Raw genomic sequence first — 72,089 nt, 5'->3', positions numbered from 1 at the left:
AAGGAGTCAGTTGTCAATTCTGACAGGATCTCTTTGCCATCATCTATTAAAATGCTGCTTTTATCTTGTCTTGCCTGTGTCATATTTTATGGATTTTTTCATAAACACTGCCTATACTTCATAAATGTCTCAATTTTCTAGTCTATTAACATTACTTCAAAAGCAATTGATAAAAGAGTAGGGCATGCATGAAATAATACACCAATAATGTGAAGTGCTGGAGGCAAGAACAGTGGGTCGGATCTGCGCAGCTTGTGAGCTGAAACAATGAAAGGATGTTTTATCCACCACAATAAAGAAACAAATGATCGTTTTGATAGCAGAAAAAAAGATTGCTAGTAATTGGGCAGATGAAAAATGGGTTACACAGAAAATACAGCATATTTTGAAAATGATAACTGAAAATGAGAAAATAAACACCCGCAAGTATCTGTTTATATTAGAGGAACCTTTTCCCTTTGGTTACTAAAGATGTGCTATTTAGCTTGCTTAACTTATGAAGTTGCATTCTATGTTAATAATATTATATCTTTATGTAATATATTTCAGCAAACATGCACATATATATTATTTGTTGGCTAGAATAAATGGTAGAATTATTTCTTTTAAATCTTTATAATTTTAGGCTTTTGGCCTTTGAGACTGATTTTTCCTTTCTGTCTTTTTGCCTGCCTTCCTCCATTTCTCACTGTCTTTTTTTCTCTCTCTCTCTTCTTTCTTCCTACTCTGTCACTTTTCTTTTCTTTTCTTTTCTTTTCCTTCTTTCCTTCTTTCTTTCTCTCTTTCATTTTTGGGACAGGATTTTACTGTGTAGCCTGGGATGATCTTAAACTCTCAATCCTGCTGTCTCATCTTCATATGTGCTATAATTTCAAACATGTGCCACCACATTTGGCAGTTTTTAAAACCTAGGTTGATATAATGAAAGGAAGCTTTTACCTGGATTTAAATCTTAGAAGCAATTGTAGATTTAAATAGATGAAATGAAAAACAAATAAGAGAAAAAATTTAAGAAAGATGCAGAAGCCCTGATTTTCTTTCATTTTATTCTTCATATATTGTCACATGTCTAATCTATCTAAATGAAGCCAAATAGGCTTCATAAAGTCTTTTGCTTTAGCTCCTGATATGCCTGCACAGTCCTAACATTTACCTATTGTTATCTGTACCTTTTTTCACTCTTAAAAATGCCCTACCTTAGATGAAAAGTATATGGTTCTCTATTAAACCATGCAGTCAAAGGAATATTGGAAGGAATGCCATACTAAAAATTATACTTTAAAATTTCTTTAGCCCTACATAGTATTTATATAAGATAGTATAATTTAAGGTTAAAATGAAAAAAATGTGCTTTTTAACGAAACTTTGAAACAACCACTTTATTGTTACTCAAGTCAAATCATAATTCCTGTTGTGGTCATGTATGCTAACCCTTGGACAGTTGATTTTTCTCGTACTCTGAGAGGTGACAAACATGACATTGAATCCTTCTACAGGTACTCTGTATGGTAGCATAGTTGAGTCAAGTCCAGGATCCAGCATAATGATGCCACCACATGTGTTTAAGATTCTACATGAACACAAGAGGATTCCTCATTTCTTAGATGTTGCAAAGAATATTTGGAAACATCAGTGATACTAACCTAAGGAGACCGACACCAAAGCTATGCGAGAAATATACATACTGAGCTTAGGAGATGAAGGATTTGCAACCTAATACCTTGTTAAACTGAGTTAATTCACATCTTTCTCCCAGACCAATTTCTTTCTCCATACCAATAAATACCATACTCATCTAGTGCTCAAATCAAAACTCAAGGGATGCCCATATGCATTCTTTGCCCATTATATCCGTCAACAGATTGGGCTATTTCAACTCCATAACTCATTTGAATCTACCTGTTGCCACCCATCTCTACCCACAATAATGACAGATGCTACCATTATTCCTACAAGTTTATACTTACCTGGTTTCTGCTTCTTTGGTTTCCTCCTTCATAACTCATTCTTCACATAGAACTTAGAATTAATTTTTAGGTATGTAAATCTGGCCATATAAGTCAGTAGCTTCCAGTAAATTGAAATAAAATCTAAGTTCCTCATCATGGCTTATGAGTAGCATATTGTGAGTATATTTCAAACAGTCTACCTCATCCCCTATCATTCTCTTCTATCACACTATTCTCAATTCCTATCACTTTTGCATAGCTGGCCTTTCTCTGTCATTCAAGTTACTTTTTCAGAGAACGCCTTGAGTATGTGTTTGAGTGCTGTGAATACCATTCCTACTTTCTCCTCCTTCCAAATTCTGTCTTATCACTTCTAGTGATATATTAGCAGCAAAGACTCGAAGCTAGCTTTGTCAGTAATTTGTGACAAATAGTGTAACAACTAACAGTTATTGACCACTTACTTTATATATACTTGCATTGTTTTAGGTTTCTTTACATAAATTCTATCTCTCACAAAAATCCGAAGAGGTAGATACTATTGTTTCTTTATCACTGAGAAAACAGCATAGAAATGTTAACTCAATGAACCCAGATATTCATTGCCTCACTACCTCACTACACTGTGCTACTCCATATGTAATTTGAGGGGTGAACCATTTCACACAGTCAAAAGAATCTTTCTAGTGGGTAAAGGCAAATGCAGGAACAGAAAAGATGGCAAAGGTCAGAAATAGCCACAACTCACTGTGAACAATGTATAAGTGGAGACTGGCAACAAACATTACCTGGTGACCCATCAGGTAAGAGCAGGAAGAAAGAAGCAGAGGCAGGTGCACACTGAAGTTTTGTTTATATCCCTCTATGTCACAGCCATTTTGTCTTTGTTTACCTTGAAAACTTATTTTCTTTGCCTCCTCTGAGTTGAGTCCTAAGCTGCTTTTCTTAATTTTTTTTTCTGATTTATTTATTTATTTATTTATTTATTTGAGACAGAGAGAGGGAGAGAGAGAGAGATAGGGTGAGAATGGGCGTGCCAGGGCCTCTAGCCACTGCAAACGAACCCCAAATACATGCCATCTGTGCTTATGTGGGACCTGGAGAATTGAACTAGGGTCCTTAGGCTTCACAGGCAAGCGCCTTAACTGCTAAGCCATCTCTCCAGCCCACCTAAGCTGTTTTTGCACCATCTTTTCTTCCAAAGTAATTCTATCAATATGCATGATAACCTATATTCACATGCATTCATTCACATATACCCAAAATTATATCCTTAGAGCTCCAGATTTTTATATCTATCTGCCATTTACCATCTCTTGTTGAGTGTGTCAAGAGAAGTCAAACAGCATGATCTAAAATGATTTACAGTCTATCACTATGCCTTAGCCTCTCTCAATGTCTATAAGTCAGGCAGGTGTGTATATAAAACCTCGAAAACACCTTTTAAAGCCCATTATCCTTTCCATTGTCTACATTTTCTCATATTTCATATCCAATTATTATTAGGCAAGTGATTTTCTGTTTTATCTATTATCTATTGGATGAATTAACTTCTCCACATCTCTGCCCCGAATGTGCTAGGACAAGCTTCAATCACATTTCCTCAGACTTCTCTAGAAGGTTCCTTACTGGTCTCTTGGTATCAACTCTGGCTCTGTAGCTAAGCAACATGTTTTAAATGTATGTCATTGTATTCATGTTCTTGTTTCCTTCTCATCCCATTCACTGTTGCAACTATGTTCTAGAAGCTGAGCATACAGCCCTGACCAAAGATAGTTCAGGCTTTTAAAGAATTAGACACTAAGTACACAAACGTAACACCATTTTGTGCTCCACTGAGGAGCAGCATAGAAATAAGGAATAACTGGGAAGGGATTAATTTTTAGATTAGGGTGTCAGAAAAGTCTCTTCCATAAAGAACAACTAGCTATCTGAAGAACTGGAGAGAAACAGTAGAGGAGAGACAGGATGGTAATTGCATAGTGAAGCTCAAGAGAATAGCAGTTAGGAGAGACAGAGTGGAGTCTGCATAGTGAGTGGTGAAAACATAGTGAGAGGGAAGTTTGAGAAAAGCAGGAGATGTTAAATGATAGAGAAATGGTACTGATATAACGAGCTAACAAGATCCTGATGATTGGTAAAAGGTTGGAAATAAGGTGCTACATAGAGTTCTGCCTAGGTCTTCAAATAAATAATGGTCCTACAAATTGAGATTTAGAATAGTAGGGAAGGAGCACGTTTTATAGGAATAAAGGTAATCAAATTTTCTTGGGACCCAGGCAGAAAAGGAGAAGCTGGAGTAAGTGAAATTTACTGTATCTGATACCTAAATGGCCGTATCAAGTAGGTGAGTCATGAGTCTGGAAGTAAGAGATGAAATGGCACGAGGATGTAGGTATTAACATAGTCACAGCATATAAGATGACTATTAGAACCTGAGCACTAAACAAAGTCATCTATAAGGACAAGCTACAGATGCACAGAAGAGACAAGTCCTGTAGAAGTGTTAATAAGACTGGGATCTCCTTATATATGAGTTTGTTAGTGATGAAAAGAAGAGAAGTAAAGTGTGAAACTGATATTTGCAGATGTGAGCAGTAGGGGGAAAAGCATTAGGTAACGGGACCAACACTGCTATGGACAGAGTAAAATGAAGTCAGAGAACTGTCTTCAGTTTACCAGGAACCCAGGCAAACCTCAGTTCAACAGGTTAGTCAAAATAAAGCCTAGTAAACATTGCTCATGATGAAAGTGGGAAAAGAGGGAATGAATATGGATTGCCCTTGCAAGGAAGTTTGCTGTGAAAGGGAACACGGACGCTGTGGCAAAGTAAATTAGGCACTACCAGAAATAAAACTGCTTCCAAGTTAGGAGTTAATACAGCATATTTTGTGTGTTAACAGGTATAATCCAGAAGACATAAACTGAACACACAGGACAGTAGGAGTGATTTCAGAATGTAAGTCTTTGTGATATCAAATGGATGACAAATTGAAATGGAATTAATAGCCTTACATGAGAGTGGGGTGAGTCTAGTGTGGTCTAAGGGAAGATGAAGCACATAGCCTATCAGTTTGTAGATTTGATCCTGAGGAAATAAAGCAGGAAGCCACATCATTAACTAAGAGACAAAAAGGTATAAATTAGTTGTCATAAGAAAATTAAGGTACTATGAAATTATAGTAGGACTGGGCAGGAATAAAGCATGTTCAAAAGTTGTAATCATATTTAACATGATATCTATGTGTATAGTTATGTTTTTCTCTGGCAATATTCATCAGCTTAGATAGTTGAGAAGCTACAGCATTGGGTGCAGCTTTAAGATTTTAATAAAAAAAAATACAGCAGAGCCTTAAGCATCAATGGAGTTAAGGATGTGATTAAAGTGATGGAGGCTAGAATATGAGTCAGATAAGGAGGGAGGTAAGCATATGAGGGTGGAAGGCACAGTGAGAGTTGACAAGCTCAGGCTTAGAAGATGGATCAGTGAATAAAGTGCTTGCTAAATAAGCATGAGTTCAGATCCCCATAACTCATGTAAATGCTTATAATCCCAGCACTTGGTAGGCAGAGATAGGGAATCCCTGGGGTGGCTACTAGTCTCACTGAATCTGTTACCTCTAGATTCAGCCACAGATCCTACCTCAAAGAATAAGTTAGGAGCCCAGCATGGTGGTGCACTTCCTTTAATCCCAGCATTTGGGAGGCAGGGGTAGGAGAATCAGTTTGAGTTTGAGACCAGCTTAGAACTACAGAGTGAATACCAGGTCAGCCTGGGCTACAGTGATACCTAACCCCCCCAAAAAACTAAAAAGACTTTTTTAGTTAAAAAAGGAGGAGAATATTCAGATAAAGCTTGACTTCAAACTCTAGCTTTGTACACACATGCAATACATTGATATAATTAACTTGGAAGTCTAAATGAGTATAAAAAGTTCTGAAGGAAGGATTTTTAGAGTATATTTTAGACTAGAAGGTGGGAGTTATTGAATAGTATGGTTAAAATAAGGATTGGGAAAAGGGGTTATTGGTGATGGCAGGTGGATCAGTACTTTTCAAACTTTTTGGATGGAATATAGTAAGCAAGTTACTTTTAAAACTTGCAGTATAGTGTGGTGGTTGATTCAGGTGTCCCCAATAAACTTAGGTGTTCTGAATGCATGTTGGGAATTAAAGTCTCCTGAAGGCCAAGTATTGTTGGGGGTGAGCTTATGGGCGCTATAGCCAGCTTTCTTTTGGCAGTGTTTGGCACACCCTCCTGTTGCTGTTGTCCATCTGATGTTGGCCAGTCAGTGATGTTCACACTCTGCTCATCATTTTCCCCTGCTATCATGGTAGCTTCATCTCGAGTCTGTAAGACAAAATAAAACTTCCCTCCCCCACAACCGCAAAAAAAAAACTGTTCTTGGTCAGGTGTTTCCTGCCTGCAATGCAAACCTGACTGCAACGTGTATGTTTAAACATGTGATAGATAATCAAAAGAAATTTTCATGAAACAATATTTATCTTCCCTTATGTAATAAAATCTGTTGTATCCAAGAGCATGGTGCCAGCTGCTGCTTAATGGTGAGGCCTTCCTGCTGCAGGCGAACATGGAAGAGGGCATCATGTACTGAGAAAGAGCGAGCATGCTAGCACTGCTGTTTTCTCCTGTAAAGTCACCGTCTTGGAGCCCCATCTTTCATGACTACATTAAATCCTAATTACCTCCCGAATCCATTACATATGCAATTGGGGATTAAGTTTTTAGCACATAAACATTGCAGACATACATTGAAAGCAGGGGTGACAGCAAGGCACCCACGTGGAGGAAGACAGTCAAATAATAAGCACTAAATCCATTCACAATGAGCATGGTGCTGACTCATGCTTGGCAATAGCAAGCAGGAGAAGTAGCTTGAGTCTGGTGGTGATTTGGGTTTCTAAGAAGTTAGAGGGGAGATCTATTTGTCTTAGAATATTGGTAGGAAGGAGAAAAACTTCTACTTGAAGAATTCAGGAAAAGATGCCAATTTGAAATTGGGTTTTAGTATAAGTAAAACGTTGATAGAAAATATTGTGGCTATTGCACTTGTTAGGCCCCTAACATCTCATCATTGAAACAGACCCAAAATGAACCCAACATGGCTCAGGGAAATTTTGCGGAAGAGGAGGTGGAAAGAATGTCAGAGCCACACTTTGGGTCATGATACATAGAGACATTTCTCCTACCCATAACTGTGGGCTAACTCCACAATGCATGACCCATATACCTCAACAAGAAGGGGCTAGGGGGAGGGGGCAGGACATGGATGAGGCTAACAATGGTACCACTTGACTGTATTCACTGAGTACAAAACTAATTAATAAAAAAGTAAAAAGAAAAAGAAAAAGAAAAAAAAGTCCACAGACTATGGGGATGTTTGTACATCATTGGGATTGATTAAAAACTGTGGGGACTGTTAAAGTTGGACTAAATGCAGTGTATTTTACATATTGTATGGATATCAGTTTATGGGGGCCAGGGGCAGAATGTAGTGGTTTGTTTCAGGTGTCCCCCATAAACTTAGGTGTTCTGAAAACTAGGTTCCCAGAAGATGGAGATTTGGGAATTAATGCCTCCTCGAGGGAGTACTTTGTTGGGGTTGTGCTTGTGGATGTTATAGCCAGTTTCCCCTTGCCAGTGTTTGGCACACTCTCCTGTTGCTATGGTCCATCTTATGTTGGCCAGGTGGCTCATGCCATTGTTTTCCCCTGCTATGGTGGAGCTTCCCTATCAAGTCTGTAAACCAAAATAAACCTATTTTCCCCCACATAAAACAAAAAGAAAAGAAAATATTGTGGCTGTGGGAGGTGCTGGGAGGTTCTGAACTCCAGAGGTTCCAGGAAAAGGAAAACAGTCTTTAAGTGGTCTGAGATGGGTGGGAAATGTTTTAAAATAAAAATAGAATGGGAGGTTTCTGGGACCAAAGGTAGCATAGGGAAGTAAAGACATTTGGACCATATTATTTTTCTTTTCCACCTCAGATTCTTATGTGGTGTACAGATGATCCAAGGGCATTTCAAGTGAGGAATGCTGTTCTTGATAATAGCAAAATACTTCTGAGGATTTCTGAATTTCACTGTTACCCCATATATCACAGGTATATCTATCTACCTGTGGATTAGTTTTAGTCAGTTTGACTCCTCTGCTAAACTTGGCTCTATGAAGAAGGGACTATGCCCATTCTTCTCACTACTGTATCTCAAACATAGTTGCAAGGAGGCTGTTGCCATTACCTTCTTCTTGCTGAGACAAAGCATCCAACCCAAAGCAGCTGATGAGAAGAGAGGATTTATTTTTCCTTACAGTCTCAAGTGCAAGCTTTATGATGACAGGGGAAAGTGTGGCATGAGCAGAGGTTGTACATCACCTTTGCCACAGCAGGTGGAAAACAGCAGCAAGAGAGTAAACCAAGCTCTGGCAATGGAGAGCTAGCTATAACACCCCAAAGCCTGCACCCAGGAACATACCGCTCAAATGTCATCATCTGGAGACCGAGCACTGAAAGCACAAGAGTTTATGGGGGCGGGGGCATCTGATTTGAACCACCACAAGGGCTTCTATCTCTAATTCATGGAGCTCTTTTTGAAAGTTTACAGTTCAGTCCTCATTGTTATAAGCTAGCTGATTTTGAAGGGATTCTTCTAAGAAACTAGTATGTGAAAGCAAAAACAAAAACAAAAACACTATGTAAAATCATTAGCAATAGAAATCAGAAAATGATAGTAGAATGGAAACTCCAGGCAGCAACAAGTCTAGTAATGACAAAATATAGCTTCTCTCTTCCTGATTGAGGAAGAAACAGTGTCACAGTTTTAGAAGTGCCTGAGGGGGCAGGTAGACCTATGAGAGGAGAGGTGAAGATGGGATGAAAGGAGATGAAATGCGGGGGAAGTAGATAGTAGCAAAGGAAGTAACATTGCAATGTTTTAAAGAAAATAATTTGCTGGGCTTGGGGTAGAATTCACAAACTCTAGCACTTTTAGGAATATAGCCATGTCAAAGAACCAAAGACAATTAATTAGGGAGGTGTGGACTTAGTCAAAACTAGATCAAACAACTGAAGTGGCTGAAATGAGGGGCTCCCTCCCCACTGTGTAGACTTAAAGTTAGAGGTTGGGAAGTCAAATGGTTTTGGGAAACTATACAGTCCTCTTAGCTAGTAGATGAAATCAAGACAAACATTGTAAGACCGTAATATGGAATTAGGCCATCTTAGATTTAAGAAGTCATAACAAGGCTGAGGAATGACCGCTAGGGAAGGTTTTATTGTTTCCATTTCTTTCCACCCCTCAGTGCACTTACAGCGAATACCCTTCATTTACTTTGTTAAGACCTGCATATGAGAAATGATTTTTCCCCCTTACTGGGTCATCATTCATAGCAGTCTAGGACATCCGTGAGCAATCACAGAGTTTCATTTTTCTGTCACAAAGGAATTCAGTGACTCGCCTCTACCAACTGCATTAACTCCTTCAGGCCAAGAGGGCACTGGCCAGAGTTTCAGAGGAAGTAATTTACTAAATGGTGCCCTTGTGAGCAGAAAGGCTTAACACACATAAAAGAGAGAAACCACAGATTCCATTTCTCTTCTTCTGAGTGTTGGAACAATTAGGATTAATTATGTGTTTTGTGTGGAAGTGATGATATGAATTTCAATGGTGTATAGGAAAAAGAGATAAGCTTATTTTTAAGCGAAACAGTTCTGGTTTAGGTCGATTATAGCTGCATAATGTCATTATGATATATGAGGAGAGAACTAAATTATTCATATTATAATTTTATTTGTGCCCTATTCTTTATTTTTCATATAAAATGTACCTATTTGTTATTAAAACTAGCATGTTCTATAAGGAGATTTATGTTAATTACACAGACAGATGCCTTAGTCAGAATTCTGTAGTGAATTTCAGAGTTTGGTAATGTGTGATCTCTATGGTGCAGAATATTTCTTGCTAATGGTTCATGCCGTCTATATATCTAGTGATCTTTGAACTCTGTGTTCATTACTATGGTTATAGCTATACCCAAATGGCAGCATATTATTAAAATATGAGGTAATGATTGAAGAAATGAGATATAATTATGCCTATAAAGGAAAACAAGGCTTCGAGAAGTAAGATTTTAGAAGGCACAATAACACCTTTAAAATGTTATACTCAAAGTAAACATATTATGACAGATGAGAAATGCCTGGTTTTCAGACAAAGCGCAGGGACCTTGAACATGGTATCAAAAGCCATCTCAAAAAAATGTTACTCAATTAAGAAACATGTATAGTTCTAAATAGTTAGGTTCCTTGGATTTCCTTTTGATAGATTTGTATTTTTATTACCCAAATAAATACAAAATACAAATAAAATACAAAATCATGTTTATTTCAGGAAGTTCTAAAACCTTGATAATACCCATGGGTGCAATCATACTAACTCACTGCAGCATCACTGTTCAGCCCAGTAGACCCATGTATCAGGGAGGCTAGAAGCTGGACAAAATAAATAGCTACCAACTGAACCAGTTTGGCTATCATATTAGACATAAACAGTGGAGAAAATCAGTGTCTCATAATGAGATGCCTAAATAATCACTTCTTGTGGCAGGAACCAAACTTGGAAAGCTAATCTTATGTTGGATTGCTGCTTACTGCCCCAAAGTATATCAACGATATCTTGAAATTCTCTGTAATCATTTAGGACCAGGTACATACACAATATGTATTTGTAGCATATCTTTTGAGCATGAAAACCTTATTAACACTGCCAGATATATGTTATGCATTGAACTTGGATGCAACTAGAAAGGTTATATTATTAAATTGGTAATTTCTTTACTAAATGATGTTAATCAAATAAATTACTCACCAAAATAGTTTGGAAGGTAGGAATTGTGGCTTATGTCTTTAATCCCAGCACTTGGGTGACTGAGTTAGGAGTATCACTGCAAGTCTGAACCTAGCCTAGGACTATCAAGTGAGCTTCAGGTCAGCCTGGGTGAGAGTAAAACCCTACCTCAAAAAAAAAAAAAAAAGACAAAAATATAGTTTGGGATTATGAGGACATTTAGGTATTTTCACTGGCTAGGTTTAAGCTAATATTTAAGGTCTTGGCTTTGAAAACTCTTGTAGAAGAGGGAGAAAGGTGTTTAGATAAGAAAAGAGAACACTGATAATGAATCAGGTATTGGTAGAAATGCGTGCCAGTGCCCAAGGTCAAAAAGGAAATGAAGAAACAAAATAAAGAAAGAAGACTTGTGTTGGAGATAGGAAATAAAGAGGTGATGGCTCCTGCAGAAGAGAAGGAAAGTAAGATTTGGGTGGGGAACCACATCTCAACAAGGTACTACCATGACCACACAATTCCCCTTAATCTCTATCCAAAATACTGTTCTTCATGGCTGCATGTTCATTTTTAAGTAGACAAAGCTGAGCTCTCTGCTTCCAGCCCTGAGATATCACATCATCTTTTATACCTAAAATACTAGAAGTACATCCTGGAATATTTGTAGGGAGGAGGAGGTGAGAACACTAAGAGATTATAAGAAAGTTTAAGTCACTCTTTCGCATAAAAATATCCTATCCAAATATGCAAAGAAATGTAAAAGCAAAGTCAAAGAGTAAAAAGTAACAATTCTCCAGGCACAAAGACAATGTCAGAATGTGGTGCTATAGTGTCTTTTGTTATAACTTACCTGGATCATTAAATAGTTTTTAATGTATATTTTTAAACTTATTGTCAATGCTCAGGTTATGAGCATGTATGATTTTATTTTAAGTTCCTATTGAATTACGAATGATTTCTCAATTTAAAGCAGCAATGTAGTGATTTTCCATAATATTCTGGTTTCATTTCTTTGGTGTTTAAGGGAAATTTTTCCTAAAGGTTTTGGTGCATAAGTTACTTACCTTGTTATCAGGTAGAACCTTACATATTAGACATTGTTTGTTTTATATAAATTTGACTTAGATTTGGATTAACTATATATGAGGATGGGATAGAATTGTTTTACCTTCTAAAAGCTATTATAATTGAGTAGTTCTGATTATATGAATTTATAATAAAAAACTTTCACATAAACAAAGTAACCATTTAGTAACCCAACCACAGTAAGCACAAAGGGCAGGTGCCTTAAGTGGCAGAGGGAGGGATAGAAGTGGGTAATTATTTGTAGCAATGCATTTACTGGTGTTTAAAGTGAGACAGACTAACAGTGGCAGCAGTCATTTTGCTAAATCAAAGTCCATGTTAGTCACATTATACACTGCCACAAAAGGTTGTTAAGGCTGGTATTAGCATGTACCACTGAGGACATTGGAAGGACTCGATCTGTCACACTAAATCGCCTTCTTGCCCTCAACCATTGAAGTCTCCAGCTCCTCTGACATGTTCTTTCATTAATGGCCTGGCCTTGACAACTGATCCTAATTGCCTCTGAACCGCGCTTCATGTATTATTGGTGTCTGCCTGCCCTGGTTCACGTCAACAAGCCACAGCATGCACAGGGTGTGCCCAGTGCCTTTGCTGAAGCAATGCTCAGACCATCAAATGCTCTTAAAGAGCCTGAGTCTAGCTCCTTAAGTAAAGCAGAGAGCTAAAGAACTTCCTGTCCCTTCTTAGTAATACCTTCATGTTGATTTGTGCTGTATAAGTTTATCTAGTGACTCACTAAAACATTAAACCAATTATGTAAGATTCCATTAAGGCACTGATGCAAATGCTGGCTTCAATGTGCCCTGAGTGTAGTAAGAAGTAAATGTGCTCATTGTAAAATCTTTTGCAATGTTATGGAGCCTGCACTCCTTTCCAATTTGGTTTAGTATAGTTTACATGTTTATGTTTTGGGGTTCTTTTGGGGAGGGGGGATCATGTATAAAAATTTCAACATGATGTATAATAATGGAAAACCGTTTTATAATATCCCTTAACTTCCAGTTAAAAGTATTCATTAGACCAGAACCTCCCCAAAGTAAATTATTGGAGGCTTTAGTCACATTATTTTGTTTAATTTAATACGTATCAACAGATTTATTTTACTGCAATTTCTAGAAGTAGTTCAAACAGTTAATTTTAGCATATTACATGCATTGAAAAGATTTTTGTCTTCTTCTGACATTCCATGAAACACTTATAAAGGACATCACAGTTTATATATATTTTAATATATAAGATGAGTTATTTGCTTACAGAAAAATATTTTAAAATTCAAAACATTACATGAGAAATGTTCAAGGTACTTGCCTATTTGGCGTGGAAGTGCCTCATTGCTATGACATTTTTTTTTACAATCATATCTCTGAACAATAATATGAGATTCTTTCAATCTTTTCATCCTTTTTTATTTATTGAAGGCAGTTTTCTGGTGAGCCTTTTAAGCATTCAAGTTCTATCCATGATCATAAAGAATAAATCATAGAAGCTCTTCGGTGCTGGGTATCATTTAGCCTAATCTAGACAGTGACATTTGGGCCACTAACAGCACAATCATGGTTATTGCTACAAATTGCTCCATGTTTGAGTTTTAATGTTATAAGTAAATTATGCCACTGGATAAAATATATGTTTCTTTGGGAATTAAACATGTTTATTTCAGCAATGTGACCATGGACTGTAGACTTTAAGCTTCTTTTATGTAGTAACACTGCCACCTTCTGTAGCCTAGAGGAATTGTACTTGAGGTTAGCTGTCTTCCTTTTACAGAGACTTCTCAGGTGGCCATTTGCAGTGACCCATCAGCCAAAATGTCCATCATGAGCATCCGCCTCTAGGAACTGTTTTGTTTTGGCTTTATCTGTTGTAAGCTGATTTTCTTCTCAAGTTTAAATGGCTCAAAATTAACAGAGGGTGAAAAGACTATCTCCTACCTTCATTTTATCCCCACATGCCATCCATTTAGAGGGCTTTAGAACTATCTTTATTGGTGATGCAGTGTTCCTGGTTAAAAGCTCAGCGGATAAAGTTGCATAGCAGGAACAGAGGCTTGGCAGAAGTGGGGCAGTGGTGGTCACAGCTGGGATCATAAGGAGGGGATGGCAAATACTTTCCTATCATTCAATCAGACAGTCTGCCCTTCAGCAGAACAGCAAGCCCTCCTGACTCTTTAGAATTAGTGAGATTAGCATGAAGCACATAATGCGGGATGATGGAATTTGTCATAATTTGCATTGTCCTGGAAAAATGTGGGTTGATAGAGCGGAGCATCTTGGAGCATGTCATGTCCCACGGGCAGGTCACAGGGGAAGCTTGGCAGAAATAATTTTGTGATATGTGCATCAGTTGCAAATGCTTCATAAGCAATTTGTCAAAACAGAAGAAAATAAATAGGAAGCTGCTGAGGATACAGAGTAGGGTCATCGGAGAAGCATCTTGAAGACCTGGCTGTGCCCCCTCCAATATCACATTCTCAATATGAAATAAAAATTCATGCAACGAATGACCTCATTCCCCTGTCTGTTTTAAATTCCAAAGCCCTACTTGTAAGTCTTTCATTTTTTCCCCATACCCTAACTGCAAAATCTTGAAAAATTACATGTGAATTTCTATATAATTATGTATGGAAGCCCCTTACATAAATGGTCTGAGACAATCATATTGGGAGAGGATTTCTAAAAGCTTGCTTCTGACCTTGCTAATGTTCCTAAGTGCAGGTAGGGAAGGATTTTCAGTGTGTATTTGGCAGAACAAACAAGATAGTGTCACTGTTCTCTAGCAGTATTTCTAGAAATGGGTATTTGTAATTCAGGTGGGCAAGGGAGCCTGCTTATGTAGCATAGCATTGTTAGCATGAGAGAGCCAATGGCAGGCATCACCCAGGCTTTATTTATGGAACACCTGACAGTAAAACTGGCTTTGATATTTAGAAATTTCTTCCATCCAAGAAAATGTAACTAGTGTTTGCAGGTTATGTTATTTACTATTTTAATATCTACTTATGCTATACAGACATGCTGTAATGTCTCCTTTATTTGTCTTTCTACATCACAAACAGAAGATTAATACAGGCAGTTCAGTCACACTGATCTTTTATGACAGTTGAACATTTGTGGGCTGAGGGTTTAATAAAAAAAATTAAGTAAGGAGTTTAAGAAAAATGAAAAAGTAGTCCTTTATGATAATTGGGGTTAAAATAAAACTGTTCCTTCTTACTCTAGTGTTAGATAGGAAGAATACACATTTTTTTCAGGTTTTTATAATTGTAGAATTAGGCGTTATGAAGACTAAAATTACCCTAGGGCTCAGCTCAGCATGAATAAATCTTTCAGCGCGTGTATGGTATCTGGAAACACGATACACATGAAGCTAATAATAATGGCTCTAATTACAAGGAAATCAAGACGAGCTGCGAAGTTTTTAAAAAGCATTATTTATTGAGTTCTATAGCATAAAAGTGACTCCACAGAATGCTAGTTGAGACCATTTTAAATCATTTGTTGTTGGTAAAATAATAGCCCTCTATATAAGCTGCATATGTTTTTAAACTTTCCCTCCTGTTTGTCTTTCTCAAGACTGACTGCTTTCAAACAAAGTGTTCTGCTAATCAGAGATAATAGCTACTTTATGGCACCAGTTGTCAAAAACTAGTTTTTTATGAACATTATTTCCCTGATATATCATCTCCTGACTCATAAAGATATGTATCTTTTTTTTTTTCCTCAAAGTAGGGTCTCACTTTAGCCCAGGCTGAACTCTGTAGTCTCAGGCTGGCCTTGAAATCAAGGTGATTTTCCTACTTTGGCTTCCCAAGTGCTGGGATTAAAGGCATGCATGACCATGCCAAGCAAGAAAGATTTTTTAATTAACCCTGTTTGTTGGCTTGTAACATTTCAGTCTAATTGCAATACCATGGCCTTCAGTATTATCTTAATTATTTGTTTCTTTAAGACTTGGCATCATAGAGTCCATTTTTATTGCCTTAGTCTATAGTTTAACTATTTTTATAATGTCCTCTTTATTTTGGGGTACTACTGTATAAATTTAATAAATAAATAGAGTCAGCTATTGCTTTTCTGTGAACTTTCTTTCCTAGAAAAATATGCTTGCAGTGCCAGATAATGTGCCATGGTTAGATTGTTTTCAGCATATTCTCCCTAAGTGAGCAGGCAGGATTGCTTTTAGATAATTTTTGGCAGAGGAAAAAGAAAGATACTGTTACCATTCATAGCAGAAAATGATATGATACATTTTTCAGAAAAAAATAAAAAATCTTTCTCCATCACTCTTTTCTATAAACTTTTTTAGTATCTATAGAATTTAAATCTGGTTTTCATCCAAAGTGTTCAAAGTAAAACAAGACCTTATACTAGATAGGTCATTTTTTTTTTCCACAGGATTTTGACACTTAACCAGCCTGTTCCTGCAGCTCATGACCTCTAACCTCTCAGTTCTAGCTTACTTGTGCATGTCCCAAGAGCTATTCATGCAGTCATTTGTTCACACAGTCTGCTTACTCTCCTGTTATTTATGGTGCTGCCTTTTTGTCCTTCAAGGACTCCAGGTGAGAGCTTATTTCCCATAGGGATGGGTAGCAAAGTGAGCAAAGGCCTAATCAACGAATTTAATCAAGAGGTATTTATTGGGCAAAGTATCCTATCTGAAATTAATGGCAGTGGCATTCGAAGAATGAGCCTTGGAAAATAAAGAGATAGCCAAAGCTCACTGGTGTGCGGCTTCACCTCTGTACTGGGCCCAGTGTTTGTCTTGCTAGGCTATTCATCCCCGCTTCATCATCTGAGTACTTGAGAATCCTCATCTTAATGAAGAAGCATCTAATTTGTGGTCTTTATACCCAAATCTCTAATGTATTTAGGAATGAAATGGTGGCTTTTTCCAAGGACAGGTGACTTTACTTGCTTTCTGTGTTCTTCCACTGGCTTGACCTGCCATGTCAGAGACGATTTCTGGTGTGGATACCCTTTCCATGTGCCCAGAGCTTCTGTGCCTGCCTTTGTGAGCTCTTGTCTCCACTTTAGTTTCCAGTTGTTCTTTAGAATTCTATACGGTAGAAGGGACTCTCAATAAAAATATATCAACTATAAAATGATAATGGCGTTAGCTAAGGACCTCATAGTACCATAGAGATATATTCTCCAAATATTTCTTGACAGATAGGTAACTTCATTGAGCAAACAAGAACATTAGCTTAGCAGGCAGTCACTGAACTGGAATCTGTACATTTGCTTCTAATTAGAAATAGATTTAGCAATTGCTTAATATTTATTGAAACTTAAATTTAAATATCATCTTACAATATTTGGTTATTATGATTTCTGTGAAAAATGTACTCAGACATCAGAAGAAATCAAGGTTAGGAATGAAATAGTTAAGATTCATTTTTTTTCTTCTCATGAAGTTAGATGTGTCTTATAAATTAAATATTCATAAATTTTGGAGGATTTGTCCATAATCTTTTCTTTTGATATCTTTCAAGTTTGCTTCTTTTACTTCAGAAGTCATTTTTATATTTGTTCATGTCCAAATTTGGCATTGAACTTTAACATCCTTTTACTAGGACTATAGACAAAGAAAAGGTTTCTTTACTTCCTTTCTTTCTTTTTCTTTCTCACTTTTCATAAGTCACTCCCCACCCCCCAAAACGGACTCCATTGGCTGATATAAAATAATTTACATTACATAGAGTTTATCTTGTAAAGTATTTTTGAAGTTATAGGATAAATAATTAAAAAGCGAGTTCTCATACTTTTTCTTCATTAATTTTTAAATTGCCATTTTATAGCCCAGATTTTTATTTTTATTTTTATTTTGCAGGCTAATAGTTCATTATGTAGACAAGGCTGCTTGGAGTATTTCAGGATAAGAATTTAGTCAAATGACAAATATTACCTTAGAAAAATGCATTTTACTTCCTTTACACATATCACTTTTATTCCTTGTGAGTCAGAAGGATTTCTTCTCATATGAAAATATAAACATAAATAAACATGAATGTGTGATAAGATCATACTGTGTACTGACTCCTTGGTATGGCATCAAGCTCTCAGAGTTGTTGAAATTGTGTGGCAGTTGCTGAGTGAGAAGAGATGACAAGGCAATCATGTCGCTAGAGAATCGATCATGGTGCAATTAAAAGGAACAAATATATATCTCCAGAAGTGAAATAGTGTTCCTACATATTGTTTTGTGGTATAATGCTTGCCTAGCATGCACAAGGTCCTCAATTTGGCAAAATTCATGCTCTCATTTTGACATCTAACACAAATAGAACCAGAAGAAGAATCAAAAATTTAACTCCCATTGAACCATTTTTCCTAATATAACTTTTTGTTACTGTAGAAAATAATGTATTTATACAAAAAAGCATTTTAATCCCAGCACTTGGGAGATAGAGATAAGAGGATCACTGTGAGATCAAGGCCACCCTGAGACTACATAGTAAATTTCCAGTCAACCTGGGATATAGTAAGACCCTACCTTGAAAAACAAACAAACAACAAGTAGTTTTCCCAGGCATTCATAAATTGTCCAAGACCATGTGCATTCATGTATTTTTGTGTATATGTGTGCTATCATAGCTAATTTCTTTTGCTGTAAATGCTGCCATTATTGGTACTTTGGGATGAGATATTTTGGTGTTGGTGATGGGATTCTAGAGAATCTGTTTCTGGGCTTGAGGAAGAGGTAAGTGTTATGTGTATAACAAATGTCCCATGAACACAAAGAAAGCCTATGCTAACTAGACACACACTTCTTGCTTCTGACCAGGAAAGAGAGTCAAGAAAAAAATGGCGTGCACCTGCAAGAGCATGTGAACCCTGTGGTATCTAAATACACTAAGAAGTGAGGAAGCCTGACTCCATTAATTAATGAAACCTCTCTTACCTTAAAGTTTGTTTCACCCACAGTTATAGGTAGGATAAATGTCTCTGCATATCATGACCCAACATGTGGCTCTGACATTCTTTCTTCCCCCTCTTCCACAAAATTTCCCTGAGCCATGTTGGGCTCATTTTTGGTTTGCTTCAGTTATGAGGTGTTGGGGGCCTCTGGGTCTCTGGATCTCCGATTTGGTAGGAGTTGATTTTTCTCTGTGTTGATTTCCTTCACCCTTGTGCTGGTACCCAGTTCACATGACCCATATACCTCAACAAGGAGGGGCCAGGGAGAGGGTAGGACATGGGTGAGCCTAACAATGGTACCAGATTGAATGTATTCGCTGAGTACAAAACTAATTAACAAAAAAACAAATTAAATTAAGTTAAAAATAAATAAAGAGGGGAGGAAGGACAAAATACTTCATGTGATGCAGGAAGAAGTGAGTTGTGGGAGGGACGAGAAGAAGGGAAATAAGAAAGGGAATAGAAATTAGAAGAAAAATGTACTTGAAAATGCCATAAATACATGATACCTAAATCTCTGTTTGCCAAGTGAAAATAAATTATGAAAAGTACAAGCAACACAGAAGTGGGTGTCAGTAATATACCTTATATGTGTTTGCATCCTTTGTAACATGACTGATGTACAATATTTCAGTATCATTAATTAAAGAGAAATCCATGATTCACAAGAAAGGAAATAAAGAAGTTTGTTTAGACTACTAACTAAAGAAACTAGTTTGGGACCAACACACAAACCATAAAGATTTATAAGCGTCCTCACTATACTAAGCAGTATCTCTGAATCTTCACCATCGTTCTTCAAGGAAAAATTTTAGGGATGAAGACTGAGTTTCAGAGAGGTTGTGTAACTGTCTGAAAGCATACAGCTAATAATTGAAGGAATAAAAGTATTAACCTCAACTCTTTTTGACATCATACCTGTTTCCTGCTAAGCATTATTTTTTATCTTTTGGAAAGAAAGAGACCAACATAAAAGGAAAAAAAAATGAGCTCCTTTAAAACACTGTGATGAATAGAAGTGAAATTAAAAGCAAGCAAAGATACAAAAATAAATGAACCCAAAACAATGCATGTACCCAGAAGTGGTGGTGCACGTCTTTAATCCCAGCATTTGGGAGGCCAAGGTAGGAGGATCTCAGCGAGTTCAAGGTCACCCTAAGACTACATAGTGCTTTCCAGGTCAGCATAGGCTACAGCAAGATCCTATCTCAAAAACCAAAATCAAACAAACTGAAACAAACAAGCAGTGCATGGTGAGAATGCCTTGTCCAGCTGACACTAAGTGGCCACCTGAGATGTCCATAATCCATGTGTGGTAGTTTGAATTTATGTCCCCTACTTGGCTCAAGCGTTTTATTAAAGCTTGTAACGTGGATTTCCAGCCACTTGGCTAGAAGAGATGTCACTGTGGGTGGATCCTGGGGTCCAGAGCTGAGGTATTGGTGGGGGTGTTCTGTTTCCAGCCTAAGTTTATTCAGAGTGCTTGAGCTCTGCCTGGGTCCCTGCTGCTAACTTGGTGTTTGCTTTTGGTGGTGCTGATGGTGGGTTCTTTTTTCTCTACATGGACCTGTGAAAGGGGGCCATCCTATGATGTCATTATGGAACTTCTCCTGGAAATAAATCATATTCCTCCCACAAACTCTGTCTGGATTGGAAGTTCATCCCAGTAATGTAGAATTTACTACAGCAGTGTGGGGTTTGTTTTGTTTGTTTGTTTTTTGAGACAGGGTCTTGTTATTTATCTCTGCCTGGTCTGGAACTCATTGTGTATGTAGATATAGATAGAGCTCATTGGAGTCCTCCAGCATCTGCTTCCTGAGTGTTAATTTTACAGGAGTCCCCACTGTATCAGTGTAGTGTACACATCACAGGCATGTAGAGGTTCCTGTTAGAAGTCTATGGGACATTCCTCCTTAAGTTGTATTGGTTCTAGAAGGTTTATTGCCAACTCATAAATAATATTCAAAAGAAGCTTAGGGGAAAAATTAAATGAAAGCTATCTGCTTTAGCCCTTTTTTTTCCTATCCCTAAAAGTGGTGGCACCTGAACAGGACCTGATGCTTTGGACAGAAGAATGAATATTGAGAAGTCATGACTTAGTAATTCCTATGAAAGGAACATGAGACCTCTGACTTCTAATCTCCTGTTGAAGTAAAAAAAAAAACAACCCTCCATTGTATAACTTTTAGTGAAAATGTTTATTAGTGTATGTTCTCTGAATTTACAGTTATTTGAGGTAAAATGTGTCAATACACATTTGAATGTTAATATTTAAATAATTTTAGACATAGGTTTCTTGGCACTTTAATTTTCTGAATTATGGAAGCAGATATACTCTGGTAGAAAAATTTTTTTTGGATGGGTTAATTGTGGTTAGAGTTTTAAAAGGAAAAGGGATGGAATTAGTCTTTGAGGTCTCCTAAAAATGAGAGAGTGCTGTGAAGAAAGAAGATTTGCATGCTGTTTTGATTTATACAAGATGGCTCACTCAGAAGTAAAACTGAAGTAATAATAAAGGACTGGTGGCAATTTGTCTACTTTAATATTATATTTATTAATTTGAAAGTACATGCACTGGTAGAAGGCATAGAAAGCTAAACACACACTTGTCCAATGGAGAAAAAAAGAACTGTTTATATATATTTTATATCATTCTTACATTTCCTCCCTCACTGCTGTTCGATTTCTTTTCACTCTTTGATATCATCTGTGAACTGACTCTGATGATGACTTCCTGTTTCTTTCCAGTGTTGCACCATTCACATATTGTGGGCAGAAGAGCTCATCAAAAAGTTTGGTGGAGCAGGTATGTGGTGCATGCCTTTAATCCCAGCACTCCTCAGGAGCCAGAGGGATGAGGCTCACTGTGAGTTCCAGACCACCCTGAGACTACATAATGAATTCCTGGTCAGCTTGAGCTAGAGCAAGATACTACCTCAAAAAGCCCTCACCTTCCCCCCCAAAAAAGAAAGAAAGGAAAAGGTTTGGTGGAGCCATAACAAAAATAAAGTGTGTTTTGTGGTGAAGAGCCTCTCCTATGGCTTTGTGGGTTAGGATGTTTTAGGGGATGTTTCCTCTGCTCAGTGACCTTACTTTAGAGAGAAAGGTGGGGAGGAGCTAACCTCAAGGTCTGCATTCTCTATAGCAAACACTGTGATCTTGCTTATTTCTGAATATATGTTAAAGGTGTTGAAGTTGTCATTGTCATGGCAAGGTCTAATAGGAAAAGGAACTAACAAATTTCCTATAAGCTCAAAAATAACTGTTTTGGAAACTGATTATTTATAATGAAAATTATGAATAGCATTAAGAGAATCCATAGAACTTCCATCCTCAATGAGTGTAGCATAAAATATTAAAATAATTTTATGGGCTGGAGACATGGCTTAGTGGTTAAGCGCTTGCCTGTGAAGCCTAAGGACCCCAGTTCAAGGCTTGATTCCTCAGGACCCATGTTAACCAGATGCACAAGGGAGTGCATGCGTCTGGAGTTCGTTTGCAGTGGTTGGAGGCCCTGGTGCGCCCATTTTCCCTCTCTCTATATATATGCCTCTTTCTCTCTCTGTCTGTTGCTCTCAAATGAATAAAAATTAAAAAGAAATGATTTTACAACTGTTATTTGACAATTCCTTAATTTATTAAAATTGTGAACATTTCCATTTGAAAAGCATCTTTAACATGTTTAAAATAAATTGAATGGTAAAACTCAGAATGAAATAGTCCAAATCTTACATTTTAATTATTGCCATTAAAGCTGGTGGACACTCTTGGATATATACAACCTTATCTTCTCATCTCATTTATCAGTGTAATATTTTCCCTGTTAGCTTTAAAAAAAAATCTATCTATTTTTAAATTTTACCTTAATTCTCCTACCATCTAGCATACTTTCATCACATCAATGAACTACAAGTGTCTTGTATCTGCCTTAATCTCCACTATAATTTACTGGTCAAGATTCTTTGCTTATCAGTTGCAAAAGCCTACTGATGTTGTTTAAGCCAACAGTGAAAAATATATTTTGATGATGATGTGCCACATTCTGGGATGTCAAAGTGGGGATTGGATAGTGGGACTTATAATTAGGACCAACTAAAGCAAAGATTCAGTTCAAATGTATCAGTCCGCTTGGGCCGTCATGACAAAACACTTCATCTAGAGGGCTTAGCAGAAGTTCATTTCTCACAGTCTAGGATGCTGGGAAGTCTAAGCTTTGTCTTTCTACTTGCAGGGAAGTAGCTTCCTGAGAGCGTCCTTTTCTAGGTGCATGCAATGTGCAATCTCTCTTCCTTTTCTTATGAGCTCACCAGTCCTGTTGACTTAGGAGCCCACTCATGGCCTTGTTGAACTTTAATCACCTCACGAAAGCCCTTAGTTTAAATATAGTCACATCAAGATTTAGGGCTTCAACATATTCATTGGATAGGGGAAGGGAAAACAACTGAATCCATGCAATCTCACTTTCTAGATACCAAGCGTTAAGCACTTTACACTGAAGGATTTTTATGTTTTATTATTATTTTTTATTAGTTTTGTACTCAGTGAATACAGTCAAGTTGGTACCATAGTTAGCTTCCTCCCTGTCCTTCCTCCTCCACAGGGACTCTTCTTATTGGGGTATATGGTTCATGCATTGTGGAGTTACCCATCAGTTATGGGTAGGAGGAAATGTCTTTGTGTATCATGACCCACTGTGTGGCTCTAAAATACTTTCCTCCTCCTCTTCTGCAAATTTCCCTGTCCCATGATGGGTTCATTTTAGGTCTGCTTTGGTGATGAGGTCTTGGGAGCCTCTGTGCCTCTGTATATCTGACTTGGTAGGAGTTGATTGTTTTCTGCTTTGATCTTCTTCACCCTTGTGCTGGTACCAGGTTCACAAAGAAAACAGCACTCTTGCTTGCTTCCCCAATTATTCTTAGTTTCAGCTAGGGCCCTTTTGAGGTATGATGGGGTGGTTCTCTCCTTATGATTTGTGTGTATCTGAAAAAGAGAAGCAGATTCTCCAATGGAGAGTAAAGTTAGCACAAGATAAATAGGATAACCATTACTTTTTAGAGAGAATTTAATAGGCATAGGCCCTCTTCTAGTCCATGGTTGGTGGGAGCTTGATAATGGGGAGCAGACTCATTTTTGGATATAGTTCTGGCTTGTTTCCTAGCTCCAGCTATGGGCTCTGTTCCACTGAGCAGATCAGTTAGCCAAATCAAGAGCAGTTGGTTTCCCACCATGGCTTTGTGCCACTATTGCACTGTGTGAGCATCATGTCAAGTTGTTTGCTGCTAAGTAGGTTAGACCATGAGTTGCTTGCACAGATATTGGCCATTTTCAGTTGCCCATGTAGCACCTTCTGGCACTAAATGTGCTAACTGTCTGGGGACTGACTCTCTTCCAGCTTCCAACCATGTCACTCCTTGTTACATGCCAACAGCATATAGTGTCTTTAGTAGTACAGTTAAGATTTTCATGCCAATAAAACCTACAAGATACTGACCATTTTAATCAACATTTCATAAATGAAGAAGAGATAGCAGAAAATATAAATAAGTAACTTGTCCAAAGTCACACAGTTCATAAGTGATAAAGCTGAGTTTAAAAACTGTTGCCTGGCTAGAAGCCCCATCCTGAACACTGAGCTGAACTACCTTGTGAACCTTCTATCAATAGGGAGACACATGTTAGCCCTCACCCAAGAGTATATATGTTGCCGGGTTTTTAAGTGCCCATTGCATGTGCCTGAAGAAGACAATTCTAGCACTGATATAGGTCAACTTTGTCCTAAATAGTACCTGCCAATGTTTACTGAAAGAGTGAAAAAATGAACAGTCACTATAAATGACTGTTACTGCCAAAATGAGTGGATCATGCTCTCCTTGCATTCCCTGACTTTTTTTCTTCTCTTTTCTTTTCTTTTTCTTTTTTTCTTTTGAGAGAGAGAGAGAGAGAGAGAGAGAGAGAGAATTGGTACAACAGGGCCTTCAGTCTCTGCAAGAAAACTCTAGATATGTGCACCCCCTTTGTGGCACATGTGTGACACTTGAGTCACTGTGCATCTTGCTTACATGGGACCTGGAGATTAGAACACGAGTTTTTAGACGTAGCAGGCAAAAGCCTTAATCCCTAAGGCATCTCTCCAGCCAGGGTTCACTGATTTTTGATTTACTATTGTCCTATCTCTCAACTAGGATGCTTTCTTTAAACAAGTTTAATTGCTATGGGTAGTTTTTGTGTGTGTGTGTGTGTGTTTTTTGTTTTTTTTTTTTTTCTTCGAGGTATGGTTTCACTCTGGCTCAGGCTGACCTGGAATTCACTATGTAGTCTCAGGGTGGCCTTGAACTCTCAGTGATCCTCCTACCTCTGCCTCCCAAGTGCTGGGATTAAAGGTGTGCGCCACCACACCCGGCCCAACTATGGGTAGTTTTTAATTAAATGTTTGTTTTCTCTGTAGAAATGTTTGCAAAGCATTTATATTCTTGTTGTTTTTCTTCAAATTGTGAAAAGGAAGATAAATAATTGTGGTGGGACAAGAAGGCTAGAAAGGGTAGATAATACTTCTGCTTTTAATATATAGACCATCATTTGGCTCCCCAGTACCTCAGGGAAGCATGTGTGAATTTGGCAGGGTAGAAGCTTTGTGGGAATTAGGGCAACTTTCTTTGTTTTTTTTTTTTTTTTTTTAAGTATTTATTTGAAAGAGAGAGAGAGAGAGAGAGAGTATGGGCATGCCAGGGCTTCTAGCCACCGCAAACAAACTCCAGATGCATGGGCCACCTTGTGCATCTGGCTTATATGGGTGCTGGGGAATTAAACCACTATCCTTTGGCTTTGCAGGCAAGTGCCTTAACTGCTAAGCCATTTCTCTAGCCCTAGTTCTTACTGTAGATGTTTGTCTGATAAACTCTTTGCTATGGAAGCCTTATGTTTGGCTTCCAGTGACTTCCTAGGAACATTTGTCTCCTACCTCAACTTTAACTTCTCTCAAGTTTGACCAACAACTGAAGAACATGGGTATCAGATGGTCTTCACTTCAACTCCTAGTTCTGCTATTATACAAGGTATGTGACCTTTGACAAGACACTGAATTTCTCTGGGTCTGTATATTAAGATATAAAAGGGAAATGATGTTTTGTAATAAAACTGTCATGAAAGCTAGAGGAAGATGTATCTCAGTATTTTGTCTATTAGATGTTCAACAATATTGGCTTTCTTCGCAATCTTTTAAATTAAGAGAATGTGACCAAAAAATACTTATGAGACTCAGTCTCTGTGAAAAGTTCTCATCTCCTAAATATATAAAAACATTTTGAAGAAGCATTTAGTGTTCAAGATATGAGCATATATTAGAGAAATAACTTAAATTTTTTTGATGTCCTTAAAAATGAATTCCCTACTTTTTTAGACCAAATGCCTTTACTATGCACCAAAGTTTTATAAAATAATTATTTTTAAATAGCTATATTATTAATATAATACTAGTTGAGGGGCAATGTGTGAAGCTGGGAAAAGAATGTAGCATCAGGCTGTTTTCTTCTGTCCAAGGTTTGGAATCCAAAGTCCAGATGTTTATCATTGAAATCTACTTTTATCTAACCACTTACAACAGCTTATACACCATTTCTCTAGTAACGTCCCTCCTCCTCAGTAACCTAGACTGAAGTAACAGCAAGAAATTCTTTGTTGTCATTGGATTTTTCTTTTTCTTCCCTAGTCCCTGCTTACTTAATTGGTGCCAATCGATACCATTCTTCAGCATGCTCACTAGCATGAGTTCCACCTCTGTAGATTTGAATTTGGCATCTTAGTTAATGTTTTTAGGTGTTTCGAAACAAACCCTTAACAACAAAGAGTATAGAAAATTATGTCCCGAAATTCATTGAAATGGGCTTATTCCTACTGACTAAAAGCCATAAATGAAAGTCTAAATATTCCATTATGTTCAAGGATGTCCAGTTGTAGCCTAAGTCTTCCCCATGTATACAGATTTAGTCAGATCACAGAACAAGGTATTTTTTCTTAAGGACAATCAGTAGGAAGTCAATTTGGGAAATCTTCTAGAATCGCAGTGAAGAATACAGAGCATAAAAACTTTTAATTGCTTAACTGTGGTGGTTTGATTGAAGTGTCCCCCATTAACTTAGGTATTCTGAATGCTAGGTCCTCTGCTGATGGCAATTTGGGAATAAAAGCCAACTGGAGGTAGTGCATTATTGGGGGGAGACTTATAGGTGTTATAGCTAGCTTCTCTTGCCAGTGTTTGGCATACTATCCTATTGCTGTTTTCCATCTGATACTGGCCCGAAAGCGATGTCCACCCTCTGCTCATACTATCATTTTCTCCTGCCATCATGGAGCTTCCCCTGGAGTCTGTAAGCCAAAATAAATCATTTTCTCCACAAAAAGTTCCTCTTGGTTGGGTGCTTTTTGCCAGCAATGTGAACCTGACTGCAACACTGGCCTAGAAAGGAATGATTTGAAGAAGAAATAGTCTTCCAACATATAAAAGGATTTTGTCAAGACGGTTCTCACAGTACATTTACTATTTTTGTAACAGGCCACAAGAAGAGTTTGAAAGCAGCAAAGGACATGGAGATTGATATCAACAAATTGTTTTAAATGGCCCATGAATCTAATTATTTTTTCCAGAGATTTAAAGAATCAAAACTATCATTCTCCAGCTGAGCATGAAGGTGCACATCTGTTACCACAGCACTGGAATAGCTGATGCAGGAGGATTGAGTATGTGAAAGCAGTCCCAGAAATCTAATTCCTGGCCTTTGTTCATTTTGTGTGTCTTCTACTATTGTTATCTAACCTGAAAGTTTTGTAGAATGACTTCATATATGGTTTCCAGTCTTCTAATTTTGTGTGAGTGTATGCATATGTTTATGTGTCTGTTATTACAAGATGTCCTGCAATCATCTCACCTATGTTTTTCTATAATCCTTTTTAAAATTTTTGAATTTTCAGAATTATACCTCTCTACTAACTGATGCTTGCATGGTCCTAGTGTTTTCTTCATTGTTGTAAATATTGCTCATCTTTCAGGTTCCCAAAATAGAAACTTTCAAGTCACTTCTTAATATTTCCTCATCACCTCTGTATTGACTTTGGCACCAAGTCCTGTCATTCCTTCCTTAATAATGGCTCCCAACCCATCTTATCCTTATAACTTTAATTTTATTTTTGGCAGTTTCATATGCACATATAATATATTTTGACTATAGCAATCCTGTATTACTCTCTCTTATTCCCCTCTTTCTCTATCTCTAAACCGACTCTTCACAAGCAATCCCCTTGCTATTTTTCTTTGTAACCCATGGACTTAAATTGGGCTTGCTTGCCTGAGGAAGGATGTGGGATTATTCACTGAAGTATGGATAAGTTACAAGTGCCTGTACCACTGAAGAGCGAGATTCTACTCTCTCCGCAATGACTAAATGCCAATAGCTCTTCTGGGAGGAGTTCAGTCTCACAGGCTCCTCCCCGTTCCAAAATGGAATGCTGCCAGGCTCAAACTTGTGTAGGGAAACACTGCTGTGTATACAGAAGTTAGCATTCCACAGCACTTCTCCCTGACATCAGGCTCTTGCATTATTTTTTTCCTTGTGTGTGCGTGTGTGTGTGTGCGTGCATGTGTGTGTGTGTATTGTGTGAATTGTGGTGTATGCACATCTATGTCGTCCCATAACAGGGCCCCCAGCAAGGTTTGCTTACCTCCGGTGGCTGGAGTGGCACCTTGAGTTTTCCCATCCATTGCTCTTCCACTTCCACCTGGTCTATCACTTTCTCTCTTTCTCTCTCTTTTACTAATTCTGAGGCTTGTGGGTTGGGGGGGAGAGCTCCAAAGATTCTTGGGGCTATGATTCCCTGAAAGATTGAGGTTAAAGGCACATGTGACCACGCACAAGTGTTTACATGGGACCTGGAGATTTGAACTGAGGCAGTCTCAGGTCCCTGCTGGCCCTCAAGCTTGAGCAGAAATAGCACTTAACCACTGAGCAATCTCTCCAGCCCAGGTGCCACACACACACACACACACACACACACACACACACACACACACACACACACACATATATTCTGGTTCCTCTTCTGCAATGTTTCCTGAACCTTGGAGGAGTGATGTCGATGTCCCAGTTATGGCTGAACACACAGCAGTCACTTATGCTCAGCATTTTTGCCAGTCTTTTGTCTTTATATTAATCTTTGCCCATTGCAAAAAGAAACTTCTGTGACCAAAACTGAGAGCACATTAACCTGTGAGTATAAACAAAAATATTTATAAGACAGTTTGTTGACTCGTCCACTTAGCTTAACAACAGTAGTAGGATCCATTGATGGCCTGTGGTCTCCTCAGCTATGGGCTTTTAACCAGGTTTAAGTACAAAGTATTAATTCTCTTCCATGAAATGGGCCCAAATCCACTGCAAACTTGTCTTGTTACTCTCATAAATAGTCATTCTACTGTTGCATGAGTGGGCCTGTCTTGCATGAGAGCAGGTTGGGTAGCACATAGATAAGGTCTATCACTATGGGAGATTGTTGATGACTTCTCTTCCAGTAGCCTGCATAGCACCTTCTGTCACTAGGATAGCAGATGGCAGGGAGGAGGCTTCCAGTTCAATTCTAGCTTGATTTCTCAGTGTCCTACAACCAAAGCATGTGGCGTCTTCAGCAAGAGGGTTTTACCCTTGACTTTGGGTAAGCAACCAAGAGCAATGGCAATAGCCTACAATGCTTTAGGGTGTTTTGGCTTCTACGACCAAAAACTCATAGGTAGCTCACACCTGGCATTTGGATTTTCAATTACTACTCTGGCTTCTGGAAGTAACTTTATCCACTTTGTAGGGATACTTTGTTCAAACCCTTTTAAAAATATTGTTATTTATGTATTTGCCAGCAGACAGAGATAGAAGAGGGACATACAGAGAGAATGCACACACCAGGGCCTCCAGCAGCTGCCAACTGACTCCAGATACATGCACCACCCTGTGCATCTAGCTTTGTGTGGGTACTGGGGAAACAAGCTCATGTTGTTAGGCTTTGCAGACAAGCCCCTTAATGGCTTAGCCATCTCTCCAGTCCCAAACCCAGTTTTTAGATTAGCTTTTTAATTAGCTTACAAAGAAGTAGGTTTCCATATGGTTTCTCCATACATCTTTAGTTTTGGTTTGCACTCTCCACTTCTCTCCTCATATCCCTGATTAAACCTCCCTTCTGTCTACTTTCATATCATATGTCTGAACTCCTACAACTACCTGCTGGTCTATGTGGCTCCAGTCTTCCATTTTCCTTATTCTCTCTGAAACTATGATTACAACACTACTTAATGTTATGATTGTCATGCTTCTGCTCAAAACCTTCAGTTTCTTTTGATTTGCTTTATTGAGGCAGAGTACTATTGTGTAGTTCATCCTCTGACCTTAGTTTCCTGAAAGCTAGATCTACAACTGTGTGTGTGTGTGTGTGTGTGTGTGTGTGTGTGTGTGTGTGTGTGTTTGGTCTATGTACACATAAACTGGGAATTGATTCTAGAATCTTTAACATGCTAAGCTATGGTACCAGCCTCAATATCATTTAATGTACTACATAAAGTTAAAACTATTTTGCCTAACTTACTGTAGATCATATTGGCAACATTAGGATGTATTTGAGTGCAGAAACAGGTGAACCAGAAGCCTTCATATCCTCCCTACTGCACCTCTTATTCTGTGATATTCCCATGGGAGAACAGTACACAAAAAGCAGTGGCTATGAAAGGAATGAATATGGATTTTATGAAATATTAGCAGCATGTTTGAAACCTTCCGTATTATTCTAGAAAACCAAGGAGCATTTGGTAGGTCAGTCCTAAAGCACTGCTTCCTCATTTTGCAAAGGATAGATGTCACAACAAATCACCAAGCTTGATATATTGGGAACACTTAGGAACCAAAATGCTGGTAGGAGTGTAGAAGACAGATAGAGAAACTGGCCAGAGAGACAGCCAGAGAGGAAAAGAAAGTAAAGGCCTGAAGTGAGGAGGGCTCATCTCTTGTGGGTAAAAAGAACAGCAGCAGCAGGGAAAGCTGGCTTCCCCAAGAAAGGGGTCTTAATTCTCCTGTAGACCTAGTCTTTTTTTTTAAATATTTTTATTTATTTATTTGAGAGTTACAGGCAGAGAGAGAGGGAGAGAGAGAGACAGAGAGAGAAAATGGGTGCATCAGAGCTTCCAGCCACTGCAAACGAACCCCAGACGCCTGTGCCCCCTTGTGCATCTGGCTAACGTGGGTCCTGGGGAATCGAGCCTCGAACTGGGGTCCTTAGGCTTCACAGGCAAGCGCTTAACCACTAAGCCATCTCTCCAGCCCTAGACCTAGTCTTAAGGGTCAAAGAGAAGCTGTAAAGAACCTTCTTTCTGATACATGACCTTCTGGAACATCTAAGTAAAAGCAGGAAGTCCAAACCAGGGTACCTGGCACAGTTAGCAGCTCTCCCCTCTCTGCCACTCAGCCTTCCCCACCCCCTGCACCTAAGGGTTTTTACTGTTTTGTTTTGCTTTGTTTTTTTACTGCACTGTATACCTTGTTGGCACATTTCCACTTACTAGATTATAATTTATTTTCTTAAATTCTATCTTCATATGTCTTAATCCTTGGTGCTATTCCCAAAGGATGTCCCTTTCATCAAAATCTTCCACTCTTGCCACTCACAGGGATTATTTTGACAAACTTCTAGGACTTTTATCACTATTTTCACCCAACTTTCATTGATTGTTCCAGAATCATCTCATGTGTATATGTATATGTGTATATAATAATAGTCCTTTAATGCATGAGCCATATTTTTCTCTTCTTTCAAATAAAACATCTTTGAATTGGAATGTAGCTAGTGTAGAGCATTTGCCTGGCACATCATGAGGACCTGGGTTTTACCCTCAGAACTTCCCTATCCAAAGAAAAGCTCCCATTGTAGTTAGTATCTTGGAGTAGTAGTAACCAAGATAAAAATGTAGAATAACAATGGTCTGTAGAGAATATAATGTAGGCTAATGTACCTCCTTTAGATATTGGTACCAACCAGGAGTAATATTCAAAATCCCAAGCACTTATTATTGAACTGCAACAGACCCATCAGAATGCATTCTGAGTGGCCCTGTATCCAACTTAGACAAATAACTTCACAGTGTAAGCTCCAACAAGCTCAGAGCCAAAGACAAACTGCAAGTTAAGTCTCTGTTTCATCAGAATTTAACAGCTTGTCTTAGGCTATATGTTATACATTGGATTTCTTTTTATTAGATCTACCTACAAAGATAATAAAAGCCAGTCAAGCTAATTTAATACCTAATCATGCTTTCTGCTTCCCCTTCTACTACAATGACCCCTCTGTTTATAATGCTACATGTAAGTAACCATACACTCTATCTATTTTGAACGTTTATGGCATCATATTTTGGAAGTCATGGTCTTTAGTACTTGATAGCCATCTCCACTGACCATTTCCTATATAGAGGTTGTTTTGAGTTGTTATGCTTTTAGATGACATGTGCTTTTACAAAAATACTTTCCTGCTTATGTCCTAGAGGACTTGTATTCATTCAACCCGTTAAAACTAAACATAATGGTTTGCCTATGGAAATAGCCCTGTTAACACATCAACCTCAATAAGACAATTTAGTCTTTTGTTACATGAAATCAGTTAGATTTTACTTCTACTTGAAAATACTGCTAATAACAGAACGTCATATGACAGCAATAAAGAGTGAATTTTGCTGGGTGTGGTGGTGCACGCCTTTAATCCCAGCACTCAGGAGGCAGAGGTAGGAGGATCGCCATGAGTTCAAGGCCACCCTAAGACTCCATAGTGAATTCCAGGTCAGCCTGGACCAGAGTGAGACTCTACCTCAAAAAAAAAAAAAAAAGGAGTGAATTTTTTCATTAGTCCCTCCTCCACCTTTCCTTTACTCAGTGTCTTCCCCTGGCCTCACACAGGCCTTTTCATCCCCGTTAATCTGCTCTACTTAATAAGTCATATGAAAACCTATGTTTTGGACAATGGAACACACAGAAGCCATATAGTATTATTAGAAAATTTTCAGTGCCAGGGATGGGATACCTTCCAGTGAGTTGTTGGCCAGGTAGGTCACTGATGTCCCCAAAACATTACAGACAATTGCTGAGGCTGTTGGTTTCCCACCAGAACTAGATGGTAAGACATGCTGAAGACTCTACATACTTGGGCTGTAAGGTCACTGAGAAATCCTGTTGGAGCTGAGCTGAATACCACCTCCATGTAGACCAGCTGACAAAATCCTGGAAAATACTATGCTGCATGCAGTTCAATGGGAGAGGAAGAAATCACCAGTGGAGATACTCAACAGTGGAAACTTCAAGCCTTAAATTTGGCCAGCCAGGCCAAATGAGCCAATGGGTGCAAAAGTGGTATGTCTGTTATAGGGGAAACCAGCCACTCTCTAATTGGCCTGGAGGCCTGCTCCATGGGAGGGAATACATACCTGATACGGAAAACCTACAACAGGGGTAATCATGAGGGGTGTAATGTCTGCTGATGTTCGGATAAATTTATATACTATGCTCACAAAAGTACCCAATAAGCACTTCTCTTATTGTTTGTACCAATATATTAATGCTACTCTTACTTTTGGTTACAGAACCTTCTCTTTTCAGATGGCAGTGACCTTGGGATGACTCAGAAGGCATAAAGGTGCAGAGAAGTGACTGAGGAGTGCTCAGCACTGAAATATCTCTATCACACCTTCCAAGGCTTAGGGTCCATTGTGGCAGAGGTGGCAGAAAGATTGTAAGAGCCAAAGGAAGGGTAGGATTCCTTACAATGTGCTTCTCCAGACATCAAATAGCCTGGATTCTATGACCTCACACTACCTACATAAGACCATCATGATAGGAAGAAAAGATCATGACATCAAAATAAGAGAGAGACTGAGCGGGGAGGGGATATGATGGAGAGTAGATTTTCAAAGGGGAAAGTGGGGGATGGGAAGGAATTACCATGGGTTATTGTCTACAGTTATGGAAGTTGGCATTAAAAAATAAATTTAAAAAGTGATATTTTTAATTTGTTAACTTGCTTTTTTTGGTGCTTTTGCATTGTTATGTTTTTACTTATCAAATGGTGAAAATTTGTATTTCTAAACTACATTTATTATATCATGAGGATATATTGTATGTTTTTGAAGACAAAAGGTTAGTCTCAACCTGAAAGCCAAAAGCTATGAAAGATTTTCAGGACAGAGAAATGTCCTCCTGGGAGCTGACACCTTCAGAAGCTATTATTGTAAGATAGCCAAGGAGGACTCTTACAGATGGAGAAAATGATGTTAAGATTCACACCAGATCTTGTCCTTCTATGCCTTTTCCCCCTGTGCAAAGGAATCTGTCAGATCTTATTCCTTTCTTTGAGTAAGTGCCTAAAGAATGTCAGATCAGTCTGGCTACGCTTAGGCATCCTGGAACACTGTGGGTGCCTTCAAGAAAAAAGACATTCTATAAAAGTATAATTTAGGATTATCAAAAGGAAGTATTTTGGCTTTCTGTGACTGGGATGAAAGTTTACTCCTTTTCATGGAACAGACGTCATGACTGCAGTGTGTTTTTTTCCTTCTTGAAGCACTTGAGGAATATGCGCTTTACACGATTCTCACTATAACCTAGATTTAACCTGAAGTTATTTTACTATCTTTGTAGTCAAAATATTTACTGGGGGTGGAAAGATGGCACAGAGGTAAAAGCACTTGCCAAACAAGCATGAGGGCCCAGGAGGGCCTGATTCACCTTGAGTTCAATTCCCCAGAACCCGTGTAAGCATCTGGGTGTGACCACACAGCTATTCTCTAGTCCTGTGGCAGATGAAGGCAGAAGAATTTTGGGCTCGCAAGTCAACATATCTAACTAAAATAGTCAGCTTCAGGTTTGGTAAGAGATTCCAGCTCAAGGCATGCAGATGTGCAATAGCGGAAGATTTCTGACATTCTTTTCTGCCTGCCATTTACGAGATGCACACCTGCACACACGCTTGCATGCATCACACATACCACAAACACACATACACAAAGACAGACAAAAAAGACATTTGTTATCAATTTGTGTTTTCTGACCACTAGAATCTGTAATTTATGTTTAGCTATTTTTTCTAGATGGGTTACAGATAGTATCACCTAGTATAGAAGAGTATAATTTTCATCAGTAATAATTATGAATATTAGGGTATAAATTACTCCACTTACTGAATTATAAATGACTGAAAAGTTTCTCCAAATTCTGAATTTTATAGTTTGTTTATAACTTACTTATTAGAAACCAGATATTTTACCAAGGTAGTATTCTCTGACCTCCAGCAGAATTGGATTTTCTGTATCTGCTCTCAGAACACCTTGTATACTTCAATGTATTATATTATTGGGCGTTCAATTGTGCTCCAACATGACTGCAAGATTTGGGAGCTACTTAAGGAATTTTTTATTGACTTCAATTAAAATTAAGATAGCCATATTTTTCAAATGCCATATTTATCTATCAGTAAATATTTGTTGAATGAATGAATTCATAAATTGTATGCATTGTGCTGAAGGGATACTTCATTTAATGGTTATTCCAATACAGGTAAATATTATATGCCAATTAAAATTTCAAAATAATAATTTATAAAATAATACACAAAAGTGTAAAGGCCATACCACATGACTACTTCTAGGATTTCATCCACTTAATCTCAAGGTTAATTAGCAACATGGCTGAAAAATTCAGGAGCTACTTAAAGAAATTTTTTATTAACTTCAATTAAAATTTAAAATAGCCCTCTTTTTCAAATTTATATATAAGTTTTCCATAAGAGAGATCTGAGAACTAAAAGAGTCCATTATGGCTTAGGAATGCCCATGGGGTGATAGAACATATTTCTTTTAGATATTAGCAGACTAGATTGTCTGTATTAACTTTAAGCGCAACTTTGAGGAAAACTTTGATAATACTAAGTAGAAGGCTGACATTGTATGTTGTAGGAAAAAAAAATGGAGAAATGAAGGTCAAGTTAGATCTGATTCCTAATAAGAGCATAGCAGTAAAGAAAATAAATGAAACTTTAGTCTCTTTCTTCATACAGCATGTAGGAAATATACAAAATAATTTTTTTGAAATAGATTTTGTTTCTTCTTTGAAAGGGTAAACTCCATGGCATTTAAGAATTATATACACTTATATTATTCACTTCTTCTTTGAATAAAATAATGAAACTTGAGCCACATGAATGAATTTTCAATATAAAAATGCAGGAATTAGAAAAAAAGACTATTACAATCATTATATTTTTCATTTAAAATATTTACTATTCATTATTAACTTATGAATACAGAGGCACAATGTAAGAACCTCCCATGGTTAAATTAACACTTGCATATTACTATGTACCACACTCTCACTGATGGTTTAAAGAGATCAATGATACAGTCACAAAGTGTCTGTGACATCCATGTGTGCTCTGATGTGTAAGTAGATTATTGCTAGCACTAATTGTTATAAAAAAATCAGTAAATAAAACAGTTTTAAAAGTTTGTGCATATCTGCATGTTTGTGTGCATGTAGATGTTCACATCTTAGTTATAAAAAGCAGTGAGTTCAGCCGGGCATGGTGGTGCACGCCTTTGATCCCAGCACTATAGAGGCAGAGGTAGGAGGATCACCATGAGTTGGAGGACACTCTGAGACTACATAGTGAATTCTAGGTCAGCCTGGGCTACAGTCAAACCCTATCTCAAAAAACAAAAACAAACAAAAGAAGTGAGTTTAAATCCTTGGAGAGGTCTCCGTTCATTAGAAAGTTTTCATGTCTTGTCCTCATGATATCAAATAAAGATTGTACTTTTATAACACAAATATGCCAAATCTAGCTTTAATTTTTCAAACTCAAATATTTCATAGGCCAATCTTAGTTTTCTAGTTATTAGTAAGGATAACTTTCCACATAATTATTCCATTTCAGTCTTGTACTTTAAGATATGTAAAGTATCATATTGTAGTTATTTTCTTATTGTTGGGACAAAATACCTGGTCAAAAGAACCTGATAAAGGCTGGAGAGATGGCTTTGTGGTTAAGCGCTTGCCTGTGAAGCCTGAGGACCCCAGTTCAAGGCTTGATTCCCCAGGACCTACGCAAGCCAGATGCACAAGGTGACACATGCATCTGGAGTTCATTTTCAATGACTGGAGGCCCTGATGTTCCCATTCTCTCTCTCTCTCTCTCTCTCTCTCTCTCTCTCTCTCTCTCTATATATATATATATATATATATATATATATGCCTCTCTCTCTGTGTCTGTCTGTAGCTCTCAAATGAATAAAAATAAACATGTTTTTAAAAAAATAAATAATAATAATTTTAAGAAGAATCTAATGAGAGGGAAAAATTTACTTTGGCTTACAGGTGCAGAGGAAAACGTCATGATGGCAGGGGAAAACATGACATAATCGGAGGCACCATCTTGTCACAGCAAGTGGAGAACAGCGCCAGGAGAGTGAGCCAAGCTCTAGCAAGGGGGCACTGGTTCTAAGCCTGCCCCCAACAACATACCTTCTCTAGAAAGACTCTACCTCCCAAATTGCCACCAGATAGGGATCCAACATTAAGTACACATGAGTTGAGGGAGACATCTCATTCAAATCACCACACATTGAGAATGTTCTAGTGTTAAATTCCTGAAAGGTAGTTCGTTTTTCAAAATAAGGCCAAAAAAAAAAAAAAAAAGAAAATACCAGAGATGTTTATGTAAGGAATACAATCAGAGAGTAAATAAAATCTTGTATAAATGGCTAGCTATTTCATGGCTGGGGATATAGCTCAATGGTATAGTTTTTTGTTAACAGTTACCTGTTTGCAAATATGTGTGTGATGTGTGGGGGTGGCATGCCAATGCTTCTGGCTCCTGTAAACAAATGCCAGGTACTTTTTGTATGCCACTTTTTGAATCTGGCTTATTGGATGACTTGGGATTGAATTTGGGCCCACAGGCTTTGAAAACAATTGTCTTCAACCACGGAGCTGTCTTCCCACCCAGTGCTATAGTTCTTAGTAAGCATGTACAGGGCCCCGGGATCACCCCAACAGCAACAAACAATGAATCACTTGGGAAAAATGTATTAAATAGAATTAACTATGGCCTGAGTCATTTTTAGGATTAATTCGATATTTGTATGGAATTTGCTTTGTTTTCTTTTTTGTTACATGTATGTGTGTGCTTGTCTGTGTGTATGATTACATGAGCATGTTATTTGTGCATCTGTGTGGAGGTCAGAGGTCCACCTTGGGTGTTTTTATGATTGGATCTGACAGGATCGCTCTCATTGGGATGGAGCTCATCAGTTAGGCTAGACTTGCTGGCCAGAAAGATCCAGACAGCCACTTGCTTCCACCTTCTCAGCACTAGTGTTATAAGTATGCAGAACTGTGCCCAGCCTTGTTATGCGGGGTTGGGACTAGAACCTGAGTCCTCCTGCTTGCAAAGTAAACACCCATCTACTGAGCTAGCTCAGCAGCCCCTAGAGCATGCTTGTTTTGGGAAATTATATAACAATTATAATATTTCTATTCAAATAAAATACCTAAAGGTTACCATGTAATAAGTATAAATAAAATATTTAATGAAAGAAACAATGGTGTAAGTGCACACAAACTTATTGACTATTATAGAATCATAAATTACAGATAATCTTTCTAATACATTTTTTTCACACGCAAATCCCAAAGTAGTAAACTCAGAAAGAAGTGCAAGGTCATAGGTATGCTGTGGATTTCTAGAGAACATGTTGCTATATGACTCCACATGGCATCACCTTTTAAGTATATGTGGTATATACCATCTTTTCCACTACTATAGCTTCATGTTTCCTACTGCTTTCAAGTTAAAATATCCATTCTTGAGAACACTCCTATTTCATGGAAGGAAATATTGCCCAGATTGAAAAGAAAGCTAATTAAAATCATTGAAAAATTTCCCCATTCTTTTATATTACTCAAAATACATTTTTTTATTGACTTTCTAGACTTACATCTCTATTTCGTCCTGAAATACAAGTTAGCAAAGCACTTCCATCATATCCGCAAAGCTAATAATCTGGAGAAGACAAATCTGCAATTGAGATGCATTAATATTGAAAAAGGAAAATACAGAGAAATTGTGCAGGGCATCTGCAAAAATTAGTTAACATCAAGACATTAAGCCAAACTAGTAGAAAATACAGATGCAGGAAGTAAAACCTTCACACCAACACAGACTTTGAGATAAGATTGCATCTCAGATAAACTGAATGCTTCCAGTTCTACAGAATAGAAAGGAGAACAGTGCTCAAAGGCTTACTGTATTGCAATCTTATGCCAGGGAGAATAAAATCTCCCCACAAAAGCCTGGGGACAATGCATAAGGGATGTGTTTGCAGCCACCCATTAAAGAAACAATCTTATTCATCTGGGTAGGAGATAAGAAAAGAAAGACTGAGGCCTGCAGAAATGACTGCAAGGAGAAAATAATTTAGTAGGTAATAGACTCTGATTTCTGGGAATTCCTCTTCTTAGGTCAGTAATAATAGCTATAAAGATAGATAGGTGGCAAAATGTGATAAATTATATAAAGTGAAAAGAATGATGTAAGAATTCTTCAGCAATAATCACTAAGTTGGTAAGATCATATTGTTCACTTGGGCTCTGGAATGTGAAAACAAAGATCATGCAGGAATTGAGAGGTTTTCTGAAGTGGATTGCTGGAGGTCAAAGGTTCGAAAGAAGATCCAGAAGATCATAAAGTTGTGAAGGAACTCTCTCCTTAAGATAGGAAATGGGAGAATAAGTAAATAAGTGAAAAATCTGCATTTAATTTTCATCAGAGCTGATGTGAGTTGAGAAACTGTCCTAGGATCTTAGAAAGAAATAAATAAAAATGAAATGTTGATTATTTAAATTATTGAAACATTTTGAATAAAATCTTTGTAAAATACATTGCACCTTTGCATGCAAAAACAAATCCCATGAATATTGTGTTGTTTGAAATTTGTGATCCTGTTATAAATATCTATCATATCTATCAAAAGTGGTAATTCTCCCACAGACTCTTTGGGTTAATTGAACAACTTTTCCACAGTTGGGATTCAGACATTTGTACAGTCTTGATGTTACCCTTACATCTCCTCCAGCATGCCACGTGACTTGTTTTCACTTCTTGATATCACACATAGTCCTGACAATGGTGATATCCTCCCTGCTTCTTGTCCATGTGTTACACCAACAACATATTGTGGGCCCTTAAGCTCATCGAAAAGCTTTGTGTTCCATAGCAAAGATAAAGCGAACTTTATGTGGACATCTGAGAAGATACCCTATGGCTTTGTGGGTTAAGATTGAGGGTGCTTTGGGGGTTGCATCCACTGCTCCGTGACCTTATTTAAAGATAAAGGTGGGGAGGGGCTGACCTCAAGGTTTGCATTCTGTACAGGAAGTACTGTGACCTTGCTTGCTTCTGTCCATAAGTTAAAAGTGTTTGAAATTGTCACTGTCATAACGATGTCAAGTGTAAAAAGGAGAATAAGAGCGTGTTTCTGAAGCTGGCCCTGTGAAACTGTGCTCTGTAACTGAACACTTATCTCTTCTTTGCCATGAATACTATGTTTCATTACAGAAGTGTATTCGTGTGTGTTTGGCTGGGGGACAAACCTGGGGCCTTGTGCACACTTATCCCTTGACCACAGAGCTGTATGCTCTGCTGAGACACGGTCCTTTATTTTCATGTGGACAGCTGACCATTAAAGGACATCTAGTATGGGTACGTAGTCATTCTCATAGCAAAGCTTCCACATTTAATAATTCATAGTTAATCCAACCACTCTCTTGGTTAAATTACCCCAGAGAGATTTCAAAGAGCCAGGCATAGTGACACATGCCTGGACTCAGGAGGCAGGGGTAGGAGAATCGAGGCCGGCTTGGGAATACATAGTGGATTCCAGGTCAGCCTGGGCTAAAATAGGACCCTACCTCAAGAAAAGAAAATAAAAGGAAGAGGGGCTGGAGAGATGGCTTAGCAGTTAAGGTGCTTGACTGTGAAGCCCTAGGGCCCATGTTTGACTCTCCAGATCCCACATCAGCCAGACACACAAGGTGACATATGTGCAAGGTCATGCATGCACACAAGGTGGCGCACACATCTGGAGTTCAATAGCAGTATCTGGAGGCCCTATCATACCAGTTCTCTCTGTTTCACTCTCTCACAGAAAAGAGAAAAAAATAAATAAAAGAGAAGTGGGCTAGAAGTGCAGGCTTATACTTGCACATTCAGCTCCTAATAGAGCTCAAGAAGTGGGAAAAGGTTTTCCATATAATATACATTTTGAGGACAAGAATAGGGAATGCTAAGGGCAATAAGTACAAAAAGGATGAAGAAAGGACATAAAGTATCAGTATTTTCAGTGAATGAAAGTTTAATTTTCATTGGAGTCCTTAGAAAACCATGGTAAAAAATAAATGTCCACATATGGGCAAAATAAATAGGCAATAAAGAGTGAACTTATTCAAAGAAAATTGAGTTCTTGCTTTTATAGCTTGTTGCTATCTTCTTGCATTGATGATCCTTCAGAAGTAGCTTGCCATAATAAGGATATTAGAGCTTTAATCCAGGCTTTGTTGTTGAAAAGTATTTCAGCCTTTAGAAGGTAAAGATGTGTGTCACTTCATCAATGGGATATGTTCAGAAGAATGTGTCACTAGGCAATTTTGCCACTGTGGTAACATCACAGAGTGTGCTTACACAAACCTAGATGGCACAGGTCAGTCATTCAATGTGGCATCTTGATGCAAGAAAGAGACACGGAAAATTGAAGATGTATGAGGCTGCTGACAGCACAACACAATTATTATAAAGAAAGTTTTGCTTTATATAGTATATGTATGTGAAGCATGTTATAAAATAATGATAAATATATAGTCTAGTAAAAATAAAACAGGTACATAGCTATTTACTATTACTAATTATTAAATTTTAAGTACTATACATAATTGAATTACTATACTTTAATATGACTGACAGCACAATAGGTTTGTTTATTACAAACATGTGAGTAATGCATTGTATGTTAAGACATCTATTACATAAGTCATCAATAGGAAGTTTTCAGTTCCATTATAATACCATGGGACCATCTTTGTGTAGGAAGACTGTCACTTACTGAAACATCATATGCAACATGGAACTGTACTTAACCCAGATTTTAGATTTCCCACTTATGAAATTAATTAGTTTGCATAGATTATTTCTACTATTCTTTTATTTTGTGCATATATGTAAGATGTGTATCTACTCGTGTGTGTGAGTGCAGACACATCCTTGTGGAAGTCAGAGAACAACTTCCTGTGTCAGTCCTTACCTTCCACCCCATTTTTTAAAGAAATATATATATATATTTTATTTATTTGAGAGTAACAGAAAGAGAGAGAAAGAGGCAGGGAGAGAGAGAGAGAGAGAATGGGCACGACAGTGCCTCCAGCCACTGCAAATGAACTCCAGATGTGCGAGTCCCCTTGTGCATCTGGCTAACATGGGCCCTAGGGAATGAAGCCTCGAACCAGGGTCCTTAGGCTTCACAGGCAAGTGCTTAACTGCTAAGCCATCCCTTCAGCCCACCTTCCACCCTATTTGAGGCTGGGTTTCTCATCATTTATCATTGTGAATTCCAGGTTAACTAGCCTGTGAGCTTCCAGGTTATTCTTATCGCTCCATCTCCCTTTTTGTCTATAGGCATTCTGGGTGTTACATATGCCCACTATAGTCTCTGGATTTATTATTTTATTTATTTGACAGAGAGGAAGATAGAGAGGTAGAGACAGAGAGAGAAAATTGGTGCATCAGGGCCTCTAGCCATTGCAATCCACTCCAGATGCAGGTGCCACCTTGTACACATGCACAACCTTGCCCCTACATCACCTCATGCATCTGGCTTATGTGGGTACTGGGGAGCCAAACATGGGTGCTTAGGCACAGCTGGAGGGTGGAGTTGCCCAAGCCTTTTAGAGCCAGGAGGTTTTCATATGAGTACCCAGGGCTCACAGGAAAAGAGACTGCTTTAGTTCTCCAAAGAGACTTTGAACTCTTAAACAGTGTTGGAACAGATAGCGACTCTAGGAAATTTTGAGATGGTTTGGACTGAATGCAGTTTGCATCATGAGATGCACAGGAGTATATGGATCAGGGATGGAATGTGGGGGGTTGAATTAAATGTCCCCTGTAGGCTCATGTGTTTTGAATACTTGATCCTCTGTGTGGTAGTTTGAATGTGAAAATATAAATGTATGCCTCCATAGACTCAGATGTTTTATTAACATTGAGTTTGTAACTCTAGCTGCTAGCAGGCAGATTCCTGCTACAGGGAGTGGGGTGCAGTGTGTCACTGGAAGTGGATCTGAATTCCAGCCTAGAAGCAGGTGGTGAGGGCTGTTTGAGCTCTGGTTGTTTTTGCTTGTGGTGCTGGCTGTTGGTGGATTCTCTGCTTGTATCTGTGAAAGAGAGCTGTCTTCTACCGTTGACAGAACTTACAGATGGATCTAAAATTGAAATAACCCCATTCTTCCCATAAACTGTGTCTGGTTGGATGTTCATCACAGCGATATAGAGTAACTATAACACTCAGCTGGTGACAATTTGGGAAAGTTGCAGAGTCTTTGTGAGGTAGAGCCTTGCTGGAAAAGGTGTGCTACTGGGGCAGGCTTTGGGATAACAGAGCTAGTTCCAAACATAGTACACAGACTACTTCCACCCAGCTGATGGGACATGATGCCACACTCTGCTGACAGCTCTGTCTTCCTTTCCCCGCTTCCCCTTAGCTCTATAAGCTGAAATATACCCTTTCCTTCCATAAGCTTCTTAAGGTTGGGTATCTTGTCCAGCAATGAGAAGGTACCTGCGATAACTAGTCACATAAAATTTTCCCAGTGATGTTCCTTGTTCCTAAGAAATAGTTCACACAGGGCCCAGGGTGATGGCTCAGTTGGTAAAGTACTTGTCACACAAGCACAAGGAATTGAGTTTGGATCCCCAGAACACCTAGAAAGCTAGATACAGTAGCTTATGTCTGTAATCTTGATGTTCATATGGTGAGAAAGAGATGGAGACAGGTGAACCCCCAAAGTTTGTGGGCCATCTGGCCTGCTTACCCATGGAGGAGTACACAGAACATGAAGTCAGACCCCAGCACACATGACACACTTGCACTCACATATACAAATGTGGACATACATGTAAACATCACACATACAGAGATTTTTCAAAAATAAATAAGTTACATAGTCACAAGAATGTTCACACTCCTGTAGGCTTATGCAGCTTCTCCTGCATCTCTCTTCCTGTCCTGGCTTGCTAGACTAAAGCCATCAGTACAGAGTGATGGCTTGTGTGTGCTACAATAAATGGGGAAATGCTTCCTTGTTTCCCTCTGACCCCAATCATACATCAGTGTCAATTCTTGTGCTCCCAAAGGAGAATTTGCACCAGGGCACTGGTGGAGTAAGCCATCAATGCTCACCTTTTGCAGATGAGGAAGCAAAACCACAGCATCCCTCCCTGAGTGGAGAGTAGACACAGCCAAGCCCCCATGGCTAACATCTAAGGAATGGCTTGCCATTTTTCTCCCTTTGCTGACCTCTGGGGTGATCTGGAGTTTTCCCCTTCCTGAGATAGGTAGAGGCTTTCTTTAAAGCCTTCCTTAGCCATGGTTCAGTTTGTTACAATTAGATGCATTCGCTGCAAGAAAATCTATCTATCATCTACCCACCTATTTTCTTCTGCCTATCATCTATCATCTATCTATCTATCTATCTATCTATGTATCTATCTATCTATCTATCTGGTGATGTAACTACCCCAAAATATGGGAAGACTACTAGAGTAAAGGGTAACAGTGACTTGCGTATTCTCAGAGATAAAGAGAGGCTTCGAGTAAGCAAACTGAAGCCTGTCAATGCCAATCCCACTGCCAGCATGGTTATTTTTCCCAGGGCCTGCCCTTCCTGGTTAGCTTGGCTGTATCAGACCTTAGTTGCAGGCCCTTTGACATTCTCCAGTGTTCCTGGCCTCACCAATATGTCCCTTACATTTATTTGAATCAACTGTATCATTCCCCCTCTCAAAGATATATAACCCAATTCATTAGGGCATGGGACATCAACCACTTTGGCTACTTTTAGCTAAATAGGATCATCAGCCAAAAAAGTCCCTCCCTAGGGACCATTTTAGGGAGAAATATGGTTTATGTCATCCAAAGCCTGAGAATTCAGGCAATCCAGGGTCCCTTGGTAAAAGGAGATGGTCACTGTCACCAAAGGTTGGCATCCTTTGGTCATTATTTTTTATAAGTTTCAGGGCCTGGAGTTTGAAAGACATGAATTGTACCAGGAATTTATATGAACAAGAGTCAAATGAAAAGCAAAATAAAACACTCAGAAGGGGACTATTGGAGTCTGTTGGTATTAAATAACAGCAAATTCTGTTGACTGGAAAGTCCACAGAAGACCTGTCCCATTGATTCACTGTAGAGTTTGTTGCCTCATGATCTGGTCTTAGAGAGATGGGTCAATATTTCTGTTACATAACCGTTTGAAGTTCAATATGGTAAATTCTGGGAGAAACCAATTTGATAAGAGAATAAAGGGAGCAGGGACTGAAAATGTAGAGCAGCATAAGGAATCAGATTAGAGGGGTTGATGGGAATAATCAAGAAAAGCCTTTTCTGGTGTGATTCAGGTAAGAGTAGCCATAAGTATTATTGAAACATTTTCCATGAGTATAATTTCAAAGTAGGAGCTATGTATTTACTTATCTGAATTTGACCCTTGGAGGTCCTTTTTGAAGAGAACATGTAATCTTCAATTGGTCTATTGTTCCAGAGGGGCTCTCTTGCTTCTCATTTTCAGTGCTTTCTGGAAAACAGGATTTAATACTGAGCAGGTGAACCCAGTTACTTATTACCTGGAGTTTGAGAGCCAGCTGAATACTGTCCTTGTCTGCATTGGCTAAAGTTGATCATCCAAATGACTGTCATATCTCTAGGGCCTAGCTGAACCAGGTCATGGTAAGAACCCCAGTTGGAACTGGTAGGATTTTTTTTTTTAATTATTATTCTTACACATTTCTGTTGGGTGCTGAAGACCTTACAGGTAAATAAAATTTAAACTTTTTTCCTCTGCTAAAATCAGGTGAGGCTCCGTAAGGTTACTCTTAGGAACCTAGGAGGCTCCTCATGGTGCGCTTATCTCCTCCTAGCAGTTATACCGTCACAGGGCTGGGTCAAGGTCTGCTGACTGTGGGGTCCACTTCCTTTGGAAACTGGGACACGTTCTCATGCCACTGACTCTCCTCCTTCCTGGACATATGCTCATTATCATCCAGTATGCTCATTATCATCCAAGCTCTGGAGTCTCTGCGGCCACTCTGATCAAGAGGACAGGCGACTTATCAGAGTAGAGACATTGTGCCAGCCTCTAGGTTCTGGCTGATCTTGGGGAGCAAGGGCTAAAATACTGGTTTTCCTTCTAACCTCACTTCCACAGGCCTTCTGACTTTGGTTGTTGAACACCCAGAAAGGCATGATTACTAGTCATTTGTGTAATATTTTCATCAAGTTTAGACAAAATCAAATTGATTTTCCAAACTATAGTTATAAAATATTACAGCCCAGGCTACAGAATAAGACCCAGTATTTCAAAAAAAAAAAAAAAAAAAAGGGAAGCTTCAACAAGAAAATACTTTAAAATTTTTCATCTGCCTAAAAGGGAGGTGAAATTATATGGATGAATAGATAATTCATAAAATGGTCAACAGATTGTTTTTTCTTTTAAAATGTTCTACATCCTTAGCCATCTGAGAAATGCAAATTAAATAACTATGTTATTTCCTCTCACCCCAGTCAGAGTGGCTTTTATCAAGAAAATTAATGACAACAAATGCTGGTGAGTTTGTGAGGAAAAGGGAACCCTTATTCACTGTTGTTGAGGAATTTGACAGGTGCAGTCAGTATGGAAATAAGTGTGGAGGTTTCTCCAAAAGTTAAAAATTAAGCTGCTCCATGACCCAACTATACCACTCCTGGACATATAGATTGTCCTGTCACAGAAACATTTGCACGTCCATGTTCATAGTTGTTCTAGTCATAACAAAATCGACCTAGATGTCTATCACATGGTGACTGAATGATGAAAACATGGTACATATACACACAGGAATTTTATTTAGCTATAATAAAGAGTGAAATTTGCAGGAAAATGGACGGAACTAGAAAATATCATACTAAGTGAGGTAACTCAGTCCCAGAAAGGAAAAAGAAATCATATGATCTTTTTCATGTGTATATCCTAACAATTGCAGATTATATTTATTTTGTATTTTTTGAGGTAGGGTCTCATTCTAGCCTGGCGTGACCTGGAATTCACTGTGTAGTCTCTGGCTGGCCTTAAACTCACAACAATCCTGATCCTCCTACTTTGGCACCTCACGTGCTAAAATTAAAGATGTGTGCCACCATGCCTGTATTGCAGATTTTGAGAAGAAGAGGGCCTTTCTTAGTCCAGATGGTTTGACTTAAGTGGCCAAGGTGCCAGAGAACAGACACCAATACCACTATAAGTCAGTGGCTCTTAAGTCCATGACCCTCACCCAAGAGAAATTAAAGAAGGCAGACAAGGAAGTGAGGAGGGCAAAAATAGATTTTATTAAGGAGGATACAGAAAAAGACTCCCAAGACAAGGGGATTGGTCCCCAAAATAAAGAGAGGGGCTGCCAGATCAGGAATTGAGGCTGAGAATGTAAAGGCAGAAAAGCCCCAAAGGGTCAGGGAACACATGATTTGTCTGTCATCCAAAGAAGGCAGGAGAATGGAAAGAGAAAGCTATTTGAGTTAGAACTCAGAAAACTGGCCAAGCTCTGCTGTTAGTCTGAGCAACTGCCCCAAAGGAGGGCTTCTTGGAGCCATACAGGATGTGGGAAAGGCAAACAAACAAACTAACAAACAAATAAAAACAGAAAAGGAAGGCTATCGTGGGGGAAAGTACTAGAGGAAAAGGAGGAAGAAGGGAGAGGAAAACAACAAAAAAATTGAAATATACCGTAATTAAATCCAATACTTTGTATACTGATAAAAAAATACACAATTTGGGGGGCTGGAGGGATTGCTTAGCAGTTAGGCACTCACCTTCAAAGTCTAAGGACCCAGGTTCGATTCCCCAGGACCCACATAAGCCAAATGCACAAGGTGCCACATGCTTCTGGAGTTTGTTTGCAGCGGCTGAAGCCCTGGCATGCCCATTCTTTCTCTCCTTCTCTCTCTCATAAATAAAAACTTTAAAATACTTTTAAAATATACAATTTTTGAAAAGGGGAAATGTTATAATAGACTCTAATGAAATATATATCATTAAGGAATTCTTTGTGAACATATTACAAAAAAACCTGAAACCCTAGAAAAGATGGATAAATTTCTAAATGTAAATGGTTTACCTAAGTTAAAGCCAGATGATGTAAATAATATATATATGAATTTATATGTACATATATAAATTCATATATAATTTTTATATGTACATATATAAATTCATATATAATTTATAACAATTACAAATGATGAAATTGAAACAGTAATTAAAAGTCTCCCTGCAGAGAAAAAATTCCAGGACTGAATGAGTTTACTGCTGAATCTATCACATTTTTAAGAAGATCACTCCTCAAACTGTGCCACAAACTAAAAAGTAAAGAGTACTCTATACAGGGTCCATTCTACAAAGCCAGTATTATCCTGATATCAAAGCTGGATAAAGACTCAACAGCAAAAAGAAAATGGGGGCTTGGAGAGATGAGTGGATAAAATGCTTGCTGCACAAGTATGAAGATTCCCCAGCACTCACTCGATGTTGGGTGGGTATGGTGCCTGCCTGTAACCCCAGTGCATAGGAGGTGGATACAGGGCATCCCCTGGGCAAGTTGGCCCGCTAGACAAGCTGAGTGGGTAAGCTATGGGCTCAAGTGAGAAAAATAAAAAGGAGAGCAATAGGGGAGGACACCAAATGTCAACCTCTGACATCCACATGCCCAGATACACACACGTGCACTCACAAATATATGCCTACATGCATACAAACATTCACACATGATATATATATATATATATATATATATATATATATATATATATATATATATATATATATCAACAAATGAACAACAGGGGAAAAAATAAAGTACACACCAATTTCCCTAATAAGCACAGATACAAAATTTCTTAACAAAATACTTGTAAAGCAAACTCAACAACACATAAACATCATATGTCATGATCAAGGAACCTTCATCCTAGTGATGAAGAGCTGGTTCAACATAATCAATAAATCAATACATGTAATACACTACAGAATTTTAAGGACAAAAATCACATGATAATCTTTGTTTTTATTTATTTATTTGAGAGCAACAGACAGAGGAAGAGGCGGGGGGGGGGAGAGGGAGAAAATGGGCATGGGAGAGGGAGGGGGAGAAAATGGGCATGCCAGGGCCTCCAGCCACTGAGTACAAACTCCAGATACATGTACCACATTGTGCATCTGGCTAACATGGGTCCTGGTGAATAGAGCCTTGAACCAGGGTCCTTTGGCTTCATAGGCAAGTGCTTAACCAGTAAGCCATCTCTCCAGCCCACATGATAATCTTAATAGATGCAGAAAAGCATCTGACAAACTTTCACATGCCTTTATGTTAAAGGTTCTGGAGAAGTTAGGTATAGATGGAACATACCTCTATAGCCAACATTATATGAAATGGAAGAAAGCTGAGACCATTTCCTTTAAATCCTGGAACAAGATGGCTGCCTACTGTCACCACTCCAATTCATTATAGTGCTGAAAATCTTAGCTACAGCAATTAAGACAAGAGTAAGAAACTAAAAATTCAAATGGAAGATGTACAGTTATCCCTCTTAGCAGATGATATGATTCTATACTTAAAAGACCTTAGGGACAGTACCAGAAAATTCTCAGATTTAATATACACCTTTAGTAAAACTGCAAAATATGCAGTCAGCACACAAAAATCACAAGCTTTAATAGGAAAAATATCCCATTCATAATAGCTCCACAGAGAGATAATAGTCTATAATGGAAAGATCTTCCATGGTCCTGAATCGGCAGAATTAATATTGTGAAGATGATTAGATTATCAAAAGTTAATTTATAGGGCTGGAGATATGACTCAGTGATTAAGTGTGTTTCCCATGCAAACATGAGGGTCTGAGGGATCCTGGAACCGTCTGCATTCAAATCCCCAGAACCCACTTTAAAACAGCTTTTTTTTTTTTTTTTTTTTTTTAACAGTTGTGGCCATACGTGCCTGTAATACCAGTGCAGTAGGGGAGCAAAAACCTATGAATCCTTGGAGCTTGTAAAATGAAGTTTTAAAAAGCAAACCTCAAGATCAGCAAGCAACTCCAGTTTAAACAGGAAGAGTCAAAGGAGCAATGGAGAGCCTGATGTTCTGCTGTGGCCACGGCAGGGAAGCACACCCTGCCGCACACAGGGGAGTACTGGGAGCTGCAGGGGTGCCACCATACATACACACCACATCATACACTTGCACAAGCAAAAGAAAAGGATCGACAGAGTCCATACCATCAGTCACTCTCAAAATTCCAATGACTTTGTAGAACTACAAGAAAAATCTATGAAAATTCATATGGGAACACAACAGATCACAAATAGCTAAAGCAATCCTAAACAGAAAAACAAGGTTGATAGTATTAAAACATCTGACTTCAAATTATACTACAGAGTGATAGTGACAAGGACAGCATAGTGCTGGCACAAAAAAAAACATGTAGAAGGGTGGGATAGATTAGAGGATCCAGATAAAAACTCACACCATTATGGCCACCTAACTTTTGACAAAGGTGTCAAAAACATACATTGAAAAAGAGAGAGCTTATTCAACAAGTTCTGCTGGCAAAACGGGATGTCTCCTATAGAAAAAGAAAATTAGATCTATTCCTCACACCCTGCATAAAAATCAATTCAAAATGGATTAAACACCTTTATTTAAAAACTGAAAGTGCTATAGCAACACATATGTAATACACACCAAGAGATAGGCAGCAGCAAGAACTTTCTGAAGAGAACTCCAATAAGATGTAAACAGCCCCATGAATTGACAAGTAGGAATACTTAAAGTTCAAACTTTCTGCATCACAATGAAAACTATCAGCAGAATGATCAGACAATAGCGTGGGAGAATCTTGTACCAACTATACTTCAGACAGGGCTCATATCTAGAATGTGTAAGGAATGCAAAAGAAAATAAATAAATACCAAAACCCCCCACAAAACTGCCAATCACTAAATAAGCTAAAAAAAAAAAAATGAACAGACAATTCGCAAAAGAAGGAAAGCAAATGGCCAATAAGTATTTTAAAAGCACTCAACATCTTTACCATCAGGGAGATGCACATCAAAATTATGTTGAGATTTCATTTCACCCCAGTTAGAATGGCTATCATCAAGAAAATAGACAACAAATGCTGGTGAGGGTGTGGAGAAAGAGGAATACTTGTTCAATAGTGATGGGAATGTAAAATAATACAGTCATCATCACAGTCAGTATAGTTTAAAAAATCAGAAATAAAGCAGCCATATGACCCAGCTATATCACTCCTAGGCAAATTCCCAAAGACCTTCATATCCTACTACAGAGATATATGCACACCCTTGTGATCCACTGATCTAGTCACAATATCATGGAAAGGCAGATGTTGATCAATAGATGAATAATTCAAAGTTGATATTTTATTTAGTCGCAAAGAAAAATGAAATTTGTGGAGAAATGGAGGTGACCCAGATTCAGAAAGATGAAAATCATTTTCTCTCACATGCAGATCCTACCTTTTAATATATATATATACATATACAAAATATATTTTTATATAAATATAATAGATTATTATATATTTATAACATTATATATAATTATATATATATTATGGGGTGAAGGTGGACATTGGCTATAAAAATAGAAAAAGAGACCATGAAAGAGGGAAAAGGGGTGTTGCAGGCTGTGAAGAAGAAACAGGAGTAAGGTAACTTTTAAAGGCAGTTAATGACAGAAGCCCAAAGAGGGAACAAGAAGATGCCATTCTGTCTGTCCTAGCAAACCTGAACTCTTATCTGATCCTGTCCTCTCCAACATGGCTGCCAGGGACAGGCTCCAGCAGGAACTTCCTGCTGCTTCCCCTAGTCCACCAACCAATCAGGTCATGGCTCCTCCTAGATCAGTCCCTTGAGCCCATGAGCTAATCATGTCTTTCTTTATGCACCTGAGTCTGATAACAAGGCTCACCCTAACTGGACAGCTGATCTGTATAAAGGACACTAGCCACATGGCCCAGCTCTTTCTTCCCTGTGATCTTGCCTGACTGAACACACATGTAAGACTATCTCTCCTTTTCTCAGTCAAACTGGGCAGGGGGTGGGGGGCACTTCTCTCAACTTGCATATTTTTCTGTCCTCTTTCTATCAATGTCATGCTTTGGGCAATTTTCTCACTTTAATTATGTATAATTTTTCTTTGATGTTTGAGTCCTTCACTATTTCTTAATCCTCTCTGGTCTTTATTTGAAAGGAAAAAAAGGTAATTATGGTTTCCCCTCTCTTCCACCTGGATACTTAATTGACTTGTGTTTCTTTCATCTGAATAGTGGGTAAGGGTCTCCCCTCACCCCCCCCAACCCACCTGATCTTTACCTCTTCTGTTCATTCCACACATGTATTCCGTTTCCAGATATCTTTTCCACTTTATGATATTCCTGTAAATTCTGAGCCTACCATGTATGTAATTCCTATAAACTCTGTGGCTACCATGTATGGAGTTCCTCTAAATTCTGGGTCTACCATGTGTCTAGTAGCTCTTTCAACTTTCATAGCCACTTCTTTTCCACAGAGTCTGAATTTATCAGTCTCTGCTCTGGTGATTTCCCTCTGTTATCCTTCCTTAACTTTTAGTGTGTCCATCAGCACTTCATCTCCTAACTTTCTCCTATGTGGAGGTGCAGGGCTGATGCTTTTATGTGTGTTTATTCTAAACCATTTGGCATGGGCTTCAAGATCCTTTCTTCCTCATGCATACGTAATGGTTCCAGCTTTTTCCTAGTTACCAGTTTCCCCTAAATAAGCTCCACAATTCATAATTTCTCTGTAAATAAACACAATAATTCATAATTGCCCTTTTTGGTCCATTTTTTAATCAATTATTTATTAAAAACATATAAGGACCCAAAAGTTGGGGTTCATAAGTCATGGGACTCCCCAAGCCTCAAAACCTTGCATCAGTGGGAAACTACTGAGACACACATGATATGAAGTGGAAATGAGCTGTGAAGGTACAAGGTTGAGCAGGAAGATGGGAAAGGAGAGGAGGAGAATCAATAAAAATAAATTTTGTTGGAATGGATGAAACAATGCTAACTTAAAAACTTATGTGAGAATTTTTTCCTTATGATTATCCTTAAAATAATACTATATAACAGTTATTTCTATGAGATTTACATTGTGGAATTTTCAATGATTTAGAGATGATTTAAAGCATACTGGAGGTTACATGGGAATACTTTGCCATTTTGTTAAGTGGCTTGAGCATTTATTGATTTTGGACTCCTTATGTGTCTAGGACAAACCCCATGGGCACTGAGGGACAGGTATGTTGTTTCTATCATGAATATCATATGTATAAATTTATATATAAACATATATATATATATATATGAGTAAATTTATAATCTAGGTATGTTTAATAGTGTGTTTCTTATGTTCATTACTGCTTAGTTTGAAAAAGATAGGAAAAAAATCCCTATTGGTAGCATAAGGACAAGGCTCAAATTATTTAGGAGTACTATCCTACCAGGCTCAATGAATAAAGTTATTTTGTTAATTATTTAGAAGTAGGCAGTTATTTGTAAAGTCAAGGAAAAAACTTTAATGCCACTTTCATTGACCAAGATACAGAGTAAACTCACATGCCACTTCCTTTCTCTGGTCCTGTTCCACAAAGCTCTAGAAGCTTCTGGAGTATGCAGTGATGCCAAATTACTGATCATAAGGAACATTTGCACCAAAGCTGTTATGAATGTAAGGCAACTGCTTTTGAAAAAATATATGTGTAAATTTTTGAAGAGGTCATAGAAGCATTTGAGAATCCAATCTCCATGCTGGCAAGTACTGAATCTCAGACCATTATCATCAGACCTTTGGTTAGAAGTTGTCTTTAGTGATCATGTGTCTTCTCTTTTATCCCATTGATTTCCAAACTGATGGATGATTAAAGATTACAATGGGTTCAGAATGCAGGTCTATTTGAGGGGATTTGAGAATGCTCCAATGTAGGACTAACGCATGATCTTTCCATTATGTAAATGATGTCTTCTAATGGATCTTCAGCTATCCCCAGTGATCATGCAATACCGACTTATTTCATGTTTCTATGTAGTTTCAGGCTAGCCTCCATTGAAGGCATGGACTACCATGCCCAGCTTATTTCATGTTTCTGTTTTAAGAAATCCCAAGTAAGCTAAAATAACTTTTTGCTATACCTTTTGTACCTCATGTATTCTAATTGATTCTTTTGTTTGTTTTTTAATAAGGTCTCACACTAAAGTCTGAACTGACTTGGAATTAGTTATGTAGACAAGTTGGCCTCCAACTTACTGCTATCCTCCTGCCTCTGCTTGCCAAGTATAGAATCACAGGTGTGTCCTGCCAGGCCCAGATGTGATGTGCTTTGTCATTTTGAGAGTGGTGAGGCCACTACCAACCATAGTTGCAAATTGAGTTGCAAACAGATTTTGCTTCAGGCAGGAACTATAAATTAAAGTAATGATCACTTCAAGATGATACTTTTTTCTGTCTCTTAAAATCAGAATGAAAGTAGGTCAATGAATTTTAGGATCTTTTAGAGACTGTACAGTATTGTATTGTTTGCCAGTACCTAATTTACAATTACAGAGCCCCATGAATATTGAAATGATCCCGCTTCCCATTATAAATGTATGTGGCAGGGTAGTTGTTGATCAGTTTATGAAGTTAATGCAAATGGAACTGTCTTCCTGTCAGCATTTGAAATCTATAATGCAGTCATGTTGTATATTCAGGGACAGGCCATTGACAGTCAATTAACAAGTTTGATTGGTATGTCAACTCATTCTTTTGAATTGTTAATAGTATGTTAATAGCATTCATTTCTTTGTGCAGTCCCATTTGCAGCTTCACAGTTACAGCTATTTTTTATAATTCCGAGTAACCTAAAATAGTGCCTTAATAATAGATTATTAAACACCTGTCTGGTGTAGCTTAGGGAGGTTTTTCCAGACTGGGAGTTTGCAGTGGATCCCTTTGATATTCAAATCAACAAATGATAGCCTTTTTATTCAAAACGTAAATTCTTTTGATGGTTAGCTTGTTAAGAAATATTCAGCTCTAGTCTGACCTGATCTGGTTTCCCATGGAAAAGATCTGATGCCGTTTGAAGGTTCATAAATGGAATGCCAATGACAATTTATGTTGACGTTCTGCCTCCTCAGCCCTCAGATGCTGCTTGCTGGTAGACGTGCCGCCTTAGCCTCACCAAATAGTCCTTGCAGGTAAATGATCTGTGGATTGATCAGATAGTTTCAAAGAGAAGAGGGCACTTCTGTGGTCTGGGTTTTTAGGCTTGGAGGTGTACTTAATAAGATGCATCAAAATTGACAGATGAATGTTCAAGCACAGAACGATGGGAGAAAGCAGGAATGTGGGAACATTTCTAAGTGCCGAGCATATTACTTCAGGTTTTGAAAACCTTCAAATGTTGATCAAATATGTTCCCCATAGCAGATTTATTTCTACCTTGGTTCTTGTTATGGTTATTTTGTCTGTGTTCACAGGTTTACTCTCACTTTTCTAGGCAAGCTGATGAGACATTAAATGTATTATTCCCTAATGGTGCTTTGGAATAAGGTTTGAGTGCATTTGCACAGCCATGTTTTATTCATATAGTTCCTGAACACCAGAATATAAGAATCTGCCATTTCTCTAGCCTAAAAAATTGTCTCTACAAGGAGGCAGTAAAAATTTTATTCCTCTCCCTGTTCTTCGCTTCCTCTGATGATGCTACCCATGGCCCACTGTTTATATTACTTCCATTGGCAAGTGTTTCTTTTCTAATAATGCAGGAAAGGGGCGGGGGGAAATCCCACTAGTGTCGTTTAGATAGTTGGTATTTTTTATCCCATGTTTCAGTGAATTTGGAAAAGTAATTTGCATGTATTTGAATTTTAAAATTAGGACAGTTCTTGAATGATTGCTCTTCAAAGATATCTAATAGACTGATAAGAAAACTGAGACAAATAGTGGAACCTCTCAGGTGGTTGCTGCCAACCCAGGTCTCTTTATTTTTAACCATATATGCACCCTTCTTACTGCCTCAGGAGCACATGGAAGCTCAGTGGAAGGCTGGTACAATTCTAATGTGCACTTCTCAACTGGATATAGAAAGCTACTAAAGTTTTCTACTGTTATAAAAATTTTAATAGTATACTTTGAGATTAAGAAGTACACTAGATACCAATAAAAAGCTATATATCATGTAAATTTAGTAATATGTAACAAAAATGACTATAACCAAGAGAAACAAAAGAAAATTATTGTCTTCCATAGTTTGTTTTTTCATCATGTGCCTTTGGGCCAAGCCATAGATAGCTCCTCTCTCCAGGTGGGAGAGAAGAGGAAAAGAATGTGAATGTTGGGATTAAATGCTACTCTGTCACTGTACGTAATCTCTGGCAGGGGTTCTCCAGCGTGTTTCACAGATTGCTAGTCCCACAAGATGCTTGGCTGCCAGAAGATCTGGTAGCTAGAGAATCAGGATAAATGTGCCTATATTTGAGATTCACATTGTCACAATGCTTGTTGGTAGAATAAAAGTCAAAAAGTCCTTCAACAAACAGGCTTGTTTAGCCTGATGTGCCAGGATTTCCAAAATGAATTTGAACACAAGACTTTTATGTGTTTATTCTAAATCTACTTAATGTCTTTTATGAAAATGTTGGGAATTTTAGAACATGTTTGGACAAATTAATTTTGCTCTACCTCAGTTTCCACACCTACAAGTAGAGACAATAATAGTACTGAATGGCTTGAGGATTAAACAAGTTAATAAATGTAAAGCACTTAGAAAGGTATTTATGATATTGCCTCACATAGATGTTGCTCTTCATATTACCTATTGTTGGTGGTATAATTTCATGAGACCAGTACCGTTCTTTTGGGTTTATTGGACTTACATGTGCAGCAGAGTTTCAACAGTACAAGGCCTTTGATTGGAATTTGAGATTAATGAACAGGGTAAGGTGTTAAGTGAGGGAAAGCAGATATGCAAGTTAGTTAATCACAGAGTGGTAAATGGTACTTTCATAGGTAAGAACTAAAGGACTATGGGAGTGCTAACAAAGTCTGTTGCCACCTCCAGGGCAACTAGAAGATTTTGCTTAGGAGTTCATAATTCACTGGGTGTTTGGGAAAGTAGGACAGAAGAAGTAAAATTCCAGACAAAGAGAATGACTTTGCTTTCTATGACAAGGACTAGTGTCCTCTATTATCACAGCATGTGTGGGACATGAGATGTGAGCAGGGATGCAGCCTAGGAGGCTGGCAATGCAGAGTGGTGCCAAAGCAAAGACCCTGGTTCCAATCTGAGTTTAAGGCTTACTTTTGAGGAAGCAAAGTGGATAAAAAATGTTTATGCATAAGAATGATGTGGACAACCTTGTGCTTTAGAAAGAAATCTTGACTGCTAAGTCTACAGATAAAAGAGAGAAAGGAGGCCATCAGGAAAACATTATGGGAGTATGGACTGAGGCTGTGGCAATGGGAGTGAAGAGAATATGTTGGTTAAAGAGACAATTTCTAAGGTGGGATGGGCAAGAATCCATGGCAAATTAGTTTGCAGGGAGGATTAAAAAATGTATAAACCAAGTTAAGACTAACATATTGTTTGGGAAACTATGTGGTGATAAATGGTGACTTGACATATCTTTGTGAACAGAGACACTGATTTTCCTGAAGAAACTACTTCATATGATTATAGCCTACCAGCAGTTTTATACCAATGACCTGCTCACAGGCACTAACCATATAAGTGTGGATTGCTTGAGCCTTATGAAAAGTACCGATGATACAAATCAGAAGTGACTTTCTCAGGAATTTACAGTAGAACTCACAGAAGCGTATTAAGAATATTTTAAAAATGAGATATAAAAAGCCATATACAAAGTGAAAAAGTGAACATCATGGTGAAAAATCATTGTCTTATCTCTATACCCACAAAACTTAATACATGGCAAATGAAGGGGTTAAAACAAATATCCCCTCCATCCTCTATACATATGATAGTTTGAGTCTGTGCAAATGAATTAATAGTAGACATCAAGGCATATATATATTACACTCATGGAGGCACCACATGAAGTGAGTACCCAATAATCCAATGCGATTTAGAAGCTTAAAAAGCCTGGGGCTGGAAATGTAGTTCAGTGGCAACATGCTTGCCTAGCATGTGCTAGGACTCAGTGCTGCAAGAAGCTTAAATATCCACCTCATAGAGGAGAAAAAGTGTGGGATGTAAGAAACTTCAGAGGAGAGCCAATGATTTCAGCAAGAACAGTGATAACTTGTGACAATGACTTGGTTCTGGGCATGGTGTCAGCTGCAGTCTTCCTCTAACAGTAACCCATCTCCCCCTCCCCAGGTTGATGACGCACAGATGAATATGTTCTGGAGGATGCAACTTCATTGGTTAGTAGGACAACTTTAGAGGAAACTCCACCATGCATTTACAGCTTCCTAAGCCTCCAGTTTGATGCATTATGTTCTGTATCACAATACTGAGCTGAAACACATCTAACATTTGTATTACATTTATTATTTCAAATGCTTTTCTCATCTGCATTCCTCCTCCATTTCTACCTTCTTACGTGATAGATCTCATTTGTCTTTTTATTTTCAGATCCATCTACACCTGACACAGAGTATGTGCTTGCTGAATTCTTTGCATGTATAACACATGAAAACATATTACTATGATTTCACATTGAAAATAAAAAAATCTGATATATTAGTTATAAAATACCATAGAAGAATTTTTGCATAATGTGTTTCGTGTACCTTTGAAATCCTGAGATTTTACTGCTTTGCAACATATATTTGATCTGCCACATTTGTGAACATTAATGAAGAAATAAGCCCTAATTCTTCATTTGATGTTCACTAAATGACAGTTTTTCTGGGCAATTCAGCACTTCACATTGTCACAGGGATCATTTAAGCATCTATTTTAATCATAAGCCTCTCTTCTCTTCCTTATTGTAGGGCTCTGAATTGGCATGGCCTTCTCTTTGAAGACATGGGAAGCGCTGGTTTCTGGGGATGACAAACTATTAGGTTATATCTTATACAATTTTATCAGCAGCTGGTTTGCTGCTCTTGCAGTAACTGCATGCTGAGCTTTTAAGTGTTTAAATTTACTTTTTATGTTCTGCCAGTTTTCCATTTCCTAAGACATCACACAAACAGAAAAGACATTATGAGCTTCAAATTCAGAACTAATATGCTATTTTTAAAGTTCTTCTCTCAAATTAGAGCAAACCATTACTTTCTACTACCCTCTCTATTGAAGCAACACTGAGATTATAAATCTCACCTTCAAAGAGACAAGGATAAAAAGTAACCAATATAAAGTCCATGGAAGGACTGGAAAGTTTTAATCATTATTTATTTCATCATAAAGAATTTTACATAAAATAATTTATCCATGACTGTACTACCCACACGAGTGTAGAATTATACTATGTGGCTCAATGTAAGATTTCTTTTATTTTCAGAATGAGAATTTAAGCTTTGACAAGGAAATTTCATCATGAAAAGTCTGTCCTTATCCAGCCTGTTTTTAGTATAAAAATATCCAACTTTTCAATCTAGATGTTTTTCTCTAATCATGTCTGTCCTAATTCTCTGTAATATGCCAGAATTTCATCAGGTAACACAATAATTTCATTCTCAAAATGTGAGGTTTATGAGAAGATGCTTTGTGGAGGTCAGGATAGGGAGTGTATAGTCTCTGAAAGTACAAAGACCATCCTATTTTTTTGGTGAAAAGAATGTATTATTAATGCGTTCAGCCACTATACTAACTTTTATCTTATGGACCAATTCTTTTCAAGCACTTATAAAACATTCTAAATATATGGCATTATAATTCTATTTTCCTCTGATCCTGTAATTTCTCCATCTTTATTTATTGTTAATTCAATTAGTTTATATGCATTTTTATGAGCGATATTATTAGAGCAAAAACAAACTTGCTCAAAACTAAGAAATCCTTAGCGTTTACGTTATGTATCGTAATTGGGAATTATATCCATAGCTCCTCAAGAATGGGTAAAATTCTAGTCCTATTAGTATACACTATTTATTTCACAAAACGTTTGCCATTTAAATAAGTTGAGATGGAGGTGGTTTGTGACTTACGTGGCAGGATAGCATGTATACCTTTAATTACACATAGACAACATACACATGGACATATGTGCAAGTGTGTGAGTGTACACGCGCGTGCGCACACACACACACACACACACACACAGTTACGTCACTAACAAACTGTAATTACAGTATGTTTTTTTTTTTTATTTTCAAGGTAGGGTCTCGCTCTAGCCCAGGCTGACCTGGAATTCACTATGTGGTCTCAGGGTGGCCTCAAATTCACAGCGATCCTCCTACCTCTGCCTCCTGAGTACTGGGATTAAAGGCGTGCGCCACACTGTCTTTTTTCATAGTTCACCACTGATTCAGATATGTCCCCTTAGAGTGTCTGTTGTACAACTGAGTCAGGGACTCTGGCTTGGCACTATGGATATATGACAACAGAAAGAAAATGGTGTACTTAGCCACAAACTTTGACTGTTTTTATCAGTCTTATGTCTTGTGCCCACTTTTTATTTTTTATTGTAAGTATTTTTAAACTAGCATAGTATAACCAGTTGAAAGAACCCAAGAAAGTACTCAAGGATGCAAAGAGATGCAGTGAATATTGAGAAATTGCATACCTATTACTTTGCACATATAGATAAATTGTATTAAGTTGCTCTTCCTCCTCCTCCCAGCTGAAGTGGATTGTGAGTCCTGAAGTTCATACTAATTATTTGAAGCTAAAGATTCATTTTTAGTAAGCTAAAAAAAAAAATCTAGATTTATCTTGGGATGTAGTAGAAGTTATTTGGTGGGAATAAAGTGAGTTTCAGTAATGAAAGCTGGCTGGCATATGAAATTACAGTACATCATTCAGGAAAAAATCATTAATCAAACTCTTAGGTCATTTACTAGATACAGTGAAAATTGTATTATGTTGTGCTCATTTTATCTTGCTGGGTTAGATCTTGAGCTATAGCATTATGATACAGCCAAGTAGAGAGAACATTGCAAAATCAATTGTCAAATCATCAATTTGGCACAATGATCACTTCATATTCAAGAAAAGATACTATAAAAGGCAGATTCTTATTTCCTTAAGTCATCTCTTAATACTTTGAATAATATGTAGTGGCTCAATTACCTAAAGAATGGAATTTTGCCTCTTGGTGTGGGGAATAAACTGTTGTATTCCTTACCTGAAGCAAACTGAATCAGCCAGGGGTCATTTGTTCTATCATGAAAATCTTGAGGGAAGAAAGTAGAGAAAATCTGATCATATTCTTGCTCCTTGGATTAGCTTTTTCTGCTTCAACCTTTTTCTACAGAACAAGAGTATTTTTAGAGAAAAGACAAATTGTTCTTAGAGAAGGTCTACACAGCCATAAAAGCCAGGTAATAAATTTACGTTAAAGCATCAACTGCTTAAGTATGTTTGCATAGTAAAGCATGGTCCAGGCCAAAATCCAGGCTCAAACAGTTTCTCCTTGTTATCACCTCGTTAAGCTCCCCACGTCTGAGCCATGCCTCCCACAGTCACAGGTATGGTGCCACTAATTAAGAAGAAGGGGCTCATTACCAATTCTCATTAACTCAATTGAAGTTTTAAAGCCAAATCCCTGGACTGAAAATTTACCCCCTTAATGTTCAACACAGGTGAACGAATAAAATCATTTAAGTGCCTGTATCATGGGGTAGTGCAAATGTGTTCTCCAAGGATGAACAAATTACTCACTGCAGTCTGGCGCTAATCCTAGTGCTTGCTCAGTAAAAGTAAGGCAGAGCTTTGAAGAAAAAATGCTATTGGATAGGATGTCACTAATGGGGAAAGATAGTGGGGATGGGGAACTAACAGAACGTAGAGTTTATGTTCTGGGTATGGGTAGCATCTAGCAAGAGTACTTAGAAAACAAAAACAAAAGAGTGCTTGAAACACTGGATGAAAATTAAGTATCTGACAAATATTATTTGGATTAAGAAATGAAGAGAGACATGCACACCAGTATGCTATGCCCTGCTGGTGCCATTGTTTCTCAAACTCAGCATCAGTTTCAGGGTGTTCTGAATGATAACAACCATTGTCTGTAAGCATAATTCTTTATAAATAGCACTGTAAATTATTTTATTATAGAAAGATTTTATGTTGAGACACTTCATAATGACAAAAGTCAATGTCTTGATAATTGTTTTTCTGAGAAAGCTGCTCTGAAATATAAGCCATAGGGAAACAAGTCTGCCTGGAAAGAGGAAACAGCTTTCCCTGGATCCGACAATACTTTTGCCCCTTCGTAAACCCAAAGGTGGTCCAGTCTTCAAGTTAAATATCTGCATTCCAGACAAGTTTCTTTCTTTATGCCAGTGTAAACAACCAAGAAATATTCATCAGACTAATATTTGCCACCAAACTAATATGTTATATTACATTATATTATATTAATATTAATATTGGATAAGTATTTCTGATTTTACAGAATGAGGAGTTAGAGGACACACTATTTTATAAATTGTTCATACTTAAATCACATTAATGAAGTGTACCATGACTAGATAACTCCCAAAGCATTTTTTGTTCATGAGTGTCCAATTTCATCATGCTACTACTATCAATGGCAGTAACATGATCATAGAGCATTGTAACTGGAAGGAATCTTAAGAGACACTTATGTAAGTACTATGTTTTGCTTTTAAATTTAAAAAGTCTAAATTGACTTTCTCAAGTTCAAAAGCTCATGAGGCTCTACTTAGAATTTTGGTCTTCCAACCCTGTATCAGCTCTTATATTAATACTTAACTGCAGAACGCCATTGTACCTTCATTCTTCCATCCCACATCATCCTTTGAATGCTAAAGTTTTTTCAAATTTGTCATTAATGACAGTAAAATAAACTCTGGGATAAATATTCTGAATATGTGGGAAACTCACTACTTTTACTTAAAATAGGCTTGCCTTACTTTATACGCATTAACTTTTCTTCTTTTCACCTGCTTAGAGATTGAAAGACAGTGATAATAGACGTATAAATGCATCATGGGATGAATAAATTGTGTGAGTTAGAGAAGAGAAAATGAATATGTTCGTGAAAGAGCGAACACATCAATCAGTGGTCGCATGGTGTTTGCACCAGTGTGTCCCGGGGACACCTCACCAATCAATCACTCAGGAAGCTTTCTCTAGCTTGCAGAAAGGGGAGAAAAGATTTGATGCTAAAGTGCCATAGAAAAAGCCTAGCATTTAAAAAGGTCATTCAAGGGGCTCTCCTACTTCCCAGAAAGGAGAAAAGAGGAGAGTGGTAGTGAAATACCGTAGAAAGCCATAATTTAGAATTTCAGTTTGGTTTGTTATGAATCATTCTCATGTTATGGTGATTCAAAAGCATTAATTAATATTATTTGGTGCATCTCATTCTTATGTGAGCATAGAAAATTGGCATTTGTATATAGCTTTTGCTTTCAGAGAGCCTGAGAGCTAAAAATGCTCAAAGCTTTCATCATTGTCCTGAATTATAACCCAATACTGTTGTTTTTCTTGGGCATTAAACATACAAGAATTTACCGAAAATGTTTTAGTTGAATGAATCATCCTTCAAATAGGAACTGGTCTCTTGCAAGACACTATATTAGCTTCCATCTTGAAGAAGCTCATACACTGGTGAGGTAATTAATAATAGCTTATACATAATTATAGTGCAAAATTAAATGGATTTAAGTGATGGAGTTACAAAGACAACGGTGTGTATTCCAAAATGTCAAAAAAGACAAAAAAGAGAACCACAGAAATTTAAAACAAAAATGTCCAAATCATCTCAGTACTGAGTGGCAGATCTGGGAATAGGCTCCAGGAATGGTTCTGTTCTCAGTAGTATTGGCTCCTGAAGGTAGAGTATCATTTGCATAGTTAATTAAAGCAGGAAGCATATTGAAATGTCGTAATAAAATGTTGCTTGGTAGTGAAGAAAAGCAGCTACTGCTGGGAAAGTGATTTTGTAAGCAGGAAGTAATTCTTTCCATACAGTCTTGACAGCAAGATTTTACTACCTTCTAGTCACTCTTTCCGAGCAGGAGACCAAGAGTAACACTATGTAAGGATTACTATCAAAGCAAAATTATTATAGAAGAAAACCCAAGCAAACAAATAATACTCAGGAGTTTCCATTCCAACCCAAGAACAGCAGTTCCAGTCATTATGTGGAATGTGAAATCTAGGGCATTGAAGATAGTGTGAGATAGTTAGTCTTAAAGTTGAAATAGGGGCAGGCATGGTGGTGCATGCTTTTAATCCCAGCACTTGAGAGGCAGAGGGAGGAGGACTGCCATGAGCTCGAGGCCAGCCTGAGACTACATAGTGAATTCCAGGTCAGCCTGAACCAGAGTGAAGAACCTACCTCAAAAAAAAAAAAAAAAAAAAAAAAATCTTTAAAGTTGAAATAAACCACTTGAAAACTAAACAGGTAGTGTTTGAATTCTGGTTCTGCTGTTTGTTAGCTACAAAATTAACTGATATTACAATAAAAGACAGAGATTGTTGCCTCCCTTCACTTCACTCATTTATTCCTATTGAAACTGAGAACAACAGTATTTACAGCTTGTTATAGATTCTTCTGTTGCTCCAGGTTTGGAGCTAAAATCTCTTAAGTTCTTGTAATGCTTAAATAGTACTTTGCAAGTATAAGGCACTTTAAAAGTGACTATGATTTGAATTTTATGGATTATTACAAAAAACTGATGGGACTTAAGGTGACATGAACAATCTATAACTTCATACCAGCCATCTCAGTTTAAATTGCATCACCATGGGTCAAAATTAACATTCATCCCATAAATAATTTTTTGATCTCATGATTTTATTTTTCTATGACAACCATCAATAATAATAATAGCTGACTTAGTTAACTAACAGCTAGAGAGATTGCTTAGTGGTTAAGGCACTTGCCAGCAAAGCCAAAGCGCCAAGGTTAGATGCTGCAGTATCCAAATAAAACCAGATGCACAAAGTGGCACACACATCTGAAGTTTTTTTTGCAGTAGATACAGGTTCGGCACCAATTCTCTCCCTCTCTATCCTCTCCCTCATGTCTTTCCTCTCTCTCAAATAAATAAATAAAATATTTAATAGTTAACTAAAACTTTTCTAAGCAATACCTCACACAATCCTCATAGTCAGCCTGCACCAAAGATACTGTCAACACATGTGTTTTTGTTTGAGACATAATTTTTAAGTTTTTTTTTTCATTTATTTATTTATTTTATTTAAGAGTGACAGAGAAAGAGGCAAAGAGAGATAGAGAGGGAGAGAGAGAGAGATTTGGCACTCCAGGGCCTCCAGCCACTGCAAACAAATTCCAGATGTGTGCGTCCCCTTGTGCACGCGGCTAACGTGGGTCCTGGGGAATCAAGCCTCAAACTGGGGTCCTTAGGCTTCACAGGCAAGTGCTTAACCACTAAGCCATATATCCAGCCCAAGACATAATCTTAATATGTTATCTGAGGTTGAATAGAAATTCTTGAGGTTGAATAGAAATTCTTTATATAGTCCAGGCTGGTGTACAGAATACACTAAGAATATCATAACAAGAAATGTGAAAGTTTTCTAACCTTGAGGACACTGAGTAATTAAACAACTTCCAGAGTATACCATTAAATTAAAGCAAACACACCTACATGGATTAGCTAAACATATCAAGTTATACTATCTTATACCTCTCCAGAAAGGATGCAACTTGCTACTGTGGTGGTATGATTCAGGTGTCCCCCATAAACTTAGGCATTCCAAATGCTAGGTTCCCAGCTGATGGAGATTTGGGAATTAATGCCTCCTGGAGGCAGTGCATTGTTGGGAGCAGGGTTATATATTTTATAGCCAGTTTCCTCTTGCCATTGTTTGGTATTTCCTGGTATTGGCCAGGAAATGATGTCCACCCTCTGCTCATGCCATTGTTTTCCCCCGCCATTATGGAGCTTCCTCTCAAGCCTGTAAGCCAAAATAAGCTTTTCTTCCCCCCACAAGCTGCTCTTGGTTGGATGTTTTCTTCCATCAATGCAAACCTGACTGCAACAGTAAAGTTAGTACTAGAGGAGTAGAACTGCTGCTAGACACTTGATTGTGTGGCTTTGGCCTTTTGGAGCTAATTTTCAAGAGCAATGTGGAAGGATTTGAAACCTTGGCCTAAGGGACATCTTGAAGTGCTGTAAATACATCTTGATGGACTATTCTGGTCAGAGTTGAAAGACCTGAATGCAATAAGAACTATGGACTGTGAAGTTTGTCTTATGAGGCCAAGAAAGAACTTGTCCTGGACTGGGCTAGAAGCAGTTTGTGTGAGAAGCTTGCTGTTATGCCCATGTTCTGAGAACTTGTGCAGGGTTGCTTTGTGTAGAAATTGACTGGTGTGAGCAGGGGGATATGGCACAGAAATGCAATCTCTGGGTTGAAATTTCTGTGTGTTCAACTGCAATTATATGAGAGATTATAACCTTTAAGTTTGGGCCAGCTGACATGCACAGGGGCAACAGGAAGAATGTAGACTCATTAGAAGGGGCTTGAATGCTCATAGAGTGTCCTATTCTTCAAAGTTTTCTTTATACCTCAACCGACCCCTGTGTAACAATTTGGCACCCTACCTGGTATTATGGAATGTAAGAAATGCAGTGGAGAAAGAGAATGTCATTGCATTTGAATTTGCAACATGGTCTTGTGTTTTGGAAAGGCCTATGGGCAGGCAGTGTGAAGCAGGTTTGCTGGATGCCTCCATGGAGACATGATGGAGCTGAGAGGACAAACTTTGGATTGCAGTGGAGACCCAGTGGAGATGCCAGGACCTCAAGATGGCTGTCAAGTAGAGCTGCTGGCCCTGGATGAAGTTTTCCAGTACTGTGAATAGCTTAGCTGGAGGGGCAGAATTGGAACTCCAGAGACTTGTTGCTGGTTAGAATTATTGGACTTGGATATTTGTCACTAACTAGAGTTGTTGGAGTTGGAGCTAGAGTTTTATGTTTTCCCTGTTTAAATCTTGTATTGGATGAATATTGCTCTACTATGCCCAGGGCTACCTTTTGCAGTGTGAGTATTTATTCTGTGCCATTTGGGGGGGGGGGTATTATTTGGCATTATGGCTCAGTTAAAAGACCTTGAATTATGGGGATGTTTGAACAATATTGGGATTGATAAAAAAAACTATGGAGACTTTTAAAGTTGGGCAAAATGCATTGTATTTTACATCATGGATGTTTATCAGTTTAAGGGGCCAGGGGCAGAATGTGTTAGTTTGATTCAGGTGTCCCCCATAAACTTAGATGTTCTGAATGCTAGGTTCCCAGCTGATGGAGATTTGGGAATTAATGCTTCCTGAAGGCAGTATACTGTTGGGGGTGGGCTGATGGGTTTTATAACTGGTTTCCCCTTGCTAGTGTTTGGTATATTCTCCTGCTGTTGTTGTCACCTGATGTTGTCCAGGAGGTGATGTCCATCCTCTGCTTGTGCCGTCATTTTCCCCTGCCATAATGGAGCTTCCCCTTGAGCCTGTAAGCCAAAATAAACCCCCTTTTCCTCACAAGCTGCTGTTCTTGGTCAGGTGATATCTGCCAGCAATGCAAACCTGACTGTAACAGCTACGATAGTATATGAATAGTACACACCTAACCAAAACATGTAATCTTTCCTAACATATGATGAAATATTGCAAATTCCTAAGGGAGTCCAGGACCCACAATTATTATGCTATTTCTATGCAACAGATTCCAGCAAATCTGACTTTGAGAATGTTATTTGTTGAACTTATATGAACCTAGAAGTCAGCTTTATAAAATGAATTATCATTCCGTGAATACTGTGATTATGACATAATAGGTTTCAACTCATGATACATATATTAAGACCAATGACATAACATTTTTGCCTGGAAATCTGTGTGGTCATACAGAAACAGGTTAGAAAGCATTAAGGTCCTCTAACTCCATGTTTTCAAAGGCTAAACTCAGCATATGTGGTGCTGTTATCTCAGAACACTGTTAGCCAGTTTTTATTTTTTTTTCTGGTTTCTTTGTAATTAAGAAAATATACCACAAGGTAAACTTTGAAGCCACAACCAGTGGTTTCTATGCTGGCTCTTCTGCAATAACAGTATGCTTTCCTATGACCCACATAGCAAATCTACCATAGTGCACTTGGCACATTAGAGGAACACATAGTTTTGTAAGCAGAGGCCATGGCGTGTAGAAGCTCAGATATTTAAGAAGTAACTCTCCACTTTACAAAGCCAAAATACAGAAATCAATAGGTTTGTGATTTTGAGATTTCACAACATTATAAATTCTGGAGAATATTCAGTCAAAACTGAATTCTAGTAGGGAGAGTGTGAAATTACAATACAGCTTGTTATCTTGGGAGCCAACACAGACTAAACAAAGGAGAAACCTCTGTTTTTATAGGTCTGATGTTTCTCTTAGACCTATTCTGATAATTGGTTGACCATTGTGTGCACATTGAGGGTCTCCAGTTTAGATTTTAGGATGCAGATTTGTATGCAAGTGTTTATAAGTGGTGCTCAGGACAGCAAAGGGAAGATACTTGACATGATGCACCTAGAGCAAAAGCTATTCCACAGGCGAACTCCAAAGTAGACAGTACACTGAAAACTCTCAGAGACTAAGACAAGGGAACTAGGCTTTCAACCTGGAGAGTAGACAGGCTTTGTGAATTCTCCAGACTCTGCTACTTTAAACCAAGGGCCTTTGTTAAAATGCATTGAAGGCACAGAAATGGTAAACAAAAAAACCTGCTACTGAAAGCCAGATATGAGAGTTCATGTCTGTAATCCCAGCACTTGGGAGGCAGAGGCAGGAGGATCACAAATTCAATTTCATCATGTGCTTCCCAATAAGACTGTCTCAAAGACAACAAAACAAACATTTTGGCAGAAGTAACACAAGCAGGCAGATAATATTGCCCCTAGAAGCCTTAGGTTGTTATAGGAATATCCCAGTGCCAGGAATGGGATATATTTTGGTGAGTTATTGGTCAGAGAAGCCCCAGGTAAACCCAAAACAATGCAGGCTGTTGCCAAGGATCTTGGTTGCTCTTCAGAGCTACATGGTATATCCAATTGCTGAAGATACCACATGCTTGCATTGTAAGACACTTGATGTGGGATTTTGGGGGGAAAAGTCTTAAACAGCAGTGGGTGTACCCTGTGAGCTACACATTCAACCAGTGAGATAAGTTGTGCCCACTGGTGCAATAGTGGAATGACTAATATGGGGTTAACCTAATGCTCTCTTATTGGATTTGAGGCCCACTGTATGGGGAGGAATTTAAGCCTGGTACTGAAAACCTAGTCAAAACCTTATGGTTAAAAAGGCCATAGGCCCTAGGATGGAAGCTACTACTGCTGATTGGCTAAATAGATATGTTGCACTCAGCAACTTGCCCTTTAAGGATTCATGTCCATAGATTAGTGCTGCTCTCACCTTTGGTCAGAGAAACTACTTTTTGCAGATGGTGGTGACTCTTGGGGAGATTCCAAACTTGTCAAAGTGCTGAGGATAAGTGAATGTTGAAAGCCCAGTGTTAAAGGAGACATCTCTATCATGCCCTCCAAGACTTTTGCCAAAGGGGATGAAAAAAAGTTGAGATCCAGAGGATGGTGAGGAGTGCTTTCGGGTACTATCTCCAAGCATGGAGTGGCTGCTGCACTCACACCCCACCATGGCTGCCATTACCTGAATGATGTGACGCCATCAACATCCCATCATGGATGAGGGCGGAACCCCCCGAAAGACATCAAAAAATAGAAGCGGGTCTAGTAAAGAAGATGGGGTTCAGTAAAAGGGGGAGAGGGGAGGAGAACTAAAGAAGAGTGGGAGAGGATTATAGGTACACGTATGAAAATTGTCAATAAAATGGTGGACATAAATCTGCAATTAGAGCACTTGGATGATCTATTCCAGTTTAACTCCCAGATACCAGATACAGAAGTAGAGCTTGGCTCAAGATCTAGGTTTTTCATGATACCACTGCAGTATAAGTTGATTTCAGGATAAGGATACTGAATTGATCGCTCATCGGATGTGCCTTGGACTGGTGTTCAGGCAATATCATCAGGTTGTGTTTACTCCTCCTGACAGCTTCAGTCTCTCTGCACTGTCATGGCTGTCCAAGCTGAATGGACTCATGCCACCAAATATAGAAAGAAGGAATCCAAATTCAAGTTTTCCCAACAAAACACTTAACTGTGTGCTTTGACACAGCTTAGATCTCATACCTAATCTTATCCCATTGATGGGACTCCTTGAAACACAGGGTGTTCATTGGCTTAAACTTGTGACATGCCAATTTCTAACGCTGGCTCAAAGCCATGAGTAAAATTAATATTATTCAAGTGTCGTGGTTTGAACACTCAGGATATTAGAAAGGAAGAAGAAAGTACCTGCTAGGAAAGAAGTTTGCCACTAATCTCCTATTCATACCATAAATTTAGATTGATTACATTTTGAACTTAATTGATTTCAGGCTATGTATGCAGCATTGATTGAGCCAAAGCTCTATATCCAATTGGAATTACCAGAATTGATCGGAGTGAAAAGAGAGATGAGGAATTCCCAGAAATGAGGCCCAGGCATATAAAGTGCAAATATGCCTCTACCCCTATCACCTATCACCCTATCCTGCAAACAAACAAAGGCAACACATGCTTACATACTTCTGTTGGAACAAAGATTTGTCTATAAACACAAGGGTTTGATTGTATGTCATAGGAATTTCCTTAGGCTCAATCTGGGGTTGGACAGAAGAAAGAGGCTTCATCTCTTAGTCATATGACTTTAACTAGCCGTGCCTTCATCCATTCACTCAGTAAATACCAAGCATCTAAATATGCCAGGTACTCACCTGTATACTAAGAGAATAGTACTGAATAAAATAGTGTGTGTCTGTTGCGGTGGGGAGGGGTTATGCATGGTAACAAATAGGCAAAGGGGTAAGTAAGATTTCTTTAGAGAAAATGTTACATATTATACAGAAACAAAAACCCAAATAGGATTGATGTTGGAAGAGCAGAGCACTTATTTGAAGAGGGCATTTGATGGGATAGTGGATTGACAAGAAGAAGCCATCCATGCACAGATGTAGGGCGCTGAAGGAATCAGAATATTAGGCACAAGAACACGAAGCAGGAATACAGGCAGCTTGTTAGAGATCGGAGGACAAAGGCCAGAGCTGGAGTGTGCTGAGTGACAAGGGGAGAGGTGGGTTCTGTCAGACCAGGCACGTGGCCGAGCCCTGGCACGAGCCCTCTCTGTCCACCTCTGATGGAAGCTAGTGTTCAGCTAGCTGCGCACCACCAGGTCCTGCATTATTACTTCCTTCAGTTCCACTCCTGAGGCAGGGAGCAGGGCTCTGGAGGCCACTGTGACAACTTAACACTCTGATAGACTTGGTGGTTTATTTTACACAACAGTAACTTTCGTTTTACTGGTTTGTATGTACAGTATTTACAGTATTAGGGCTTTTATTTTACTATACTTATTGAACAAGCTTATAAAATGATTTAAAAATTGTCACACCAAAAAATTATGACATCTTACATCTTCCTTTCCTACTTAATAAAATAGTATTGATATGGGGTCTGGAAGGGCCCAGGAAGTTCCTTGAAACCCAAACTCTGAGTTCGTGTTTGTATTTAACCAAAAAAAAAAAAAAAAACAAAGGGCAAATCAGAAATCAG

This window comes from Jaculus jaculus, chromosome 8 (assembly GCF_020740685.1).
Source record: "Jaculus jaculus isolate mJacJac1 chromosome 8, mJacJac1.mat.Y.cur, whole genome shotgun sequence".
NCBI classification, from domain to species: domain Eukaryota; kingdom Metazoa; phylum Chordata; class Mammalia; order Rodentia; family Dipodidae; genus Jaculus; species Jaculus jaculus.
This window is presented reverse-complemented; position numbering follows the sequence as displayed.